The sequence below is a fragment of the Panicum virgatum genome, chromosome 7N (genome assembly GCF_016808335.1).
Source record: "Panicum virgatum strain AP13 chromosome 7N, P.virgatum_v5, whole genome shotgun sequence".
NCBI lineage: Eukaryota > Viridiplantae > Streptophyta > Magnoliopsida > Poales > Poaceae > Panicum > Panicum virgatum.
In genome coordinates, this window is record NC_053151.1 from 18841212 (window position 1) to 18913300 (window position 72089).

The following is a 72089-nucleotide window of genomic DNA, read 5'->3' on the forward strand; positions in this document are numbered from 1 at the left end:
TGTCACGAGGGGTAGTGAGGTTCCGCTGCTTCTTCAATTTAAGCAGGGTCTATGGCATTTGAATCTTCAATTCCTGCAGTTGTAGCCATGGGTTCCAAGTGGAGTTCTTTGCTGGGGAGTACTCGACCTCCTAATGAGAGTACTTGATTCATCCTTGTAGGTGCTAGAAGAGTGCTTGTGAGCAGCAAAAACACTTACTATCTTCGTGGCCGCCACCTTTGCTTCTCACATCGCAGCCATCCTGGTCTTCTTGCACCTGGTGGGCTGATGGTGGAAGCCGTATCAGAAGCTTTTCTGGTCTGTTGGAGTAATTCTCCGGGTGGAAATTTTAGTGGTTTCCCCTTGATGGCTTTTGGAGAGATGGCATTGTTTTTGTTGCAAAACATATTAGGGAGGAGCAGGTGCAAGAAGAGGATTTGCGATGTTCCTGATCATGCATCTCTTCTTGCCAACAAGCCTTTTCCTCCCTGAATGTATCTGGATTACTCCCCTTTGGGAGTAACAAACTTTGTACCTCTATATCATCCCTAGGGCTGGCTTCTTTGTAGTTGAGATCGAGTGGTTTCGAGTGGTCGAACCGTTCAGATCTGTGTATTTTCTTCTATTGGGATGTAGTCCTTGTAATCAGATTTTCCTTTTTCTCTATTTACTCTGATTTCTTTAGAGCGAATCCCTAGATTGTTGGGTGAAATAACTCTGAGAACTTGGTTCGTGACCTTTGAACTTCTTGTTATTTACCATACTGCCACTAGCTCTGCTTATTTAACTGTTTGAGTAGATCTAGGGTTAGCATGCTTCCTTCGCCTGCTCTCGCCTCCGAGTGCCGCGAGAAACTAGCCAACGCTAGCCCCCGAGCGCGAAGTGAGAGAGTGAATCCGCGTTCCCTGTTCTTTAGCGCCGAAGAAATCTGCTTCGAAGGGGAAGGTGGGCGACACTACCGGGGGCGAGGCGGAGGTCGAAGGGTGGAAATCGAGTAAGTGTACCGACTCCCATCTTCTGGATCTTGTGCAGAAACATCTTCTTCAACCTCGGAACATGATCCATTGGAGGCGTTCCGATGGGGTGTCTTTTCCCCATGAGGGAATAGACGAATCTGTTGTTTTCCTTCCTTATGTTCGTTGGGGCCTTGATTTTCCCATTTCTGATTTCTTCCGGGGCCTCCTTCATCATTGGGGGGGTTCAAGTGCATCACTTGACCCCTAATTCCATCCTTCACATCTCGATTTTTGTCCATCTTTGCGAAGCTTTCTTGGAGATTGAGCCCCACTTCGATTTGTTCCAATATTTCTTTCATCTAAAACCCCATCCCAATGATTCTAGGGTAGATGTAGTGGGGGGGAGCCGGGTTGCAGTTTCGCCAGGGGAAGAAAACCAAGTACATCCCCTACGAGTTGAGTGACAAGGTCATCGACTGCAAGGAGATGTGGTTCTATCTTAGGAATCTTTCCTCTTCCCTTCCTCTTCGTACTCCTGGTCCCCCTATGAAGAGACCGAGTTGGAATTCCAGGGGAGGAAGGGCAGACCAGGTTAACTTTCTCCTTGGGGACATTGAAGGGTTGAAGGCGGATCACCAGATTACTGGTGCTTCTGTGGTGGTGCACTAGATTATTCGTAGGGTTCAGCCTCTGCAGCGGCGGGTTCATCTTGCCTATCAGTATACGGGTGAGGAGGATCCTACTCGGTATGCTCGGGAGAAGATCTTAGAGGACGAGTTGGAGGGTCAGGTGGCCGCGCTCTTGAAGAACATAGAGTGGAGGCCTAGTCTTTCTGGGGCATTCAGAGCCGACAGACGTCCTCGGGAGGTACTGCTTCGAGTAGTAGACTATAGTTTGAGTCGAGTACTTTCTATCGAGTAGTCGAGTTGATTTGGTGTTTTTCGTGCAGATTAATCCCGAAAATTATCAGAGTAGGCCTCCACTGCCTGAAGATGTGCCTCCAGCGCATACTGACTCAAGTGTTAATCTGTGACTGCCTTTGATTTCCTCTTTTGCTTGATTGAGCTATTGAATTTTCGGCTGATGATGGTTGATTTTGGTGCACAGGCCTGTCGGCTAGTCGGACGGCATCGGATGTCTAGAACAGGGCGGCGGACGAGCCATCCATTGAGTGAGCGAGGACTCGAAAGCAAGGAGCCACCTCCGCTGGTAGCAGTGATCGGTGAGTACGAGTTGTCGCTTTTTTTGGAGTTTCAAGTTTGTTTTGTGAAAGTTTCTCTTCTTCCTAGGCCTCCTTCTCCTTCCAAGAGGCAGGCGGTGAGCTCCGTGGTGACCCCGGCTGCATCGACTCCTGCTGCACCAACTGAATCCGGCGTGAGTGGCTCTGCTAGGGGACAGAGTGCTTCAGGGCTGAGCAGAGTCCTAAAGTTTGTCAAGCTGAAGAAATTAGTCTTGAAACATTCTTCTCAGTAAGTGCAACTTTTGATCGGCAGCTTGTTTTTTGCTTTCTTTGTTTTTGTGTTGAAGTGTCAAGTACTTCCTTTTTTTTAAGCAACCCTGATGCTCTTGGGGTTGATGAGTCGGAGTTACCCTGACAAATTTTTTTTGAAAATATAATAGTCCTTACCACATTGAAATGGGCACCTACGTTCTCATCGATTTATTATGAGCAGGTGGCTTTGTTGCACCTGCCCAACCGACTAGCCTCCGATGAAACTGAGGAATTTTTGCCCAAACATGTTCCACATGTCTAGAAGGACCATATAGGAAAGATTCATTTGGCGCTCATCCCTGTAGGGCGATAGACAGGGCCTGAGAGCCCCGAATACCTTCCCCGTGTAGTTTAAAGGCTTTGGTTCCCTTAAAAGCATTGCCCAATTGCCTTCCAGCCCATCGAAAGATGAAGGTCGGGTGGATGATTTCGCTACTGGGATGGCAGAGAGTCCTACGGCCAAGGAGGCGGGTAAGAAGTTTATTGTTGCTGGCACTGGTGAGTGGCTTGGCTGGTTTTCTGTCATGCTTTTGCTGATGCTTTTGCACTTTTCAGAGAAGCAGGCTGAGGGCCAGCCGAAAAGTCCTGGGGATGCGGCCAATGTTGATCTGGTACCGCTAGAGACGCCGCAGTTGGAGGCAGAGAAGCCGGTCGGGGAGTCGACTGCCGTCGCCCAGGGGATTCTAGGCTGCCATTCAGCTCTTATTGTGAGTGACTTTTTGTACTTGAGTACTTTTCTTGAGTTGTCGAGTACTCTTTATTGACTGTGTTTTGTTGACAGAATTTGGCTAAGCAAGTCGCTGAGCAAGCCAAGTTCCTTTGGCAGACTGGAGAGGGTCTTCAGTTGACAGCTGACCAGGCGCAGCAGATTGAAAAGATGGCTACTCTTGAGAAATCTTCTCGGGAGCAGTTGGAAAAGGTTAGGCTTCTGGAGGCCCGTGTCGAAGCTTTGGAGCAGGACAATTCTGCTCTGAAAGATAAGGCCTCCAAACTGCAAGAGAAGGCCAAGGCTGCTGCCAAGGAGAAGAAAGGTATTCTTTTCCCTCTTTGATGCTTGTGTTTTCCGAATAGCTTCTCATATTTTCCTTGCTTTGACAGAGCTTAAGCACTTGTTGTTGCAAAGGGATGAACTGGTGACTGATCTTAAAAATATTATGTATCATCATGCAGATGCTGTGGAGAAGCTAACCAAGATCAAGACTGACTCTAACCAGCAAATGGTCAGGGATATGAAGCAGATCAAGGATTTGGCGGATGATCGTGATCAGAAGGCCCAGCAGCTAGCTGATCTTGAGGCGGCGGCTCAAGTAGTCATCGGGATGGTCGAGGAGGAGGAATCTGGTGAGAAGAGTCTGCTGGAGCGTCTTCGTGAAGCTCCCCAGCGGCTCAGTAGCTTCTTCTCTGACACCTCTAGGTATTACTTGGCTCATGCTTTAGGATTAGTTAAATCCTTTCTCCCTTATGCAAACTTGTCCCTTATTGGCGATGGGGTGGCCGTTGGATGTTCAGAGGAGAAATTCTCTGAGTATGTCACGGAGATGAAACCCATCGCTGATAAGGTTATCAGTGGCTTGGAGCCGGCGCCAGAAGCTTGACCAATTGTAGTAATATTCTTTTGGCTTTTGGGTGGGTGTGTGTCCAATGAAGTACTTTTGTCATTCTGATGTATAGTACTTTTCTTTTAGTTGACGGTCGATCGGCTAGTAGCCTTTTCATGAAACTTGTCGTTGGCTGTCTTGAGTTGTTTTTTTGAGTGTCGTAGCAGTCAGTTTGCTTGTCGTCTCGTGGACGAATAGTTCCTTCCTAGGAAATGGAGAAATTGTTCGAGTACCGTAGTAGTCGACTAGTCTCCGTCTTCGTGAATGATAATTCCTTTTTGGAAAAAAGAGATCTTGTCTCTTCATAGGTCGAGTACTGTAGTAGTCGATGAATTGTCATATCATGGATGAATAAGTACTCTTGGGAGATTGAAATCTTGAGTCAAGTGCCGTAGAGGTTGACGAATTGTCACCTCATGGATGAATTGCTTCTTCTTGGAGATAGGGGACTTGTCCCTCCAAAGGTTGAGTACCGAAGTAATCGATCAGTTGTCATCTCATGGACGAGAAAATCCTCTTGGGAGATAGGGAGCTTGTCCCTCCGAAGGCCGAGTACCATAGTAGTCGACGAGTTGTCACCTCATGGATGAATTGCTTCTTCTTGGAGATTGGGAAATTGTCCCTCCAAAGGTCGAGTACCGAAGTAGTCGATCAGTTGTCGTCTCATGGACAAGAAAATCCTATTGGGCGATAGGGAGCTTGTCCCTCCGAAGGCCGAGTACCGTAGTAGTCGACGAGTTGTCTTCTCATGGACGACAAAATCCTCTTGGGAGATAGGGAACTTGTCCCTCCGAAGGTCGAGTACCATAGTAGTCGACGGGTTGTCGTCTCATGGACGAGAAAATTCTCTTGGGAGATAGGGAACTTGTCCCTTAGGGCCGCAGAGCTCATGTCTCTTAGCCCCAGCCACTCAATTCGCAGTGCCTTTTACCTTGAGTGAACAAGGAAAGGTTGGTATTCGAAGTTACGGATGGAGTACCAACTCCTAAAGATGGTAGAGAACTTGTCTCTAGGGCCGCGAAGCTCGTGTCTCTTAGCCCCAGCTACTCGATTCGCCGTGCCTTTTACCTTGAGTGAACAAAGAAAGGTTGGTATTCGATGTAGCTGATTGGAATATCAACTCCTGAAAATGGTAGAGAACATGTCTCTAGGGCCACAGAGCTCATGCCTCTTAGCCCTAGCTACTCGATTCGCTGTTCCTTTTACTTTGAGTAAACAAAGAAAGGTTGTTATTCGAAGTAGCTGATGGAGTAACAACTCCTGAAGAAAGTAGAGAACTTGTCTCTAGGGTCTTTGTCGACGAAATTTTCTCCTTCATCAGATTCTGAAGCACTCGATTACTTCTTTATATCGGAATCTTTGTCGGGCAGACCCATCCTAGTCTTTATTGGGTGTAAGACCGGGGGTTAGACCAGCGGAGATTTGACTTTAGCGACTGTCTTCAGCCAACACGAGTAGCTTGGATATTTAGTCGGAACTCGGGCGAACCCATCCTAGCCTTCATTGGGTGTGAGGCCGGGGATAAGCCCTGAGGCGACTCGATAGAGTAGCTGTCGTACTCCCATCTTGGTTTTGTTGATAATTCGGGGGTGGAACCTCCCTTGGGCGGACCCATCCTAGCCTATATTAGGTAAAACACCGGGGTTTAGCCCAGAGGTGGTTGGACCCAACCGACTATTTTATGGGGAGTACTTTTTCCTTCGAGTAGTGTCAGAACCGGGGCCACGGGACAGCTCATAAGCATAGAATGATCGGGATAGAGGGATAGCACATGGACTACCCCTCCTTACCTTGTATCTACTCGTACAGTAGTAGAACTAGCTTGAGTACAAGGAAACTACCCGACCCACTCGGAGTAGAACTCTAAGCGTACTCGGCTAGAACTTTCCGTGTAACCCTATTCCCCCAAGATATATATGGGTGGACAGGGACCCCTCCAAAACATCGAACAACACCTAAGGGAATACAAACCACCACACAGGACGTAGGGTATTATGCTCCGGCGGCTTGAACCTGTCTAAATCCTTGTGTTCCTTGCACCATTGCGTTCTAATCTCGGCGAGTCCCTACTTACAACCACTCTCCTTGGGATACCCCTCAGAGAACCCGACGGTAAAACACCGATAGCTGGCGCCCACCGTGGGGATCATCGCCAAAGATCAACAGAAGAATTCGATGGCATCCTTCGACTTTAGCTTCCCGGCGATCGACGCCAGGACCACCTTCGTTTTCGGCTCGTGGGTCTGCATCGCCGACAGATCAGGAGGTTTCTCTAGCCACCTAATCAACCCCATGAGTGCGAAGACGCCCCGGCTAGAACAACTCGGCGAAATCACTTCCACCAAAATCCTTCTTCCTGGGATCGCAAAGGAAATCGAGAGTTTGTCCTTGTCGGACCCGACTCAAACTCATTTTCCTTTCGGACTGAGGAATTCAGCCATGTCGTACTCCGCACTCTTCCACCGAAGGGACCGGACTGGGACTCAGACTCCTCCCTGGTTCGATTCCTACCCGGACTCTGACGATGACTTCGACTTCGACTCGGATTCGCTCGGCTGCCGGAACCTGACCATCCTGACCACACCGCAAAGCCGAGTTGTCTACTGGAAGGATTCAGAACTTATTAGCGCGCCATACAGCTATGCTTCACCAACTAGCTACACCGCAACGTGGAAGCTTACGTCGATGACGTGGTCGTAAAAACAAAGGAATTCGATTCCTTTATTCCCGACCTAGAACAAACCTTCAACAGTTTGCGAAGCTTTAGGTGGAAATCAAACCCGACTAAGTGTGTTTTCGGTGTACCATCCGGAAAACTACTCGGCTTCATTGTCAGCCACAGAGGAATTGAAGCAAACCCAGAAAAGATTAACGCAATCATGAACATGGAAGCTCCGGCCTCTATCAAAGACGTTCAGAAGCTCACTGGATGCATGGCTGCCTTGAATAGATTTCTATCGAGACTCGGCGAAAGAGGACTACCTTTCTTCAAATTACTGAAGAAGCAAGACAAATTCAGATGGTCCCAAGAAGCAGCCGATGCACTCGAAGAACTGAAACAGCACCTCCCGTCACCTCATATCCTAACAGCTCCAATGCCAGGAGAGGAAATCCTCCTTTACATCTCAGCTACCACACACGTTGTCCGCACAGCAATTGTGGTAGAATGAAACGAGGAAGGCCACGCCTACGGCATCCAAAGACCGGTTTACTTCATCAGCGAAGTACTCTCTGAATCAAAGGTGCGATACTGCCAATTCAGAAGCTCCTCTACGCAATACTAATCACCTCAATGAAGCTGCGACATTACTTCGATAAGTACAAGATATCAGTCATCACGGACTTCCCACTGGGTGATATCTTACACAACCGAGACACAACTGGTCACATCTCAAAATGGGCAGTCGAACTAGGAGCACTCGAGCTAAAATTCACGCCAAGAATAGCGATCAAATCTCAAGCCCTAGTCGACTTCCTGGCTGAGTGGAGAGAAAATCAAGTACCTACTCCACCATCCATTTCAGATCACTGGACCATGTACTTCGACGGATCTCTAAAATTGGGTAGAGGAGGAGTGGGTATACTCTTCATCTCCCCAAAAGGTGAGCAACTCAAGTATGTTTTCCAAATTCTCTTCGAAGTATCCAACAACAAAGCAGAATATGAAGCCCTCCTACACGGCCTCCGACTGGCCATCTCACTCGGCATCAAGCGACTACTCGTCTACGGAGACTCCCTCCTTGTGGTCCAACAAGTAAACAAGGAGTGGGACATCAACAAAGAAACCATGGACACCTACGTTGCAGAGATCAGGGAATTTGAAAACAAGTTTTCAGGATTGGAGATCCACCACGTCGTCCGCGACAACAATGTGGCAGCAGATGTTCTTTAAAAACTCGGCTCCGACTGAGCAGAAGTCCCCCCAGGAATCTTCGTACACGAGCTTCATCACCCCTCAATCAATACTTTCACTCCAATGGAAATCGACTCAGTTCCTCAAGAAACCAGTCAAGAGGTGATCATGATTGAAGCTGACTGACGCATTACATTTATCGACTACATAAAGGACAAAGTACTCCCAACGGGAATCGCAGCAAGAATTACGTCCTTGTTGACAACAAACTCTACAAATGAGGCGCAGGATCCGGAATCCTCATGAAATGCGTAACAGCAGAAGAAGGAAAAGGAATCCTACAAGAAGCTCATGAAGGCACATGAGGAAACTGCGCAGCTTCACGCACGTTAGTCGGCAAAGTCTTCAGATCAGAATTCTACTAGCCCACAGCATTATCAGACGCAGAACTACTCGTCAAACGATGCTCAGGATGCCAGTACTTCGCCAAACAGAATCACTTGCCTGCCCACAACTTGATAACCATACCTCATCTTGGCCATTTGCTTGCTGGAGCCTTGACATGATAGGACCACTCCCAACAGCACCAGGAGGCTTTACACACGTACTAGTGGTAGTCCACAAGTTTACCAAATGGATTGAAGTCGAGCCAATCAAAAAGATCTCATCAAATCGTGCAGTCGAGTTCATCAGTGAAATACTCCACAGATTCGGTTTTCCCAACACGGTCATTACCGACCTTGGATCAAACTTCACTTCGCAAGAATTCTGGTATTATTGCGAGAACTACAGCATCGACATCAAATATGTATTAGTTGCGCATCCAAGAGCCAATGGCTAGGTGGAACGCATCAATGGACTGATAATTGATGGCCTAAAGAAAAGGAGGCAAATGGCTAGCAGAACTACCAATGGTAATCTGTACGCACCCAACCTAGCAAAGCCACTGGTCAAATACCTTTCTTCTTGGTATACGGCTCCGAAGCAATGCTGCCGGTAGACATAATGTGGAAGTCACCTCGTCTAGAGATGTATGACTCATCAAAAGCCGATGGAAGCCGCCAACTGGAACTGGACTCACTCGATGAGATGAGATGCAATGCATTGCTACGATCAACTCGGTATCTCCAAAACATGCGAAGATATCACGATCACAACATCCAAACAAGATCTTTCAACGTCGGAGACATGGTCCTCTGCAGAATTCAAGATGAAACAGGTCTGCACAAACTCAATTCAAGATGGGAAGGACCTTTCATCGTCACTAAATTCACAGGACTAGGATCCTATCGACTGATCTACGCGGACGGACTAGAAGTCCCCAACTCTTGGAACTTTGAGCATCTTCGGAAGTTCTATCCATAAGCTGTCAGAGACAACCTCCAGGATTTCAAATCTCAATAAAGAAACATGGTCCTTCAGGAGTTCAATTCAAATGACCAGAACAGCTTCAGGAGTCTTAACTCCATCGGCTACCTCGAATACCAACCTTTCTTTGTTTACTCAAAGTCAAAGCCACGGCGAATCGAGTAGTCGGGGCTAAGGGACATTGCGGCCCTAGAGACAAGTTCTCTTTCTTCTTCAAGAGTCGTAACTCCATCGGCTACCTCGAATACCAACCTTTCTTTGTTTACTCAAAGTCAAAGGCACGGCGAATCGAGTAGTCGGGGCTAAGGGACATGAGCCTTGCGGCCCTAGAGACATGTTCTCTACCTTCTTCAGGAGTCGTAACTCCATCGGCTACCTCGAATACCAATCTTTCTTTGTTTACTCAAAGTAAAGGCACGGCGAATCGAGTAGTTGGGGATAAGGGACATGAACCTTGCGGCCCTAGAGACAAGTTCTCTACCTTCTTTAGGAGTCGTAACTCCATCGGCTACCTCGAATACCAACCTTTCTTTGTTTACTCAAAGTCAAAGGCACGGCAAATCGAGTAATCAGGGCTAAGGGACATGAGCTTTGCAGCCCTAGAGACAAGTTCTCTACCTTCTTCAGGAGTCGTAACTCCATCGGCTACTTCGAATACCAACCTTTCTTTGCTTACTCAAAGTCAAAGGCACGGTGAATCAACTAGTCGGGGCGAAGGGGTATGAGCCCTCCGGCCCTAGAGACAAGTTCTCTACACCAGGAGTCATAACTCCACCGGCTAAGGGACATGTTCCCGATCCCACAAGAGGAAATTTTTCGTCCACAAGACGACAACTATCGACAGCAGACATTCGGAGGGACAAGCTCCAAAGAGGAAATACCCGTCCATGAGACGGCAATTCGTCGACCTCTACAGTACTCAAAACTGGAAGGGACAAGTTCCCTTATCTCCAAGAACAATTCGCCCATGAGACGACATCTCGTCGACTACTACGGTACTCGGCCTTTGGAGGGACAAGTTCCCCATCTACAAGATTTTCTCATCCATAAGAAGACAGTTCATTGAATACTACGGTACTCGACCTAAAAAGAGACAAGATCTCAAGAAGAGCTACTCATCCACAAGATGGAAGTTAAGGAAAAGACACGATCTTTACATCTACACAAGTTGATCACTCAAGAGGAGTTCTCACAAAAAGAACTCGACAACTCATCAGCAAAAAGTCATAATTACATGGCAAGGGAAAGATACAGTACATCCTACTATTCTATCAACTTTACAATTTGGTCAGCCACAGGCTTAGCCTCCTCTACATACTTGACGAATTGGTCATGGTCACACTTTGAACACATGCCATCGCCAAGAACATCTATCTTCGCCCGAGGCCAATATGATTTAACAAGCCCGAGAGCTTGTGCTATACAATTCCTAGAAGTTTCAGCCAAGTACTCGGCAAACTTCTGAGGGGGCCTCTGCAGTCGATCCGCCAAGCTGCCACCAGATTCTTCGGCCAACCCTACGGACTCGACCACAGTCTGAGCCGCCACTCTAAGTTCTTGCAACTCCTTCTGATGGTTATCAGCGCCGTCTGCGGACAAAATAGGAAGGACATAAACACCTGTGCAACCAAGAAGAAAATCTCAGAACAAAGATCAGGAAGTCACCTCGATTCTTTTGGATCACTTCCTTCAGCACCCTGACCCTTTGCTCGAGCGCGGCTTTGTCATTCCTCAAAGTAGCATTCTCCGCCTCTAGTAGAGCGATCTTCTGGCGATCCGCCTCAGTCGCCTTCAGCTTCTGAGACTTCAAATACGACCGATTGGCCATTTGCTGCAACAATACAATCAGTCTATAGAAAAATCCTACACAAGGAACAAAGTACTTGACAACAGTACTCACCACAGAAAACCTGGTGAACTCACGTACAACGGCTTGAAAATTCTTCATATTCCCAGCCATCAACTGCGGATCATCTTCAAAGCGAGGAGGGGACGCTGTAATTTCCTCCAGCAGGCTGTCACCCGACTCCTTCGCCTCCTCAACATCCGGCAAGTCACCTGTTGTCCTATCCGCGTGAAGCAGTCAAGCAACTGGAAGAACCTTCGAACCATCATAAGGAGGAATAATGGGCTCACCAACTGGAATCTCCTCCGAGGGACGTGATCCCATCCCACCAGCCCTCCTCGACGACTCCGCCATATCAGAAGGAGCGGCAGTAGAAGGAGCCCCTTCCTCAACCACTCGCCTCTGCTTAGGCGCAGGACCAGGGCTACAAACAAAAGCAAAGGCGTCAGACAGTCAGCTCAGAATAGAACAAAACCACTCGATGAGCTACCTGACAATGCTGCTAGCACTCATCTTCCGCACAGTTGTCCTCGGCTTTTTGGGACAACTAGTGCCAGCTTCAGCTTCAGGGCTCTCGCCCCGACCTAAGGACTTGACCGCCTTACCCTTCACATCCTCTGCAAGGGCAGCACCTCCGTTAGAACCTACATCCGATAAGTCGTCAAACTCAGCCGAATCCAGATGAGAATCCACAAGTGGTCGGTGAGCACTCGGGGTTTTATTGAAGCAGACGTGGCACTTATGGCAGCGGAGGATCACTTCAAAAAAACCAACAAGTCATCCTACAAAAAGACCCAGAATCAGCTACAGAAGCAGAAGGGAAATTCAGAAAAAGGACTCGATGATTCGAAAACTCACCGATTTAGGAGGATTCCTCACATGGAATAACTCCGGCAGAATAGGAACAGAGCCGACACCTTCGAACAGACTGCAAAGAAGCACCGTAGCCTCATGCAGTGGAGTTTTCTCCGACGAAAATCGAGAAGAGTCATACAGGCCAGTATACTCAAACCCCAAACTGCTGTGACATTGCAACGGCTGAACTTGCCTCTTGAGCTAGGACGCTACAACTGTCGCCCCAGTCACACCCTCCTTTCATCGCTCATCAACCCTCCGAAGAAGTTCGGTCACCTGTTCTTCATCATCAGCACGAGCATACCACTCGTTACACTTCTGCGGAGGACCAGGAGTCCTCTCCGAAAGACTAGGAGCATGATTATCGATATAGAGCCACTCGGCCTTCCAATCACCGATCTAGCGGCGCAGAGCATATGGGATATACCTCTTCGCCATACCAGGATGAAACTGGAGATCAGCACCTCCCACCCTAGCAATGTTCCTAAGATTGGGAAAAAGATTCAAGGAAAAGAGACTTTTGAAAAGATCAAAATGGGGATGAATCCCAAGGAAAGCCTCACACAGATGCACAAAAATAGCTATGTGCAGAATTGAATCTGGGGTCAAATGATGGAGCTGAATCCCCCAAAAGAAAAGAAGACCTCGCAAGAAATCACAAATGGGAATTGCAAGGCCACGCTCAACAAAAGTCTTGAAAAGAACAATTTCAGAAGTTTTTTCGAAAGGCCTTTCATGGCCTTCAGCCGGCTGCCACTGAATCAAGGTCCTAGAATGCAGAAGATGATGACTGACGAGAGAAGAAATCACAGACTTCGACAACTTACTCTTCTTCCACCCGTCAGCCATCATTACCTCCTTCTCGGACACATGGCGCTTGAATCTCTTTGGCGCCATTCGGAACGTCACGAGCCTCTTCTCCCACATACGCTCGGGGGCTGACGATCCAAAGGAAGTGAGAAGAATAAGATCAGAGGATCGTAAAAACCACCAGAGGCAAGAACAAGTGAAACACCCAGATCGGCCCAATGCAGTTAAATAATCAGGCCAATGGCATTTCTAAAAATAATAGGAAGACCAAAGGTCACAAAGTACTCCTCGGTTTGGGAACCTTAACCCTAAATTGAGGGATTTCAAGTCAAGGCTCGTGGGCTGCAAAAACATGCGTCCTAAATGACAAACTTTTTTCAAAAAAGACCCAGAAGACCAAGAAATGACCCTCAGCCTGATCCTTCGGTTCAACCTAAGGCTCGGGGGCTACTCCATATGGAGCGTGAGTACATCGCGCACCATATCAGAAGAAGAGATTCGGGACTAGAGCACCTCATAGCCTCATTTCAGCCGAAGAAGTACTCGGAAGACTATTTGACGCACTCGACGGGCTCCAGGCCTGGACGACGGGTCCCAGAAGCGCTCGAAAGCACTCGATGAACGTCTTCAGAAGTACTCGACGCCTGCAAGACTCGACTACGAAGAGCTCGGGGGCTTGTCAGACCCGGGGCCACGGGACTGCTCATAAGCATAGAATGATGCGGATAGAGGGATAGCACATGGACTACCCCTCCTTACCTTGTATCTACTCGTACAGCAGTAGAACTAGCTGGAGTACAAGAAAACTACCCGACCCACTCGGAGTAGAACTCTAAGCATACTCGGCTACAACTTTCCGTGTAACCCTATTCCCCCAAGATATATAAGGGCGGACAGGGACCCCTCCAAAACATCGAACAACACCTAAGGGAATACAAACCACAACACAGGACATAGGGTATTACGCTCCGGCTTCTTGAACCTGTCTAAATCCTTCTGTTCCTTGCACCATCGCGTTCTGGTCTCGGCGAGTCCTTACTTACAACCACTCTCCTCGGGATACCCCTCGGAGAACCCGATGGTAAAACACCGACAAGTAGTTCGGGGGTGGAACCTCCCTCGGGCAGACCCATCCTAGCCTTTATTGGGTGTAAAACCGGGGGTGAGCCCTGAGGTGGTTGGACCCATCCGGCTAGCTCTTTCTTCTTTGGTTGTCAAAAAAGATTTTGCTTGTGTTGATTCTTTTTGTCTTTGTCGGCAGAAGGTGGAGGTGCTCCGAGTGCTTTGCGAAGGATGATGCATTGAAAACTCGAGTGCTTTCCTTTGGGGTGCAGAAAACATCTTGAATGGAGCTTTTGATGAGTGGAATCAATTTTCGACTGCTTGTTTGGTTGAGGAGGAGGTACTGCTTTGTCGCTGCATTGCTTCCGCGAGTTGTACCCGTAGTTGTCGGGTAATTTGAAGTTGGATGTCGGGCTGTAAGCTTCGACTTCTTCACGATCTTCTCCTTTGTTGATGATGACTGTTCTTGCATTGCGACCAATGTTGATAACATTGTGTAAGCCGCTGTTGGAGTAGTCAAAGGAGTCGCCGAGCTTTTGGTGGTGTTCCGTCTTGAAGATTTTCTTCGGGTTATTGTCCAGGTGGACAGTGACCGTAATGCCTGGTGGTGACGGAGGGAGTTTGTAGCTGGCTGCTACTGTTTCGCTCGCCTCTGCTTGAGAAAGGAACTCACCGTAATCGAGGTCTTCTAGTGTCGTAGAATTGGTCTCTCGGTTTGTAGGATCCGAAAGGATAGCCATGAAAATTTCACGACCGTGCTCGGGAATTTTCGTCTTGTTGTCTTATTTGAGCGGAAGGCCTTGCTGGAACGGTAGTTCTTCGTCTTCTGAGAATTGTTTTCTCTCCTTCTGATTTGAGGACTGTAGTTCTCCTTTTATAGTGACAGTAAAAGTCGACTCCTTGTCGGATTCCGTCTTTTTATCCTAAGCGGGTTGTATCGCGAGTCGGTTTCTTTTAACGGCTTATCCGAATCCGGGTAGAATTCTTCGTCTGTCTTGATTCGGGGAGATGGTCTGATCGTGAGTCACGAATTAGTGACAGATATTCCTTTTTTATACATATGAATGACACGAATTAGTGACAGATATTCCTTTTTTATACATATGAATGACTGTCTATTGTAAAAACACAAAGTTTGCTACTCATGCACTTTAGATGTCCTCTGTAGATTTAGGTCTTGTTTGTTTCTTGGGGCTAAAGTTTAGCCCCTGTCACATCAAAAAGAATTCTGCTATTTAAGAGTATTAAATAAAATATATTTATAATTTTTTGATAGATGAGTGCTAATTCGTGAGACGAATCTAATGAGCCTAATTAATTATTGATTTACTACAGTGATGCTACAGTAACCATCCTCTAATTATGGATTAATATACCTCATTAGATTCGCCTCACAGTTTAGCCCCAGGGTTCTGCAATTATTTTTATAATTAAATTTTATTTAATACTTTAAAATAATAAGATTCTTTTTGATGTGACATGATCTAAAGTTTAGCCCCTGAACCAAACAACCTCTTAGCAAATTTCACAAAGACTTATCTTTGTACTTATCATTTTTTCCCTCATCTGGCTGTTGGATTTGAGAACCCTAGACACATCGGATCTGGTTAGTAGCATGCTATATTCTTTGCATGTGAGGGTGGTTTACTTTATATAATAATTTGTTTATGTGGCAATGACTGCTCTAGAAAAAATAAGATGCGCACCTTTTCTTTTCAACGCTTTTGCGTTTTGCTATGGCGAGTATTTTGTTTGGCCTTATTCCTATTTCTGATATTTGTTACATCTCATTGTTTTTCTAAATTTCGCAGCTGTTCATTATTCCTGAATAAGAACATACGGCATTTGGTCTCCATTATTAACATATTTCTTTATGCCCCCGCATAATTACTATGACGAATATCTTTAGTTCTTTTCTTTCCTCATTCCTATTACTGATATTTGTTAAATCACATTGTTGCGAAATTTATCATCTGTTTATTCTTCCTGAATAAGAACATACTGCACTTTTGACTCCATCATTAACATATTTCTTGACGCCCCTACATATGTACAAACTGTTTGTTTCAAGAGTATTTCCTAGGAGACCAAATACTACTTTTTTATAGATTATCTGGTTTGGGAACCATTGATGTCCTCACTTCCTTGCAGATTCTAATTCAATGCAGACCTACTACGCTTGGATTGGAACCAAATGTGTCTCAAGAATAGCAGTTTAGATGATATGATAGCCTGCGAAGATGAACCTTACCTTTGCTGTTAATCTTGCATGATGGTCGTCCTGTAATTAACGTGCTGTACTGCCTTTACCTTCTGCATTTCTTTTTGTACCGAATCCCTACCTATACTATGCCAACTGCGTAGTTTTAATGTTCCTGAAACCTTTCGCACCAGCTATTGCTTTTGTTTTGTTAAAGAATTCTTGTCAACAATCAATGCTACTACTGGACGCAGACAATAGACCTCCTCAGCACTCTACATATTTATTGCCAAAACGCTCCATTATCGAATCTAGGATGCAATATCTAATAACATAAATGAAACATCTGATCTACGAGCGCGCTATCGCGCGCGTCATTCACTAGTGGTAGTTTAAGAATAGTCCTAGATGGAAAGTTGAGAGTAAGATGAGCTAACTCAAATAACCAACTGTAGGAAGCATTGCAACCTTAGGTTAATCCTTTTATACAAAGCGAGGACAGAAACGTAAGCAAGGTGCAGTGTATATGTGGTCCACTCAGTGTGCAGAGTGGGCATGAGCTGTTTTTGTAGGTTGGGTCATTACAAGTAGTCTACCATGCAGCGGTTTACACTGAAGTTTACAACACACATGTGAAAAAACTCTTCTACGAAAATAACGGTACTTGCATTGTGAAAGAAGCAAGATTCATGAATGCTAGGTAAGAACACCCAGCTAGAGGGCAAGGATCAAATGATTGCCAACTACTTTATCCCCTAATCCAAACGGCCCCTTGAGAGTCATTATGCTCTTCATCCTTTATCATCTTGTCTCTAAATACATTGATTAGTTCCAATATGGGGTTCTTGGGGATCTGAGATACCTGGTCTCTGATGGCGGCTTCCGCAGCCTTTACATCCAAAGCTCTAGCGAACCGACAGCTGATGGTGGCACGGACTTGTACTAGGCAAGAGAGGTGTTGGATGCCAAAATCGAAATCACCATATCGATGCTTTGTTTCCCATGCTTCCATGCCAAGCCGAAGCATTCTGAGCTGTGGCATGGCTCCTGCTTTGAACTGCAGCCCCATCCCCCCATGCAGACACCAGAACCAGAACACCTTGAGGCACCTGAAGCCATCGATGTTAATGGTCCACCTTCCTCGGGTGCCTTCTTCTGAAATTAGGTCGAGGAAGACTAAGTTAGGCAATTTCTTCAGGGTATGGACACTTCCTCCAACGGCTTTAACTCTGATATTCAAATGCGTGAGGGCTATGATGTAGGCCATTTTCTGTGGAATTTCTGAGAGGCTGCCGTGAATTCTTAAATTAAACTTTTGGAGGTGGCACGGCCTTTGACAGGGCCAATAATCCAAAAGCAAGTCAAGTAAATGACGGGGATAACCATAAAGAAAAAGGTACTGCAGGCTTGATCTTCCCAACTCCTCCAGGAAATGCTTTAATCTCTTGCAATCAGTTTCAGTGGCACCGTACATGTGACCAAATGTTACCCCAAGCATCCTCAGCCGCCTCAACTTAGTAACAAGCCTTGCCGCATTGTCAGCACATGAACAATTATGATCGAAATAAACTGTTGACAGTTCCTCCAATTCTTGCATGTCCTCTATGCTTCTTTGTATTTTTAAACCACTGGCAAGAAGAGATACCAATTTTGTCTCTTCAAATGCTGGTAATTCTCTCACTCTGGTTCGTGTTAGATCTAAGGTAATCAAGTGCTTAAGTGCCATAATTTTTTCAGGCAGCCCTGGGACGCCAGTACCTCCAAGTCCTAAATATCTCAGCAGAGACAAACCTCCAATACATTCCAGTTGTTGATTATTCAAACCCTTCGTATTTTCAAGATCTAGTACCCGTACATGTTTGAAGGCTGAGAGATCAGGAATCCATTTAGCAAACCCAGAAAACTTGAATGACCAAACTTTACATGGGTCTATATTTCTTTTCCCTCGGTGAAAGTCCAGTCGTCGTTGCTGGAGGGTTTGTATATATATGGAATTATCATTACCTTCTTGGTTATTGTTACCATAATTGAGAGATAGTCGCCGAACAACATCATATTGCATACTTGATAGATCTGCAGTATCAGACTTCACAAAATTCTCTTCAATGGATAATGATGTAATGAAATTATGAATCAAACTTTGAACTTTACAACAGATTGGCACCTCATCATCTTCCTCATGGTAAACCGGTTCAATCAATTTCTTAGCAATAAGCTCTAGAAAGTAAGCCTCCCCTGTTTCCCACCAACTTTCCTCGCTTCTCCTGGGAAGAAATCCTTCAGCTACCCACCTCCTTATAAGGTCATCCTTCCCAATAACCTTGTTCTCAGGAAAAGCACTAAAATATAAAAGACAAGTCTTCATGTCTGAATAAAGATCTGAATAACTGATGTAAAATATTTTCCTCATCCATTCTTCATGGAAATGACCAGTCCCTGCTTGTTTCATCCATTCCTGAAACTTGATCCACTGTTCTGTTTCTGCAGGTTTCCTGGCTAATACACCAGCTATTACACTTATTGCCAATGGTATGCCACAACATTCTCTCACTATTTTCTCAGTGATCTCTTCCAGTGCAGTTGGGCGACGTTCTTTAGACCCAAATACTATACTCTGGAATAAGCTGAGCGAGTTCTGGAAAGAAAGAGGCTCCATGCGATAGATAAAACTGGAGGAATGTTTACCACATGATTTGGCTACATTGCTGCATCGGGTAGTAGTGATTATCCTACTTCCAAGATTATTCTCGGGCAAAACATGCTTCATATCCTGCCATATCTCAGTTGACCATGCACCATCGATCACGATGATATACCTAGAAAGTAAAATTGTCATGGTAAATTAGCAGTGGAATGAAGCAATGTATTAGATGATAAATTAGTCAAATAGTATCATATATATGTGGTACAACAAAAAGACTCCCTGACTAAAAGAGGGGACTTGTCTATTTCTTGAATTGCTTGCATATATAGTCATCTTAAAGTTCACAATCTTTTAGCACTATTAGAGAGACCATTATTCACATCGGCTCATTCGCGCCATAAATGGACCGCTTCAAATAAGTCATTCACACCGGCCCACTACAAGACCTGCTTCGAATATCTTATCATTCGTGCCAGTCCGAAATTGAGCCGTTCGAATAGTCATTCGCGCCGTTCGAAATTGAGCTGTCTCAAATAACTCATCATTCGTGTTAGCTCGAAATTGAGCCGCTTCAAATAGCTTATCATTTGCGCCAGCCCGAAATTCAGCCATTTCGAATAGGCCCCATGATTATTCGCGTCGGCTCATGTACAGACTCAGAAATTCAAAAATTCGTAAGTTTTACTCCGCTCATGAACTCAAATGGAGACAAACTTTATATGAAAATTGTACGTTTCGACGAGATCTAAAACCTTGTAGTTGAAACTTTTTCAATTTGTGATCGTTTAGATATCCAGAACTGTAAATTTTCCGCCCTCATTCCCGCTCTTATAATTTGAATTTCAGATTGTATTCTGAATTTGTATCTTTTGCATACGTTCTCAGATGGAAATAAAATTTATACCGAATTTGTATGTTTCGATGAGATCTACAACTTTGTAGTTGACATTTATTTAATTTGAAGTCATTTAGATGTCCAAAACTGTAATGTTAGCATTCCCGCCCTTTTCCGCTCTTGTAATTTGAATTTCAAGTTGTATTCTGAATTTCGTAACTTTTGCATACGGCCTCAAATGAAGAGAAGCTTTATACAAAATTTGTACATTTCGACGAGATCTACAACTTCGTAGTTGAAAGTTTTTTATTTGAAATTATTTAGATACCCAAATAATAGATCTAAGCTTTAGGCAACAAGGATCAAATAGAATATAACTCTCTCGTGCGTGCAGGAATGACGTCTAGGTGAGATGGTAAAAAAGAGTCGCACGAGGGAGGAGGTCGCGAGTTTGAAGGCTGGGTATGGCACGCGCGCGTATTTCACGTGAAAATATGCGTGACTTGCATAGATTGTCACGGATATGCAACTATGGATACAAGGCCCATAATATAGTGACAGTTTATTGATTTCGTCATGAACCGGCTCAAAACCTGTGATATTTTAGTAAATTCATCATGATTAAAAATTTCAAAATTGTCATAGTAGAAAAAGACAAATATATGATTTAAAACACGCACATATTTCACACGAAATACGCATGACTTGCGCCACATGAGGTGCAACCGTAGCTCGGGGTGGCCTCCAGGCCTATGAAAAAATACTTTCACCATTTTTATTTGTGAATTCCTATTTTACTATCCGTGCCGGTGCAAGATCCACCAGTTAGAATAACTTGTCAAATGTGCTGGTTAAATAACTGGAGCGAATAACCGCCTCATTCGCATCGGCTAAATGGAAGCGGTTATATAACGGGTGCAAATGAGGTTTTCGCGCCGGCACGGTTAAGGGTCTTTGCAGTATTGTAGTTTTTTAAAAAATAGTGACCTTTTAATTCTCAAATAGAAAATCATAATATATGAATCTACGTTGAAATCCAAATCTAATAGTACCGTTTCATATAAAGTGAAAATAACCACTTGTGATACAAGAAACAACGATTGTTTCTTTGCAGAGAGATACTCCCACTCGATTGGTTCAAAATTGATGCCACTTTAGAGTTGGGCACAAGAATAAGATGGTACTATTTAATCTTTCTAGAGTGTATAAATTGATGCATGTGTGAACTAAATTAGGTGATGTGCAAGCGAAATAACAAAATTGTTGAGGGTCCAAAAATAGCTAAAATTACCCTGATGTTGCAGAACTATTACAGAAATGGCCTTTGATCCTGCACATTAATCCCGGCCACCATTAGACCCGGGACCAATAAAAGCTTTAGTCCTGGATCCAACGGCTATGGAGCGACACAGAGTTTTAGTCCCGGTTGGAGTCATCAACCGGGACTAAAAGTCACCATTTACTCTCAGTTGGTAGCTCCAACTGGGACCAAACGTCCTGGACATTTAGTCCCAGGTGGTAACACCAACCGGGACTAAAAAATGACCCTTTAGTCCCGATTGGTGGCTCCAACCCGGATCAAGTGGGCCTTTAGTCCCGGTTGGTGACTCCAACAGGGACTAAAGGGTCCTTCACTGGTTAGTTTAAAAGGAAATCATCCCATTCAAAGCCACACGTGCTGTGTAGGTGGGTTAGTAAAGAAGCTACACGCGAAGGGAGACATCTTGAGTTTGATTCTTGGGTTGTGCAGAATATTTTTTTACCTTGCGCAGGGGCTTTAGTACCGGTTATTTGACTCGGGACTAAAGGGTCAGGACCTTTAGTCCCGGACTCCCGATCCCGGTTCAAAAAACGAGACCAAAGGGAGTTGGGAACTAGGATAAAAGCCCCATTCTCCACTAGTTGTATTGAAAAATAATAGAAGAGGCTAAATCGGTATCTGTTTGGAAGTAGAGTGAGTAACAAGTATAAATACCTCTTGTCCTGTAAATCTCTTTGAATCTCGTTGATGATATCCTCATTATTATGACAATCATATATTTCTGGATCCCATCGGAGTTGTGATAGTATGTTTTGGAGAAGCCTTGTGACACAGGTCTTCTTGGAGACAGGAATAAATACTCTACAGTCAAATTGCCATTTGATCTTATTATACACCTGGGTGGCAAGCGTGGTCTTACCTATTCCAGCAAGGCCAAATATGCATACAACTTGCAGTTGATCTTGCTTGACACCAATCAGCCACTTCACAAGTTGATCTTGTGGACCATCCATTCCTACAATGCCACTTTCCTCATCACGGACTGTGGACAACTGTGGCTCAGTAGTTACCATATAGCTCGGTCCAAAGGCGGCAACCATTTTTGTTTTATCCATGATGCTTCCTAGGTCTGCCTCCAGTTGTGTTCTTAGCTTTTGAATTTGGTTGATGAACTTTTGCAGCACAGCATTTTTCTGGGGGTACCCAATAACTCTCCTAATGGAGAAAGAAATGTCGTTTTCACTGACAAATTGGATCATAAGATCATCAACAAAATCCTCAAGTGCATATGTCATCTCCCTTATTTGCTTCATGTAGTTCTTCATTGGCATGTTCAGCTCAGTCACATTTGGCAATTGTTTAAGAAGACAATTGATGGCTTGAAGTCCATCTATTAGGATCAACTCCTGCTTACCGGTGCCCTTGTGTTTTGCATATGGCTCACTCATCAGAGTCGTGAGCTTCGTTAGAAGGGAATTCATTGCCCCGGTGGAAGCACTGACCATTGCATCCTCTAATATTGTTGCTGGCTTGGGCCCAACTTCCTTGTGGCCTGCAATGATTTTTTTATTGGCATAGTATTGAAGAATATCCTGCTGCTAAACCTATGTGTTAAATGTAAAACATAGAACAACTACAAGTGATGAACAAAACGTATAAAAGATTAAGCATAAGTCTTAAAAAATTGCTTAATCCAATCTAAGTCCCTTGCATTTGCCCCTCAATCTATGATAATATTTATTCAACATTTCCTACACACAGTAGGCAAATGAAAACTACTAACCTTACGATCACGATGTTGCGTCTGTTCGTCACGCGCATGTGTGGTGGTGGTTTTGGGGGGGGGGGGGGGGCAGTTGTTTGTGGTTATATAGGCCTCATGATAGCATGAGCCTAGAGGTAGCATTTTTAGTCATCATGTGTTATAATTAATATAGTAAATTCACATCTTCACAATATCACATGGATAGTCATTTTAAAAATTATTGGGCCTTTCATTGTTGAAGTGGTTAATCTCATATGTGCTCTTGATGTAGAAATTGAAAAATGGTAGGCACGTGAGCAAAATGAGCGACTTTGCTCATTAGTCTTAACAGCCAAGATAAGTCAGCTCGGTGGGACCAATGCCATTTGTTGCAATTGAAATCGTGGCTTGGTTCATGTAATTGTAGTTTTGCAAGGTAAGAGTGCAAAGTATTATTGTTTCAGCAAAATATTGCAAAAGTTGTAGTTTGGTTAAACAAAAGCGTAAAATATTGGTAGTTTTGTGAAATAGGACACAAAAATTGTAGTATTGATATTGTTTTCTCAGAAAGGTGGGTTTGTGAAATTTGGTCTATGTTATGTAACTGGTGCAATTTTTATAACAATTGTTGTAGCATAATGGTGATGGTGCCTTTCGGAGATGGAGCAGAGTAAGAGGTCCCTTCTTTCACCCACTTTTAGTGATTATTCTACCTCTCTCTCTCTAATATATTTTAGTTAGTCACGACCTGCGTGCTTCACTTTAACTCTTGACCTGAGTTATAAAGAAACTATCATGAATGACAGAAGTTTCTGGTGACTACCGGACAAATCGTGCGTCCCCTCAGCAGCATACGCCCCTAGGATTTGGCTTCTGCTGTTTGTTTTTGACAACATGGCGCTTCGCACACCGGCTAGAAGGAATACACACTCACTATGGGGCAGGCAGCGCCTATCTAGCTCACTTAATGAGATGAATTACCTGCATTTTTTGGAGCCGAGAACTCTTGTGCTGTAGGAACCCTGATCACAATTAACAACATTTTAGTCCATAAAAAATTCAAAAGCAAAGGAGCAAATGCGAAATGCGAAATTATATACGTTCGATATCAAAGGTAAAGATAAAGTAATTAAAAGACCAAAGACACTGGAGCTACTTAGGAAAAATGTAACAATACCCATGCATGTTTTCCGTTAAAAGGGAAGGCTTCACCTGCCATAGCTTCGTTTCTTTGTATTTTCTTCTAGATTCTTTTCGTCAAATTCGTATGGTGCTTTTGGCTCTTCCTTTACCATAAGATCATTTGTTTGTCCACTCTGCAGGTGTTCCTCATGTTGTGTCCCCATCTCCATGTCTTGCATTTGATCCCATATATGAACACATCAGATGGGACAAATAGTATTTCCAAACATATGATGGGCAAACGTTAATAGAAAAATAGGTACGTTTCTAATTAAAATTATGCAATGGATGGTGCATATCTTACTATTACTAATTGGACTTTTTTTAAGCCTTCACGGAAGTCACCTAGAATCCTAGGTGGACAGTATAAAAAAAGGAGAAAATTTCTAAAAGCCTCCACGTGAAGTCACATAGAATACTAGATGGAAACTCTAGAAAAAAAGTAAAAATTCTAGAAATTACACGCCTCTGCCATTAAAAACATAATCTAAAATAACCCCCTAAATCTATATCGAAACTACACACATATGCCACTATGAATCAATCTAAAGCAATCTCTAATCTTCACAGAAATTACTGGCATATGCAATTATTTAAAAACTACTACTAAAGGCTCTGAATAAATTGTGACCTTAGTTTGATTCGATAGATTTGTCTAACAACTTTAGCTGAATCTTCATCGTTGGATATGCCACCAGAAAATTCTTCGTGCGTGACTTACAGATTCAACCGGAATAAAAAATACAGGACCAATCCTTCCTCCTGTATCTCCTCGCGTATCTCTCTTATGCAGATGCGTGCAAACGTGCAGTATAGCCCTATACTACGCCAAAAATAAAGAAGCTTGCAGTGAAAAAGTGATCTCTACCCATCTCTGCGTGTGATCGATAGAACTAAGCATGGGCTTCCTAGGAGTATTTTATTTGATTTCCTTTTGTTACGTGGTTGTATCGTTTGGTGGACAGGTTCCGATCTGGATACTGGCTGGATCCCAAAGGAGACACCGTACATGGTCATCATCGACAACCTGATGCAGAGCTGGAACCTTAATTAGTGCATCATCATCAAGAACCATAGGTTGTCCACAACGACAGGCAAGCGACAAAGACATAAATGGCTCCATCCAGGTCAGAGTTCAATTTTGATGTGAAAGTTCTTTCTAGCACCAACTAATCTGTAGGTACGTGTATACATAAAGTGTCCAATTTGCCTACGACAAACAAGCCAAATTCGTCACTGACTATATTCCCCAGGTCTTGACATGATATACAAAGAGGTTAATATGACATGCGTTTTTATACATATGTAGGGAATACCACACACTACAAAACCAATGCAAATTAGCATTCTATACATTTTGAAGGTAAAATGATATTTTTTAAATAATAAACAGCCAAAGTGGATTAAATTTTTCAAAGAAATAATAGGAGGGCTCCTCAAAGTTATTTCTTTGAATTTGCATGAGCTTTAGAGACAACACCAACGGTAAGTTGTCTTGGTCCATGGTCACATGTAATCTTCTCTTTGCTAAATTATCCTTGGTTAGAATAACACACCATTGAGTTTTATTTTTTGATTGCAAAATATTAATGATGATGAAAAATCAGGGGGCATGATGCACATAGTTATCAATAAGTCATATACGGAAAAGTTCAAACCCTTCATTGAAGAAGGTAACATTTGTATATCATTGCAAATATTAGATTTACACTAGCAGCACAAAAATGTCGTCCAGTGAAAAATGACAAGATACCCATGTTCTTGCCACTACTACTTTAAAAAAGATCAAAGGTACAGAAAACATTCCAACGTATAGTTTAAAGTTATTCAACAAGAATAAATGTAAACAATTATGTATCTGGTAACATATCACCTCTCCATACTTAGTAATTTCAAACATAGTATGCACTCCAATCTTCAAATTGGATCATCACTACCAAATCATAACCAATCATAATATATAATGTAATTGTTAAATTATTTAGAGTCTATATGCTGCAAAAATTTGTGATCGTTCTTATGATGCCAAAAGTGTTAGGAAATTGGCATGTACAAGAAACAAGAAAAAAAATAGCAAATTTGATTGATTGACATTAAAAAAAACTTCTAATATTTTTGTCATCTATGAGTGCTAGCCCGTGTGGAAGCACGGGTTGATCGACTAGTGAATATAAATATTTTGAACTGCATTTTCGAACTAGTTGGCTAGAATATGAATTAAAAAGAAATTAGTTACCAGGATTTTGCATTCCCAAGGAGGATTCTGACGCCATCGAAGTCCTGGTGAAAAGTATTTAGCACTCCTCAAAAATTTAAGATCAAGTCAAGGTAATGTAATTATAAGATATTGGATGATATTGAAGGATTACCTGCTATCAGTTTGTATGCTTGAATCTTCCCTTGAGCCAATTTCCTGAATTTCATGTTCTTCATTGTAGTCTTCGTTCACAACCAGGTCATACTCTTTCGTACTATGGTAGTATTCCTCCTCAGGCTTTATTTCATTACCATCGCCTTGATTCAGGAGTTGATCAAGTGTGTCTGAGTTTTCAAAAGAGATTAAAAAGGAGAAAGGGTGAAAGGAAACGGAAGTAAAAATCAGAAAATAGGCAGTGTTACGAAATGCCTATTAAAAGGTATTACCTTGTTTCGTCCTATGTGAAGATGATTCTGAATGCTGCATGTCTGTAGAGCATTCTGATGTCATATCCATCCTAATGACAACCACCATTTGGCACTCGTTAAAATTAGTATTGTACTTGTACATGCAGAAACATGCAGAAGTCAAATTCAAGGTTGAAGGAGAAATGAAAGGGCAGGGAAGATGAAAAAGGGCAGTATGAGGTGGTGCCATATTTTTTTTCTGAATTTAGAACTAAGAATCTGTACCTGCTAAGAGTCTGTTTGTTTGGAACTTCGGTTGAACCCTTTTCTGTAGGATGGTGTTTTCTCCTTTGTGCCACCGAAGTTGTTTCTACGTCTCCATGAAAAATCGAATCCACCAGTTGTATATTGATGATAGGAGGGCTTGGATGCTCGGTAAAGGCAAGCTGCAACGAAGACTCTATAGCATTTCTGCTTGCCTCGTCATTACCAGCACATCCAATCTTTGCAGAGAACACTTCAAGGCTAGTCAAGTGTTTGAAGCCAGCATATAAGGGGCTGTATTGCTCCATCGTATCAGCATTAAAACCTAGCTTGAGCCTTCGGACAGTATTCATAGCTCCTTCTGTAAAGGCCACGCATAGTGAAGTACTGACCAACTTGAAATGCTTGAGAACTGAGAATCCCTCCTTGTTAAAGACGATCCTTTCTGCAGGATTTCCAGTTCGGACATATAGCGAGAGAGCAACCAGGACAGGGAGTTCCTTCATCACTCGACAGGTTTCTTAGCGGAATCTTTAGAATCTGGAGATTGCTCAGTTCTTGAATCCACCTTGGGAGGCTAGAAATTATGCAAATATGTGGCGATAGTTCAAGCATCTCAAGAAGGACGGGAGCAGGGGAAACACCACTTAAGCCATCACAGGAAATGCTCCTGCATGATGAAAAACCACCATCCAGAACTAATGATTTAAGTTTGCTGATTTTCCCTAGGACAGAGGCTAGACATTCCATGTTTCTCATCAGACGTTTTGATGGTGCTGGAGAACAAGTCAGATGAAGATCCTGCACATTGGTTAGCTTGCTGAGGTCCAGTACATTGTGTCTTGAGCTAGTGCTGAGGTTAAAATGACCTAGACTGCGAAGTGATGTCAAGAGGCCAATTCCACGGGGCAGTTCAGCTGCACTTGGAAGATGGAGGTGCAACAAGCACCGCAGACGGACAACATCTGACGGAACAGTAGCTACTATTGAACCTACTTCTAGTGCCATTAATTGTTGTAACCCCTGAATCTTCGCTGGAAGTTTGACAGCCATATTGCATTCAATCTTCAGATACCGTAGCTGAATTAATTTTCTAATTATAGCAAGATCTAAGTTTGCTTTGCGTTGATCACTCCAAATATAAAGGATCAGAACTCGAAGAAACCTAAACTCCTCAATGCAAGGTATACATTTGAAGAACCCAGAAAATAAAAGCGACCGGACTTGGGACATTCTGAAGCTTCCTTGTATCTGTGCACTTTTTGCCCCTCCTAACTTGATAGACAGCCGGCGAACCTTATCAGAAATTCCTGTATCTATGTCAAAATAATCTAAAGCAGTGATGAAATTCTCCTCCATGCATTCGTATGCAATAAGATCGAATACCATGTGATGAACTGTGCATGATAACACCTGACTGTTGTGGCTGGTATCAACAGGTTGGATCAATCCTCTGGCAACAAGCTCATCAAAATACTCCCCTGCAACTTGCTCATCGTCTTTACCTTCTACTGCACTAAGGAAGGATTCAGCTACCCATTGCCTCACCAAATCATCCTTCTGGATCACAAAGTCCTCTGGATACATATTAAGGTATATCAAGCACGTCTTCAGATGGCATGGAAGATTATGATATATAAGGTTTAGAACTTCTTTCATCCGTTCAGAAGGAACATTTGGCCTCAAAGCAGAGCGTAAACAATCTTCAGTGTATTTCTTTTGTTCCAATACAAGGTTTGGCCAGCTTGCTAACATGCTTGCTATATATATTATTGCTAACGGTAAACCTCCACTTTTTTGAATTGTTCCATGTGAAATTTCTTTGAAATCTTGATCAAGACAGTCATCCTCTGAGACACAAACTCTGCAAAAGAATAATTGTCGCGATTGATCATCATTGAGAGGCACCATCTTGAATATACCCTTAGAGTGATAACCAGAGCAAGCCAATGCAACATCCTCAACTTCTGTGGTTGTTATTATTCTACTGCAGCAACTGCCCTCTGGAAAAGCACGTCTGATGATATCCCATACTGATGTAGCCCATAAATCATCGACAACAATGAAATAACTGCAGGAAAAAATTGAACACAACGTAAATTCATCAAGATAAGAAAAGTAGCAGGAAAAAACCCCCAATGATACATGGATTATTATATTATACCACTAATTCCACAAATACATGACTTATTGAATAACATTAGTATGGCATGAATCCACCAGTCAGTAACTTAGCATATGCGGGTCAACAGTCCACACTGCCCATCCTATCAACTGCATCAACAAGCACCTGAACAATAAATAGCAGTGATCTTACACCACTAATATTGCCATATCACCTTTAGCCACCAAATAAAAAATAGATGCTTCATGCTGTCGTCACCTTTAGGCACTAATCATACTATTATTAATTGGATAATCCTTTTGAAGCCTCCAGGTTAATCCACACAAGCCACGCTAGGAAAGAAGATAATTCCTAAACATTCTCACAAAAATTAGAAACATCCAACTATCAATCTGGCATACCCTAATTATCTTAGCCATTGGATACATTAAGTTTTCTAAAAAATTACCCAAAATAGTCTAAAGTAATCCTCTAAATCAATATCTCAATTACCCACCTCTCTCTCTTATGGAAAATAAGCTAATGTGATCCCTTAATGTTTATCTAAATTGCCCAACTTTGTCATTATAAAAAACCTTAAATACCCATAAATTTAGTACAAAGTAAACACCTATATCTGAATTTAAATTATTCACATGTGTAATTAAAAAATTACAGTACACTAATGTTGACACCGATTTTTGTCATATGCTCGATTGGTTCTATGAGCAGAAATAGTTGAATGGCCGATGAAGGAGTTGATGCGACGTCATAGCCGATGGGGTGAGATTATGAACTGGCATGTGACATGTGGCGTCAGCAGGAAGTTTTTGTAGAGTCCAACTCGTGTTTGAGTTGTTTATCTTAGGAATTGTTATTTTCTTGTTAGTTAAGTTTAGTAACATCGTAATCGACAAGAAGTCTGTATTTCGGGCTATAATTATGTGCCCCAGTCATTGTAGAAGGGATCATCCCTCGATCAACACATCTACTTATCTGCCCTAGAGTAGGAGTAAAGTACAATTACTTTTCACGCATCTACTTTTCTGCCCTAGAGTAGGAGTAAAGTACTTATCAATGAGTTTTTCAAGTCAAGCAGGGCTGCATCGCTTCGATCTCTAGCTTACCTGTAAGTTCTGTGTATACCTGGTGTATCTAGATCTAAACTTCCGGGCACATCGCTGCCGTTTAATCTAGCTCTCCCTAAGAGTTATCCTATCTTCTAGATTCTAGGTTTTAGCACCTTGCTTCTATCTAGGTCTAGTTTATACACAATTCATCGAACGTATCTAGATCTGCTTAGGGTTGTCGCTTTAGGCTTCCTTGATATGTTTCTGTTTACGTTCACTAGTTATCGATAATCGCTACTTCTTGCAAGTTTATTTATATTCTTGTTAGCATTAGCTTTTATCACCAATTTATCCAGTCTGGTTACAGATCATTGTCGGCTTTTACCCGACGATAACATAGCCGATCTAGATTTGCATCTGAACTTTAAACCCCTCATTGCATTGGCTGACATATCTGATCGCACAAGGTGTCACACCCTGAAATTTTTGAATTTCAGGATGTGATTAAAAATAAAAATAAATCAATGTTTTTCTCTTAATTTTAAAATTTTCCCAACATTTCTTATCGTTACAGGGAATTTAGTATAAAGAAAATAATTGTTTGCCTTCTAAATTAAATGAGGTTGCTTGTTCGTTATGCATTCATTCTGAATTGCATTTGTTTAATTGATTGAGTTCAGTTGAATTTAAATTCTCCAAATTTAAATTCAAATGAATGTGTTTGAATCTGATTCAAAAATGGAAAACCAACTCTTTTCCCTCTCTCTCGTTTTCAGCCCGGCCCAATCCCTCTTCTCTTTTTCTTTTTCTTCCCTAAAGCCCAATCCGCGCCGGCCCATTTGTTTCCACAGCCCAGTCCGGCCCCCTCCCTCCTCTCCTTTCCTGTCTCACTGCCAGGTGGGGACCGCCCGTCGGGGTCGCCCCCGACCTCCCGACCGAGCCGGACTCGAGCTCGAGTCCGACCCGGCCGCGCGCGTCGCCGCTCCCGTCCGTGGCCCGCACGCCAAATCACCTCGTCGCCCCTATTTAAGCGACGCCACTCCCCCTGGAAACCCTATCGAACCGAAGCCGCCACCCTTGCCCTCGCAAAACCCTAGCCGCAGCCGCCGCCATTGTTGGGCTCGCTCGGAGCTCCGCGGAGCCGCCGCCTTGCTGCTCTTCTTCGCCGTTTGAACGCCGTTGTAGCTCCGCCGAGTGGTAAAGCACCTCCCTGTCCTGTTTTCTCCCTCTCCATCGCTCTGCTCTGCCTAGAACCGCTCGCCGTCGCCGTCGCTTCGCCATGCGCCGCCGCGAGTTCCACCCCGCCCGTTCTAGCCCGCGCCGCAGCCCAAATTGAGTTCGTCGTGGCGTACTCGTGCTTCCCGTCCTTGTCCCGAGCCAAATCGAGCCCGGGGTGTCTAGAACGCCTACGCCGGTGAGCCCCCGGCCAAGCGCCGCCGTCCGCCGGACCTCTGCGCCGCCGGTTGTCGCCCCTTTAGCCTCAGCCCTTGGATCTAGATCCAACGGTCTAGATCCGTTTCGACCCAAGTCAATCCCAACCTAACCAGTCAACAGTGGATCTTTTTCAAATAAGCCCCTCCATTTTATGGAAATCAACCCTCCGTCCAAGTTAGTTCAAAAGTATTTCTAAAATAGCCCTTTGTTTTATGTTTTAGACCCTGACCTTTTAGGAAATAGAACCCGCAGTCCTGCTTAGGTGTTTTTACGTGCTAGCCCTTGAAGTCTATGGTTAATTAGGTTTTAGCCCCTAGTTTCTTCAGATCTAGCCCCTGGAAGCTCTGTTTCTTCACAAATAAATCCTTAGACCTTGTTTTAGCCATATCTTTCACGTTTCAACTCCGTTTTCAGCGATTCTTGCGCTCACGTGATCCTTGTGACATGTGCAATAGCTTTGTAACCTTTTTATCATCTGTCTCTGTAAGCACACTTTGTTGTGTCTTACAAATCTTTTCTGTTAGTCCTTAACACTTTAGTTAATCGCGACTAGATCCCTGAAGCACCGTTTTGTCTATAGAATCACCGTTTTAGCTCCGTTTTCCGTGTTTCTTGTGCCTCCGTAACCATAGCAACGAGCCCTATCCCTTTTAGTGTGTTCTTTTAAAGCCTTTCTTTTGTTATGGTGTAATGTTCTTAGTTGTATCTTTTTGTTTGCTTTGTATGTTTGCTCGATGATCGCCTCGAGTAGAAGAATCATTGTTCGAAGTTTGAAGATCAAGATTTCCAAGTGAGCAAAAGCTGAAGAGCAGTAAGAGTAGCTTTTCATTATAGAAAGGCAAGTGACCCTAACCATCTTTCTATCTATGCTTTATTTACAAGTTGATATGATTTAATTGGAACATGGAGAACCACCCAAGAAAACCGTACAACCACAATACTATATGGCTCTGGTCTTGGCTAAGTAATTAGATGAACTATATGTTGTGTTGGGGTTGTTCCGCTTGGTGGTTATGAGTTTGTGTTGTGGAGCGGGTGAAGGAAGGTGCGTCTTCTGAGGGACCGCACGGCAGGGACCAACACATACATATAAGGATTCTTTGTAAAGGCCTCGTAGCGTCCCTATGCAATCACACCTCGAAAGTGTGGTATTGTGCCTGATCAGCACATATGCGTGGTTGGGTTCAAAGTTCTTCGGAACTTTTACGCGAATTGTGGTGAAAGTGTACAACCTCTGCAGAGTTAAAACTAATCAGTTAGCCATGCTCACGGTCAAGAGCGGCTTGGACCCTCACATGATTAATAAAGTTAAAGATGGATTTAAATCATTTTCTGGTTATTTCTTGTGGCCTTGCTGAGTACCAACCATAAGTGTACTCACCCTTGCTTATTGCTGCTCAGAAAGAGAAGGTGTATAAAGATTTTTGAAGATGTTGCTGAGTTCTAGGCGTACGCAACCCCCAGTCAATTGCCTGTGAAGTTGAAGCCATCGTTTCCAGGATAAGCTGTATAACTCTGATAGTTTTTTTTGTTTCTCTTTTTCGTGATACTGTTACTGATTATTCACTTATGATGTCCCTATATGTATGAAACTTGATCCTGATATACATATAGATATGCATTCGGTTTTGTCCTTAAAACCGGGTGTGACAGAAGTGGTATCAGAGCTGTATCGACTGTAGGACGTAAGCCTAGATAGCAATGGTCGCTTCCTAAGATCTATTTTGTCACAGAAGCCATTCATACTTTACCCTTGACCTCTTTGGTGAACATTCTCACTCCTTGACCATTTTCATTTCTAAATCAGCATTGATAACTCACCTTCCTCACCTGACTCTCTTTTCATTTGCTCGCCATTATTTTGCAAATGTTAGATCTTCAATCCTTGTCTATTTATTTTCCTGTATCAATTCTTGATTTTGATCATACCTCCATCTTGATGTATGATTTTCTAATTTCATCCAGCTCACCTATTTTTGATGTACTGGTGAAAGGGGCTCCTTGAAATTCTTTTTTTTAACTTACCTTTTTGGATCTATCTTTCCTTTACTTTATTCACAATGTGCTTAGTGCCTCTCCTTTCTTTCCAAATAAATACCGCTCTGGATTCATCCTTTAATTTCTGATTCCAAAGTACCTCTTCTGATTCAAAAATACTTAGATGAACCGTGCCTTGTATACTAATGCCTGTCCAAGTCATCTGAGATCCAAGTCATCTTAAGAATAGAGCTGTTAGTTCATCATAAGGAGTCGAGTTGAATTGGAAATAATACCACCTGCTCACCTTCCTACTCATGTGAGATGGAAAATTCAAAGCACTACCAAAGAATCAAGCTTGAGCCACATGGTGACACTATCACTACTACTGCAATCACGATGGTGAAGTCAACGCTGGACAAGTTGAAGGAGACACGTGTCATCCATGATGAAGCTGGAAGATATAATCAAGCTTAGGAGTACCCCTTCTAACTCTATTAACAACGTTTAGCATCGTTCTTTGACCGTGTTGACTGGTGGAATTCGGTGCTTGCATGATGATGCTTGTCTTTATGACCTTGTTTGATTTCGTTTCTTTGTAATGATTGTCGGTGTATTGTGGGTCTTCTACCTACAATAACATCGGTTAACTAGATGGGTTCTTATGTACCTCCCACCTCCTTGTTATCTTCTATCTTTCTACCTAATCATTTAAAGGATGTCAAGAAAGAAGTTCATGGCAACACTCGTCTACAATGATCAACAAATGAAAGAAACTGAAGACAAGAATGCTCTCTTTTCCTTTTTGTTACCCCCATGTCTTTCTCCCCTCTACCTTGATTTCTTTAAGTTGCGACCACCAAGAGTTGAAGAGGATATCATGGATTTTGCTTTGTTAATTCGATCTTTCTTTCTCTCTACTGACCTTATCCTTACCACGCAACTAGATGGTGAGTCCCAGCAGAAAGGAGAAAGAAGACCTCAACATCCCAGCATAAACTCAGGGAGTACAAGAAATGGTTCCAACCAGGGTCAATATCCAACAACATGTTACAGAGCAAGCCTCATTTCCTAGGAGCCACAACCCTGTTAGCAGTGATAATCAAGTCCCAACCGGTCTGCCACCATTTGATAAAGAGAAGCTGTTAGCTATGCAAGCTCGTGTCTTACAAGGAAGGTTGCAGTCTAAAACACCAACCTCAGGTGACATGGAGATGACCAAGGCAGAACTCCCCATCGGACCAGTGAAGAGGCAAGTAGCTGAAGCATGGAATAATGAAAAGCGTAAGAGAAACTATGAAGCACCAAAGCCACAGATAGAGGAACAACATGAGATTAGTAAGACTTCAGAAAAGTGCCAATGTTGTGAGGATTATGGCCGTCGATGTCTACAAGAAGATAGCTTAATGACAGCAGAAGCAAGAGAACGTTACTATTTAGATATCAATAAGAAGTTCCCTATGCAAGATCCAAATATAGAAGTAAATGCTCAAGCTGAAGATAGCAGTCAGAGTATAAACCTCGAGGATTGGACAATCACTTTCAAAGAGTTTCAGCCTAAAAGAAGCAAGCAGCCTAAGAAATAAATTAGTAAAACAAGCCAAGAGAAGATGGAGTTACCACAACCATTGTCAGATAACGGTACTCAACTTAGTTTCAATCAACCACAGCCTAAAGTTGTTCAATCTCCATGTGACCACTCTATCAAGAAGGATCCTGTTGTACAAGCTATTCCACCAAGAGTTGTGGAGGAGCAGAAAAATAGTCGGGATGGACGTATTAAAAGAGTAATGTGTTATAAATGTGGTGAAAAGGCCACTATGCCAACAGATGTCTCACAAAATGAGAAAGTCGAAATGGGTATGCTAAAAGAGTGTGTTTTGGATGTGGTAAAGAAGGGCATTATGCTGATAGCTGTCCATAAAAGCCTGCCTCAAGTTTGGAGAAGATGGACACCTTGTCTGTTGGTGTGAAAAAAATGATAATTAATGATAGAAGTACATGAAGACTTGAGAGGTGATACAAGACTCCAAGCCAGAAAGAAACAATCAAGCTCTATTCAAATCACTTTACCAAGGTACGAAGGATGTTCTTCGAAAGATGTGCCAACAAAGCTGTGGAAAGAATGGAAGTTAAAGGAGGAATTAGACTGAATACCTGTGAAGCGTTTTGTATGAGTTACCAGGAATTAAGAAGTATACGTTGTAAGAAGGAACGATATGAGAAGAAAGATAATATGTGTTGGATGCTACCAACCTAAACTTTGTCTCTTGCTAGCCTTGTGAATCTCGGGACGAGATTCCTTTTAAGGGGGGTAGTTCTGTCACACCCTGAAATTTTTAAATTTCAGGATGTGATTAAAAATAAAAATAAATCAATGTTTTTTCTCTTAATTTTAAAATTTTCCCAACATTTCTTATCGTTGCAGGGAATTTAGTATAAAGAAAATAATTGTTTGCCTTCTAAATTAAATGAGTTTGCTTGTTCGTTATGCATTCATGCTGAATTGCATTTGTTTAATTGATTGAGTTCAGTTGAATTTAAATTCTCCAAATTTAAATTCAAATGAATGTGTTTGAATCTGATTCAAAAATGGAAAACCAACTCTTTTCCCTCTCTCGTTTTCAGCCCGGCCCAATCCCTCTTCTCTTTTTCTTTTTCTTCCCTAAAGCCCAATCCGCGCCGGCCCATTTGTTTCCATAGCCCAGTCCGGCCCCCTCCCTCCTCTCCTTTCCTGTCTCACTGCCAGGTGGGGACCGCCCGTCGGGGTCGCCCCCGACCTCCCGACCGAGCCGGACTCGAGCTCGAGTCCGACCCGGCCACGCGCGTCGCCGCTCCCGTCCGTGGCCCGCACACCAAAGCACCTCGTCGCCCCTATTTAAGCGACGCCGCTCCCCCTGGAAACCCTATCGAACCGAAGCCGCCACCCTTGCCCTCGCAAAACCCTAGCCGCAGCCGCCGCCATTGTTGGGCTCGCTCGGAGCTCCGTGGAGCCGCCGCCCCGCTGCTCTTCTTCGCCGTTTGAATGCCGCTGTAGCTCCGCCGAGTGGTAAAGCACCTCCCTGTCCTGTTTTCTCCCTCTCCCTCGCTCTGCTCTGCCTGGAACCGCTCGCCGTCGCCGTCGCTTCGCCATGCGCCGCCGCGAGTTCCACCCCGCCCGTTCTAGCCCGCGCCGCAGCCCAAATTGAGTTCGCCGTGGCGTACTCGTGCTTCCCGTCCTTGTCCCGAGCCAAATCGAGCCCGGGGCGTCTAGAACGCCTACGCCGGTGAGCCCCCGGCCAAGCGCCGCCGTCCGCCGGACCTCTGCGCTGCCAGTTGTCGCCCCTTTAGCCCCAGCCCTTGGATCTAGATCCAACGGTCTAGATCCGTTTCGACCCAAGTCAATCCCAACCTTACCGGTCAACAGTGGATCTTTTTCAAATAAGCCCCTCCATTTTATGGAAATCAACCCTCCGTCCAAGTTAGTTCAAAAGTATTTCTAAAACAGCCCTTTGTTTTATGTTTTAGACCCTGACCTTTTAGGAAATAGAATCCGCAGTCCTGCTTAGGTGTTTTTACGTGCTAGCCCTTGAAGTCTATGGTTAATTAGGTTTTAGCCCCTAGTTTCTTCAGATCTAGCCCCTGGAAGCTCTGTTTCTTCACAAATAAATCCTTAGACCTTGTTTTAGCCATATCTTTCACGTTTCAACTCCGTTTTCAGCGATTCTTGCGCTCACGTGATCCTTGTGACATGTGCAATAGCTTTGTAACCTTTTTATCCTCTGTCTCTGTAAGCACACTTTGTTGTGTCTTACAAATCTTTTCTGTTAGTCCTTAACCCTCTAGTTAATCGCGACTAGATCCCTGAAGCATCATTTAGTCTATAGAATCGCCGTTTTAGCTCCGTTTTCCGTGTTTCTTGCGCCTCCGTAACCATAGCAACGAGCCCTATCCTTTAGTGTGTTCTTTTAAAGCCTTTCTTTTGTTATGGTGTAATTTTCTTAGTTGTATCTTTTTGTTTGCTTTGTATGTTTGCTCGATGATCGCCTCGAGTAGAAGAATCATTGTTCAAAGTTTGAAGATCAAGATTTCCAAGTGAGCAAAAGCTGAAGAGCAGTAAGAGTAGCTTTTCGTTGGAGAAAGGCAAGTCTTTCTATCTATGCTTTATTTACAAGATGATATGATTTAATTGGAACATGGAGAACCACCCAAGAAAACCGTACAACCACAATACTATATGGCTCTGGTCTTGGCTAAGTAATTAGATGAACTATATGTTGTGTTGGGGTTGTTCCGCTTGGTGGTTATGAGTTTGTGTTGTGGAGCGGGTGAAGGAAGGTGCGTCTTCTGAGGGACCGCACGGCAGGGACCAACACATACATATAGGGATTCTTTGTAAAGGCCTCGTAGCGTCCCTATGCAATCACACCTCGGAAGTGTGGTATTGTGCCTGATCAGCACATATGCGTGGTTGGGTTCAAAGTTCTTCGAAACTTTTACGCGAATTGTGGTGAAAGTGTACAACCTCTGCAAAGTTAAAACTAACCGGTTAGCCGTGCTCACGGTCAAGAGCGGCTTGGACCCTCACATGATTAATAAAGTTAAAGATGGATTTAAATCATTTTCTGGTTATTTCTTGTGGCCTTGCTGAGTACCAACCATAAGTGTACTCACCCTTGCTTATTGCTGCTCAGAAAGAGAAGGTGTATAAAGATTTTTGAAGATGTTGCTGAGTTCTAGGCGTACGCAACCCCCAGTCGATTGCCTGTGAAGTTGAAGCCATCGTTTTCAAGATAAGCTGTATAACTCTGATAGTTTTTTTTGTTTCTCTTTTTCGTGATACTGTTACTGATTATTCACTTATGATGTCCCTATATGTATGAAATTTGATCCTGGCATACATATAGATATGCATTCGGTTTTGTCCTTAAAACCGGGTGTGACACAAGGCTGATCGGGCTCATCAGCCGATCGATCAACGAATCTAACAAAATGTCTATGTCCAAATTTTACAAATATCAGGTAAATTGGAACAAAACAAAATGTAGCCGCTACAGCTCGCAGATAGGATGCCTACATACCTCCCCTCTTCTTTTTCTATGGCCACCACCGAAATTAACATATGTTCTTAAGCCACGTAAATTAAAACCTTTTATCCGCTTGTCCACCTATCCAACTACATTAGGGACAAGACAAATATATTCGTAACAAATATCTCAGTAAACATGTAACACCAAGTTTCCATGCTTACCAGAAATAATGAAGCATAGCATTTATTCTTGTGATAACATATTCAACATTGACAAACTAATACAGATTATCTTCCAATGGTAACTACTCACATGATTACTTGATTTACAATACTTTAGTAGACTTTTGAATGAACAGTTTTCAGGTCACGCAATTCTGCATGCGTGAGCTAATCCTTCCAAGGGACAGGAGAGAGATGTTTTTCCCATAGAGATAGCAAGTTTGTGTGCTTTTCTATTCTGTGGCAAAAAATGAGCACACAAAGAAAGGGGGTGATAACTTACAGATACAACATGCTTCTGCAGTCAGCACATGTTATTTCAAACAAAAACTTTTGGGTGGGATATTATAATAAATAATTTTAACGGCATGGTTAAGTGGGATATAATTGAATATCTGAGGGTAGGGCAGAATACATTTAAAGATTTTTTAGTAACCAATGAACTTGATTGATTGTGAATGTCAGCGTTAGTTATGAATTGACCAAGGGAAGAACCTCAGAACCCATACATAATAACACTGGGATTTCTCCCGTTCTAGCAAGCGCGGGATCAGAAGAACAAGGGAGGTGTTCCATATCCTACGTGCTCCAAGTTTATCCAGGTCGCGAAATTGAATATTCCACACGAGAGCAGCAGGCCCGAACAGCCATCCACTGGAAGCCCAGCAGGGCGGGGAGGGGCAGCGAAGGAGCGCTCCTCCTCCTGCAGCTGCAGGGGTTCAGTGCGCCGCAACAATTTGCTTTTGCTATCGGAGACGGACAGGGTGGAGCCTGGGGGGAAGAAGCAACAGACACGGAAGAAAGGAAAGAGCTTCGGCTAGCGCCAGGTCCGCCTATCTGCTGCCTCCTTATTAAAGCGCGCGAGTGGGCTGCCGGGCCCGCAGGACAGCGACCTGGGGCAGGGAAGGACTGTGGCAGGACAGCGACCTGGGGCGGGGAAGGACCGTGGGTACACGGCGGGTACGTTCGGAGGCGAAAAAATAAATTTTAGGCAGAAACGTCATCTAACATGTTGTTTTTACAGGTCTTTTCTTCCTCCCACCTCTCCGGAACCCGACATGTGGGTCCAGCGTGAAGGGTAAGACAGGTCCGATATGTGTGAGAAAAATTTTCAATTGCTTTCGATCTTTATAGTATAGATAGAATAGATACATACATAGGTCAAACTAATAGATGGACTAAACTTAAACATATATTGAGGTACGATTCAAAGTGGAAAAGTTTACGAACATGGGTACAACGTGTAAAATTATGAATATAGATAAACAAGTGTATACAGTAATTAATTACGAACTAAAATCTATCACAATCAGAATAAAAATAAGAGTAAGTGCGCATCAACATAACTAGTGTATTACGATCCTAATGAAATGAGAGAGGAAGTGCAAACAATCTTGATCATTGGTACGGGACCTAATTTGTGATATTAGTTTATACTCATGCATCTCAAAATTATTAGCCTACGCGGGAGCACGGTATTGGTAGACTAGTGTCTTTTAATGAAAGCTATAGCCTACATGGTAAGAACTAAGAACAATAAATACGTACGATTTGTCTTGTAGATGTTTCCTGATGCTGGCGGTGAGGTCCTGCAAATCACACATGCCACGCCGGGGCTGGGGTCCCTTAACCTGTGAGAGCAGGCTGGCGAGAAGCCTCCTGGTATCTGGATTTCTGGAAACACGCAGAAAAGCCCGGCAGTGGAACCCCAATCCAAATTTCTGATACAATGTTGTGGCAAGCGCTGTCTTCCCAGCACCTGCATGTCCAACGATGGGCACCGTCTTGAGCTGTTGCTCCGAGTTGAGTGCCAGCAAGCTGACGATCTCCTTCACGTGCTTACCAAGGCCTGCATATGGAGTGTGCAGCAGAGGGCCAAGGGGAACTGGTAGGCTTGCAATGGGTTTCACAGCAGCAGCAGATTGGAGCCTTTGGCTTCTGGCACTCTGCAAACGTGACCTCAGTTCTGTCATATCCTTTGCAATAAGGGGGCGCCGATGCTGATGCTTCACCTTCGTCCTCCGGATCCAAGGAATCTTGATGGACCGCCGCTGCCGCTTCATCTTCGCCTGGATCCAAGGAATCTTCAGGCGCCATCGCTGCTTCTTCATCCAAAAAATCTTGGGGACGCCGGCGCCGGAGTGCAGCTGCAGAACCGTGTCCAAGTAGTCCTCCGTGTCGTAGCAGATTTCACGCACCTCCTTCATCCAGCACTTGTCCGTGAAGGAAGTGTCCGCAGCAGATGAAAGGTCCATGGCGGAGGCGCGTATTGCTTCCAGATCCTCCACAAACCCTTGAAGCTCATCCTTGCTCAATTCCTGCGGCAGGCACTGGTCAGTGTACAACAACGACTGGAGCCACCTGATGAGAGGACCCATGGCGCCCAGCGAGCAACTGACGAGAACCTCCGTCGTCAACGACGCCGGCAGCTCCATCGTGTCTCTTTCCGGCCGCCTGCAGATGGACAAGAAGACCGGCCGCAACGAAGATCTTTTGTTAAGGACACGGAATGAAAACGGGAGCACCCATCACATGGATAAAGGAAAGTTGAGAATATACTGCGCAGAGGGATCTTAATCTTACCGCAGCAATCAGTTGGCAAGATGGAGTAGGTAGATATTATGGATGAGGGAGCGCCATTCTGGGACGTTTCGTATGACCTCAAGGTGTGGTTGCTTAGACAAGTGGGGTGTTTTGGGGTGGGAGACAACCACAACACGAAATTGCCCTTTCGTTTCCTCTAGGACGACTGTTCGTACTATCCCTAATTAAAGAGAGTATAATACTAGTAGCTCTCTAGTGGCCGATGGAGAGCTTAAGTAGACAAGGGCCATGCACCAACTAACCATTAAACTCACAAACATCTAAACAGTACAGGAGGATGTTGGGATTTTAGTGCTAATGTCTAAGTTATGCGCAAACGACTCCACCACCACCACCACCACTCTACCGATTACCATCCAAAGCATGTGGATGCACATCTTGGATGTGTGCACACATAAGTGCTGCAGAGACAAAAGATTATATCTATTATTAAAAAATGGATGCACAACGGTCAATTAGCAGGTCTCTATATCGTTGTATTATTTGAGTGTTACAGAACTAGAGGTCTGTCTTGCGTGTTGTCGTTTACACTTGCTATGCTCAATAACCTATTGAGAGGCAGTGGAGGCCTGCTCCTTAGTGTGATGAGTGATTGCCAACACGTGGAGTGGACTGACAATGGTGTAGTCGCGACTCTGTGGAGATTGCGCCGATTTCTTGGTCTGTGGTGTGCAGGTACACGGATGGCGTGGTGGCAGCGAGATGGTTTGGACAAGAGCGAGGCGCGTGCCGATGTACCATGCGGCGGCGTTGCGGTGGTGGGAGCTCGATGACCATGCGGAGGCGGGAGACCTTGCGGTGGCGTTGGAGGCCCAACCGGACAACCGTGCGGTGGAGAAGGGCGGCCCAGATGCTTGGGCCACTGCTGGGCCGCGTGGCGATCCACTCCTGGCGCCAAGGCGGGACGGCGTGGAGTTTGTTGGTACCTCGGGAAAAACCAACGGCGGGATGCGTCGACGTCGGCCAAGTCGAAGAGGTTTCGGCGGGAGGTCGGACACGTGGCGTCGTCGGGCTTGGCGGGTGTGCCCGGAAACATCGCGTGGGAAGGGTTCGCGGTTCCCTCCAAAACCGCAACCGAACTCGGTTTCGGCAGTTTTCCAAAAACTGCCCCCGGAAGATTCCAGAAGGACGCGTGGCGACATCAAGGGGATTGCGTCGAGATGAAGCAAGGTTCTCCGAGTCGTCGAGGCCGTCGGATGTCTTCAATGTATCTCTTCCGGTTTTGCCCCTAAGGGCCTTCTAGTTTAGTCTAGCACTTAGGGGTAGTTTAGTCTTTTAAAGGGAGACTTGGAGTGGAAGAAAGGATGGGAGAGATGGAGGGGGTGGTGGCTGCCTGGACACAAAAAGGGAGGCGCCTCTCCCTGGGCTGTGGTGGGCTGAGAAAAGAGAAGAACTTGTCCCTGGCGCCCTCTCCTTCCTTCTCCCTGTTCTTCTTCTCCCCTTCCATCTCTAGGATTCTAGCAATGGATTTTTGAAGAACTTGTAAGGAGATCTTGTGGGAAAGGAGGCCCATCCCTCCTTGTGCCCTCGGGGCTTTGAAATCAAGGTTCGTTTCATGTTCATCTGAGCTCTACATGCATGAATCATCCTAGTTCTTGATTTCCTTGTTCTGGTGTTTCTACTACTTGTTGCTGTGGTTCTTAAGGCTTTTCTTGGCGACTAGAATCATCCTAACCAAGTACTAGAATTCATCTAGATCGCAAGCCTTCAAGAACTCAGTTTTAGGAAAATTCTGAAAAACCCCGTTCTTGCCTCGTTTTTCGTCGATTCCTCACAATCCATGGAGTGGATCGTCGATTCCTTTGGTGGGTAGGTTCACAAGGTCTTTGTGAGCGTGCCTGCGAAATTTGGTTAGATTTCGACTTGATTTGGGCTTTCAAACGTCAAATCTCTCTCAGGTCGCGGGCTTGAAAAACTCTGCTCTGCTCGGGCAGATTTTTCCTTAACACCGGTTGAACCGATGCTAGCCTTCGTGTGCGTCGGATCAACCGGTGAGTGCTTTTGTCACGGGTTAGGGTTTTTGGGGTTTTGTGTGATTGCACCGGTGCTTTGATCTCCCCGACGTCGGTTTAACCGGCGTTACTAATTTGGTTTGCAGTTTTGGGCGTTTGACCGACGTATAGGGTTTTGCCTACGTCGGATCAACCGGCGTTCATTTACTTTGGTTTTGTTGTCTCTCTGGACAACTGCACCGACGCTCGAGGTTTTTGAGCATCGGTTTAACCGGTGTTCATTGCTTGGTTTGGTGCATTTTGTTGATCCTCTGGACAACTGCACCGACGTGAGTTTGCGATTTTGTCGGTTTAACCGACGTTCGATCACCGTTTTAACCGACGAGGTTCAAAACCCAGCGTCGGTTCAACCGGTGCTCACTGGTTGTTTGCTGCAGGTTCTGTATCACCGGTTTAACCGACGTCGTTCAAACGTGTGCGTCGGATCAACCGATGATATATACCTTGCTTGGTTCTTGCACTGCTTTCGTGCAATTGCTTCCGCACTTGATCGCTTTGGTTCCTATGCTTGTTTTGTGTTAGTGTAGCTTCCTTGTAGCTACTCTGCACATCGCCTAGAACTCTGGGGTTGGGGTGCACTCTTGAATTGTGAGCCGAAGTTTTTGATCGCGATAATTTTCGAAGGCTCCCATTCACCCCCCCCTCTGGTCGCATTTCTCGGTCCTACAATTGGTATCAGAGCCAGGACGGTTTCTCTATAGCCTTCTCCGGTTCGAAACCGTTGTGCGACCATGGGTTCACCGGGCAAACCCCCGATCTTCGATGGATCCGATTACGACTATTGGAAGGTGCGCATGCGTGCCTATCTTTTGAGTCTAGGTTCCGAGGTCTGGGAGATTTGCGTGGACCCTGATTATGTGAACCTTGCGGTCCGTACGACCGAGCTTCAGGTTAGGAGACATGAGGTCAATAGCAAGGCGTACAACGCTCTCATAGCCTGTCTCTCTCGTCCTGAGTTCGATCGTGTCAGCGACCTTCTCACAGCCCGGGAGATCTGGACACGGTTGGCCAATTTCCATGAAGGAACCAACCATGTCAAGTCGAGGCTGTATGAGACTCACCGGCGGGAGTACGAGAACTTTTCTCAGTTGCCAGGTGAGAGCATCGACACCATGTTCAGTCGTTTTCAGTCGATTGTGAACAAGGTGCGTGCGAACCAGCCACAGGGCACCCAGGCCTACTCCGATCATGAGAAGGCTATGAAGCTTCTCTATGCTCTTGATCGCAAGGTCTGGGAGGTGAAGGTCCAGACTATCATAGAGTCTGCTAGCTATGAGACCCTCACTGTGGATGAGCTGTTCAGTAAGCTCAAGGCTTCGGAGGTGGAGAAGCTCTCTCGAGCTAAGATGGAAGGCAATCATGCTGATGCCTCCGCCTCCAAGTCTATGGCCCTAGTAGGCACCTCTGGAGCTAACTCTGACCCTTCTCTTGGAGGTTTTTGCTTGTCTTCTCTTGTGTCTGTGACAGATGAGCAGCTGGAGGTGCTGGGAAACGAGGAGCTTGCATTGATCATCCACAAGTTCCAGCGTGCCTTCAACAACAGACAAGCACGAGCGAAGACCTGCTTCAACTGCGGCAAGACCGGCCACTTCGCCGCCGAGTGCCCCAAGAAGAAGAGTTCCAGGGATGATGACGGCCGCTCCAGGCATGAGGAGTACCGCGAGCACCACCACAAGCACAAGAGTGGGCACTCCCACAAGAAGAATGGCGGACGCTCCAAGCGGCACCACGAGCGGAAGAAGAAGAACGTCGGCAAGTACAAGGACAAGCAGGCGTTCGTCGCCCAAAGCGAGGATCACTCCTCCACCAGCCAGAGTTCGACGTCTTCGCCCTCATCCAGCTCCAGTGACTCCGACTCACACCACCGCGGCGAAAAGAAGCGGAGCTCCAAGAAGAAGGCCACAGAGGGCTTCACTGGCCTTTGCCTCCATGCTGGGAAGGCGGCCGGTCTCTGCACCATGGCCATCGACTCCGACGCCGACGGAACTCCTTCCACTACTGCAGAGCTTGCACCTCAGCTAGAGTCAAGCTCTGAGGTACGTCCTGAGCACCCCACTCCTGAGGAGTTGGAGGATCTTTACACTGCTTTAGATAATCAGGATTTGATCATTAAGGATGCTAAGAGGCAGTTTAGGGCGTTGAGACAGGAGCTGAAGGAAGCTAAGTTAGCTTTAGAGATTGCTCAGTCTTCCCCCGTAGTGGAGGATTGTGTTGAGGAGGATGAGTGCAGTCAGTGCATCGGTTTGATGTCTGACCTGTCCGAGCTCAGGAGCAAGTATGATGAGAACTTGCTCAAGCTCGAGGAGGGCAAGAAGGCCATGGATGAGCTCAAATCCTGGCCTACCCTCTTGGGTGCTTGCAAGGAGTGCCCAGCACTTAGAGAAGAGCTTAAGGAGAAGAATGTTGCTTTGAGGAAGTTGGAGAAATCCGCAGTTCCTAGCTCTTGCTCTGCTGATTGTACTGTGTGCCCAAGCCTGATCTCTGAGCTTGAGGAGGCACGGAAGGACAAGACCCGGATGGAGGAGGAGAACTCCCACCTTCGGGAGATTCTCAGTTGGGTGTCCGCCCGCGAGCCTCAGTTGGGCATGATGGTTCAGCAGTTTAAGCGTCCTGATGGTGTTGGGGTTGGTTTTGCTTTTACTCCTGCTGACTTTGTCCAACCCTATGGTAAGATTGGTGAGATACTTGAGCCAAGTGTGAATGTACTCTCTTCCACAGCTTCACCAGTTCCTAAGCCAGCACCAGTTAAGGACGGAATCCTCACTGAGCCACCTAAAGCTCCACCTAAAAATCCAGTGTGGGTTCCCAAGCCTAACCATCTCAAGAACCGACTGGATACACTCCCTCCTAGTGGTAAGCCAATTCCTAAGCCCAAGGTGAGGACTCAGCCCCCCAGAGTTCCTCAGAGAGCCCCAGCTTCTACATCACAGCCTACACACAAGAGAGAGCCTTACCTGTGTGAGTGGTGCGAAAGGGAGGGTCACTTGGCAGAATTTTGCTTCCGGAGGTTGAGGTTTGAGCGCAGGCAGTCTGAGAGGCGTGCTCCGGAAGTGTTCCACCAGGCTACAGGTGGACACACTCCAGCTCGACGTGGGCAGAGGCGGGATGCCAGGCCACGTCGTGTAGGTGGAGGAGGGGGAGGCGGTGGTGGTTACCGTGCTCCTGTTGGTGTTTTCGCCGGCCCTGTTCCACACCGTGCCTTCGGTGGTGGTCAGCGAGGCCGAAGCTTTGGTGGCGGAGGCGCACCACGTTTTCCTCAGCGTGGTGGTCGCCAGCCACAGTTTTCGTTTGAGGATACTTACCCTGCTTTCGAGCAGATGGCACGGCACTGGTTTGCTTCTTTCTGTGCTAACCCCAGTGTCGGGCCATTTGCCCGCTCTTTCTCTTCTTACTGAGCAGGACACTCGAGGGCTGGAGGACATATGGCTCATGGACTCCGGTTGTTCGCGCCACATGACCGGAAGTCACAGATGGTTCTCCAGCCTCACCCCGATGAAGGACAAAGAGTACATCACCTTCGGGGATAACAGCAGAGGAAAGGTACGTGGAGTTGGCGCTATTCGGATTTCAGATGACTTCACCTTGAGAGAAGTTGCTCTTGTTGATAAGCTGGGTTTTAATCTGCTCTCTGTCTCACAACTTCTTGATGATGGGTTTGAAGTGAGTTTTAAGAGAGGTTGCTCGCGTGTTCTTGATTCCAGAGGAGAGTTTGTGTGCGGCATTGTTCCTTTTGGCCGTGTGTTTCGCATTGACTTTTCTGGATCTTCTTCTAGCACCTCTCACTGTCTGGTGACTGGTCAGTCTTCTGAGCTCTGGAGGTGGCATAGGAGACTCGGTCACTTGAGCTTTAATCTACTAGTTAGGCTCAGCTCACTTGGTCTGATCCGAGGATTGCCCAAGCTGAAGATGGACAAGGACCTTGTGTGTCACCCGTGTCGTCACGGGAAGATGGTTTCCCTTCCGCACCCACCTGTAAATCAGGTGATGACATCGCACCCTGGCGAGCTTCTTCACATGGACACCGTTGGCCCTGCTCGCGTGCGCTCTGTCGGTGGGAAGTGGTACATTCTTGTGATCGTTGACGACTTCTCTCGGTACTCTTGGGTTTTCTTCTTGGAGACTAAGGATGAGACTTTTCAGCACTTTCGTGATCTTGCTTTGAGGTTACAGAATGAGCTTCCACATGCCATGAGGGCTATCCGCAGTGATAATGGAACTGAATTTAAGAACGCTCGTTTTGATGACTTCTGTCGTGACTTTGGTCTTGATCACCAATACTCCTCTCCTTATGTTCCTCCACAGAATGGCGTGGTTGAACGCAAAAACCGGACCTTAGTGGAAATGGCCAGGACGATGCTCGATGAGCATAGGACTCCTAGGCGTTTTTGGGCCGAAGCGATCAACACCGCATGCTATGTTGCCAACCGCATCTTCCTTCGCTCATTCTTGAAAAAGACTTCGTATGAGTTGCGGTTTGGTCGACAGCCCAGAGTGTCCCACCTGCGTGCTTTTGGTTGCAGATGCTTTGTTCTGAAGGAGGGAAATCTTGATAAGTTCGAGTCTAGGAGCTCTGATGGCATTCTTCTTGGCTATGCTCTTCAATCCAGAGGCTATCGTGTTCTTATTCTTGAGACTAACCGGATCGTCGAAACTTGTAATCTAACCTTCGACGAGTCCACTCCTTCTTTGTCTGCCTCTTTGGAGTGTGCAGGTGATGATGAGTTTGGCCAGGACATCTTTGAGGATGAGGATGAGCCTGAGGCGTTTGAGGATGATGGTGGTGTCCCTGCGCCGGCTGCAGGCCCACTTCCTGGAGATTCGAGTTCTGACGACGATGGCGGCCCGCTCCCCACAGCTTCGACTACGGCCGATCCACGTCCAGCTCAAGGTTCTTCCTCCGGGACCCATGTTGAGGGAGGTGGCGAGGCGACTTCGTCAAGAGAAGCACCACGACACATTCAGCGTCGTCATCCACCTCAACAAATGTTAGGTGACCTCAACGAACGAACCACGAGGTCCAAGGTAACAAGTATCGCTGGCTTTGCTCATTCAGCGTTTGTTGCCTCCTTTGAGCCCAAAGATATTGGACATGCTTTATCTGATTCTAACTGGGTCAATGCCATGCATGAGGAGCTAGAAAACTTTGAGCGAAACCAAGTCTGGGTCCTTATAGAGCCTCCACCAGATTGCCACCCTATAGGTACCAAATGGGTTTTCAAGAACAAACAGGGTGAGGATGGGATGGTTGTGAGAAACAAGGCTAGGTTAGTAGCTCAGGGTTACAGCCAGCAGGAGGGGATAGATTATGAGGAGACCTTCGCACCTGTAGCTCGTTTAGAGGCCATCAGGATCTTTTTAGCCTTTGCAGCTTCGAAGGGGTTCAAGCTGTATCAGATGGATGTTAAGAGTGCCTTTTTGAACGGGTTTTTAGAGGAGGAGGTCTATGTGAAGCAACCTCCTGGCTTTGAGAGTCCCAAGTTTCCAGACCGAGTCTTCAAGCTTCAGAAGGCTTTGTATGGTCTGAAGCAAGCCCCTAGAGCCTGGTATGCGAGATTGAGAGCCTTTTTGCTTAAACAGGGGTTTGTCATGGGATCGGTAGATAAGACCTTGTTTCTCCTCAGGCGTGGTGCTGATTTTCTGTTGGTTCAGATTTACGTGGATGACATTATCTTTGGTGGCTCCTCTCACTCTCTTGTTTCTAGTTTTTCTGATGACATGAGCAGGGAGTTTGAGATGTCTATGATGGGTGAGCTTCAGTTCTTCCTCGGGTTGCACATCAAGCAAACCCGGGATGGCACCTTCGTCCACCAGGCCAAGTACACCAAGGACATGCTCAAGAAGTTCGACTTCGGGGAACTCAGTCCCATGCCGACTCCCATGAGCACTTCTACGGCGCTGGATGAGGACACTGAAGGTGTTGCTGTGGACCAGAAGGAGTATAGGAGCATGATCGGCTCGCTCCTGTACTTGACGGCCACCAGACCCGACATCCAGTTCGCGGTCTGTCTCTGCGCGAGGTTCCAGGCTTCTCCGCGCACTTCTCACAGGAACGCTGTGAAGAGGATTTTCAGGTACCTTCGATATACTCCTGAGTTTGGCTTATGGTACTCTTCTTCCTCTTCTCTTGCGTTGGTTGGCTTCTCTGATGCTGATCATGGTGGGTGTCGGATTGATCGCAAGTCGACTTCAGGCACTTGCCAGTTTCTTGGAACTTCTCTTGTGTCTTGGTCTGCCCGCAAGCAAACTAGTGTAGCCCTTTCCACCACAGAAGCCGAATACATAGCTGCTGCTAGTTGTTGCTCCCAGATCCTTTGGATGAGACACACTCTCAGTGATTATGGCCTAACCTATGGCAGAGTTCCCATTTTCATTGACAGCACCTCAGCCATTAGCTTAGCCAAGAACCCTGTCCTACACTCTCGCTCCAAGCATATAGACGTGAGGTTCCACTTTCTGAGAGATCACTATGAGAAGGGTGATGTCGAGCTGACCCATGTGTCCACTGAAAATCAAGTAGCCGACATCTTGACCAAGCCCCTAGAACAAGCTACCTATGCTCGCTTGCGGGGAGAGCTTGGCGTGTGCTACCCATTTTGAGTTGGGTAGTTGTTTTTGTAGTTTAGGTTTTGTTTTTCCTTCTTTTTGCTTTTTCTTGCATTTTGTGTACATACCATCTTGCATTGCATTTGCTCATATGCATTACACTTGCACTAAGCTTCTCATGTATGATATCTGCATTTGCTTGTGCCTTGTGCTATGCTATGAGTTGTATATATGCTTTGACCATGAGTAGCTAGCTCCTTTGAATATGTTGTATATTGGCTCTGAGCTTAGCTATTTTATTCTTTGCAAATCATATAACTTGGTCACCTTCTGGATCTGCTACTAGCATGTGTAGGTTTGTATGCTTATGCTATCTTGATCATGCTTAGTGGCTAGGTCCCTTGCTCTCACATGCAACAAGATGCCCTCTTTTCTGTTGGAATAGTTTAATTGGTATCTAATTTCAAAAAGTCCAACAATTTGGTTTATCTTGGGTTGCTTTGAGTGAAAAGATCCAGGTGGGATTGCTTGCACCACTGTTCTTGTATCGAGACTGCTCCTCTGGAGAACTTGGACAAGGCTGTGGATGACTGAGAGTGGTGTCTTAAGCTTCTGATGGTCCTTGACCTAGGCTTGGCACATTCGCTAAGTTAAGCACTTGCAAGCTTTCAACCCCTGGCACCGAAATTTGAAAGTTTTCAATTGGTATCAAGGCTGCTTGAGTGGCAGTTGCTGTGATATGGTTTGGATAGCTCACCTGTATGTTCTTGCTAGCTCTAGCATGCTTGCTTGCCTTCTAGTATGCTAGGTCCTTTATGGTGATGCTTTTCGTTTACAAATGACAAATGCTTGCTCATGATCTGTATAGATATATTCTTATGAGCTTCTTCATGCATTGTCTTTGTATATGCACCCTCATATATTGTGCTGATTTGACCCTTGCAAATGCTCTTGTTCTGTACCTGGAAGCTTTTAGGCACGCATGCTTGCACTTCATGGCATATTTCCAGGGGGAGCATCTAGACAGGGGGAGTTTCCTTGTTGTGTGCTTTGTCAACAAGGGGGAGAAATTGGTGTCTCTTGTACCTTAAGGGGTTAGGGGAGAAATTCTTGTTCCTTGTCCTAAGGGGGAGAGATTCAGATTTAAGTGTGCACATATCTGGGAAGAGTTGCATAGTGAGGGGGAGCTGCATTTCAGGGGGAGTTTTGAGCATGAAAAGCTTTGTGATGCTTATTTTGCTGGTTGCGTTGAGCCTTACCTCTTTCTGGAGGGACCAGCTTTGCACATGCTTGGCTGTGTTGAGCCTTGCCTTTTTCTTGAGGGGTCAAGCATGTTTTGGAGTCAGTGCGTCGAGCCGTTGCCCTTGTCTTAGGGGCTGACTCTTTTGGCTTTGCTATCTTCAAGTGATCTTTTCTTGCTTTCATTGGCTTTTGGTCACTTGAGATAGTTCTCTCTTGTTTTCTATTTCTTTTTGGTTATCTTTGTTTTCACCAGTGCCCGGTTGGGGTGTGGTGTTGACAATGCACTCATCAAGGGGGAGATTGAGAGGCAGTGGAGGCCTGCTCCTTAGTGTGATGAGTGATTGCCAACACGTGGAGTGGACTGACAATGGTGTAGTCGCGACTCTGTGGAGATTGCGCCGATTTCTTGGTCTGTGGTGTGCAGGTACACGGATGGCGTGGTGGCAGCGAGATGGTTTGGACAAGAGCGAGGCGCGTGCCGATGTACCATGCGGCGGCGTTGCGGTGGTGGGAGCTCGACGACCATGCGGAGGCGGGAGACCTTGCGGTGGCGTTGGAGGCCCAACCGGACAACCGTGCGGTGGAGAAGGGCGGCCCAGATGCTTGGGCCACTGCTGGGCCGCGTGGCGATCCACTCCTGGCGCCAAGGCGGGACGGCGTGGAGTTTGTTGGTACCTCGGGAAAAACCAACGACGGGATGCGTCGACGTCGGCCAAGTCGAAGAGGTTTCGGCGGGAGGTCGGACACGTGGCGTCGTCGGGCTTGGCGGGTGTGCCCGGAAACATCGCGTGGGAAGGGTTCGCGGTTCCCTCCAAAACCGCAACCGAACTCGGTTTCGGCAGTTTTCCAAAAACTGCCCCCGGAAGATTCCAGAAGGACGCGTGGCGACATCAAGGGGATTGCGTCGAGATGAAGCAAGGTTCTCCGAGTCGTCGAGGCCGTCGGATGTCTTCAATGTATCTCTTCCGGTTTTGCCCCTAAGGGCCTTCTAGTTTAGTCTAGCACTTAGGGGTAGTTTAGTCTTTTAAAGGGAGACTTGGAGTGGAAGAAAGGATGGGAGAGATGGAGGGGGTGGTGGCTGCCTGGACACAAAAAGGGAGGCGCCTCTCCCTGGGCTGTGGTGGGCTGAGAAAAGAGAAGAACTTGTCCCTGGCGCCCTCTCCTTCCTTCTCCCTGTTCTTCTTCTCCCCTTCCATCTCTAGGATTCTAGCAATGGATTTTTGAAGAACTTGTAAGGAGATCTTGTGGGAAAGGAGGCCCATCCCTCCTTGTGCCCTCGGGGCTTTGAAATCAAGGTTCGTTTCATGTTCATCTGAGCTCTACATGCATGAATCATCCTAGTTCTTGATTTCCTTGTTCTGGTGTTTCTACTACTTGTTGCTGTGGTTCTTAAGGCTTTTCTTGGCGACTAGAATCATCCTAACCAAGTACTAGAATTCATCTAGATCGCAAGCCTTCAAGAACTCAGTTTTAGGAAAATTCTGAAAAACCCCGTTCTTGCCTCGTTTTTCGTCGATTCCTCACAATCCATGGAGTGGATCGTCGATTCCTTTGGTGGGTAGGTTCACAAGGTCTTTGTGAGCGTGCCTGCGAAATTTGGTTAGATTTCGACTTGATTTGGGCTTTCAAACGTCAAATCTCTCTCAGGTCGCGGGCTTGAAAAACTCTGCTCTGCTCGGGCAGATTTTTCCTTAACACCGGTTGAACCGATGCTAGCCTTCGTGTGCGTCGGATCAACCGGTGAGTGCTTTTGTCACGGGTTAGGGTTTTTGGGGTTTTGTGTGATTGCACCGGTGCTTTGATCTCCCCGACGTCGGTTTAACCGGCGTTACTAATTTGGTTTGCAGTTTTGGGCGTTTGACCGACGTATAGGGTTTTGCCTACGTCGGATCAACCGGCGTTCATTTACTTTGGTTTTGTTGTCTCTCTGGACAACTGCACCGACGCTCGAGGTTTTTGAGCATCGGTTTAACCGGTGTTCATTGCTTGGTTTGGTGCATTTTGTTGATCCTCTGGACAACTGCACCGACGTGAGTTTGCGATTTTGTCGGTTTAACCGACGTTCGATCACCGTTTTAACCGACGAGGTTCAAAACCCAGCGTCGGTTCAACCGGTGCTCACTGGTTGTTTGCTGCAGGCTCTGTATCACCGGTTTAACCGACGTCGTTCAAACGTGTGCGTCGGATCAACCGATGATATATACCTTGCTTGGTTCTTGCACTGCTTTCGTGCAATTGCTTCCGCACTTGATCGCTTTGGTTCCTATGCTTGTTTTGTGTTAGTGTAGCTTCCTTGTAGCTACTCTGCACATCGCCTAGAACTCTGGGGTTGGGGTGCACTCTTGAATTGTGAGCCGAAGTTTTTGATCGCGATAATTTTCGAAGGCTCCCATTCACCCCCCCTCTGGTCGCATTTCTCGGTCCTACACCTATTATGTTGTCGTTTACTCCTGCCCTGTAGCAGACAAGGAAAGCGCACATGGGGGGATCATGTGACCACTCTGAACATGCATGTTTTCCTGGTTTTGTATGTACTCTGATCTCGGCTGTTATCACATTTCCACCCCTGCAATTGCTCCGAACCCACCAATTGGTCTTGGTCTTGGACAAGAGGAATAGAGTGATTTGTAGACTCCTGCCAAGGAGGAAAAGGGAGATGGACGCTGCCATAGTCGGCCAGCTGCTGAGCCACACCCTGCCGGTGCTCTACAGGGGGATTCAAGATAGAAGCAAGAAGCTGAGTGACCTTGATGCTGATGTCAGGTTCATCAATGTGCAGCTTGACTTCATCAAGGCTGCCATCAGAGATGACCGCAAGCGTCGCAACGATATGAGCGATGTGCGCAAATCCTGGGTTGTGCAGCTCAGGCACTTAGCGTACCTCATAGAGGATTGCGTTGACCGCTTCTTGCCTCATGGCGGTGAGAAGATAAACCCTGGGGATCTGGCCAGTGAGATTCAGAAATGCAAGAAGTTAGCACAGGTCATACGAGATGGTTTAGAGTGCTACACCACCACCACCACTAGTGCCGAATCAGAGCAAAAGCCACAGCAAGTTGCTTCATTCCCCGGATCAGCAGCACCAAGGAGCTCCTACGCACAAGGGCAGCATGATCCCCAGGCTGAGCTCGTCGGCATGGATGAGCGCGTCCAAGATCTCCTGGCTCTGGTACGTGAATCTGAGAACCCGGTGGAGAAGAAGCTCAAGGTGATCTCCATCGTCGGCTTCGGTGGCATCGGCAAGACTCAGCTTGCGAATCAAGTGTACAGGCATTCAGATGTGCTCAATCAGTACCCTCTGCAAGCTTTTATTGGCGTGGCGGGCAAGAACACGGAGGAGATACTTCAAGAGGTACTCGAGGAATTACTCAAGAAAGACATCAAGGGGAAGACCAAGACCTCCATCCAGACTCCACAACATCATAATGGTGTCATCCATGCTGCAAGTACCTCCACTCAAAGCCAGTTACTCGTACAGAATGGTGTCGTCCATGCTTCAAGTGCAAGTACCTCCATCCAAGCCCCAAAACTGCAGAATGGCATTGTCCATTGCGCTAGTACCTCCAGTGTGGCCTCAATACACATGAATGATGTACGCACACGTCTCAGATCATACGTACAATCCAAGAGGTGACTACTTTTTCAGTGTAGACTGCTGATTAATTTTCTGCATGCATCAAAAGTGATTTGTTTTTTAGTTCTCAATGAACTTGAGAGAAGAGTCTAGTTTTGTTTTCCTTTTCTTTTAGGTGGCATAGGTACTGCAATGCCAACTTTCTCTCTATAGAAAACTGGTTGCCAACACAATAGACATACTCAGATACTTATCAAAAGAAACCTTGTTAAGCTAGTTGGCAAATACCGTTTCGACATCAATGCAATGATTTAGGGGGTGTTTGGATCCCTAGAGCTAAAGTTTAGCTCTATGTTTGGACTCCAATTAGTAAGACTAAATATGAGCTAATTGAAAAACTAATTGCATAAGTTAGGGCTATTTGATGCGTACAATCTATTGATCCTAATTAATCATTGCGTGAGATAATCATAAATTAATCAGGACCAATAGATTCTACCTATCAAATAGCCCTGACTTATGCAATTAATTTGTCAAATAGCTCATATTTAGTCCTACTAATTGGGGTCCAAACATAGAGCTAAATTAAAGTTTAGGTCCACAGATCCAAACACCCCCTTAAGAATTAGATTTGAATTCTTGGTTTTGAAATTAAACAAATTTATTTCAGTAAGGATTATTCTATCCTTACTATAGTTGTCTCTAATAATCAAATGCTATGATCTGAACCTATCAGAACAAGGACATGATAAATAGAGGGTCATATGCTGCCATTTTTTGTATGATTTAATTTAACTCTTTTGTTCCATCGTCATGAGAGAAGAGGTTCCATCATGTATTACGATAAGAATCGAAAATTTAATTAATTTTTGAGTATTTCTGTGGTGCATAAAGAGGGACCAACGATTATAACATGACACTTGTAATAATGGAGAGGTAGCATATCCTAGTACCTGAGATACCCATTTTCAGTACCAAGTACCAAAATACATGTAATACTTTTGATGATGCCTCTTGCTCTATTATTAACATGTATCGTCGTTGTAGGTACTTGGTCGTGATCGATGACGTGAGGACAGAACAGCTGGGAAGTGGCGTAGTATCAGCCTTCCCTGAGCAGGAGGGCGTGGATAGCAGAATTATCGTGACCACGAGCATACAGTCTGTAGCGAAAAGCTGCAGCTCTGGCGATGGCCACGTCTACATGATGAAGCCACTCAACGAAGAAGAGTCAGAAAACCTGTTCTTCAATGTGGCTCGCACGGGGCCACAGCCAACGGAAATCCCAAAGAAATGTGACGGTGTACCACTTGCTCTGGTCAGCATAGCCCGGTTCTGTAGAAAAGACCTGAGCAGATGTGAAGAAGCGTGGAGGAAACTGTGTAAGCCGGAAGAGGACTACAGGCTAGCAAGGATGCAGCGGGTCCTTGTGGACAACTACGAGAGCCTATGTAGTCTTGACCTACACGGGTGCTTGCTATATCTTGGCATGTTCCCGTATGGCCATCCTATCAGGAGGGGACACCTCATACGGCGATGGCTCGCTGAAGGGCCAGATGTTGGGTGCAGCACCAACCTGATGGCAGCCGAGAAGAATTTCGACGCCCTCATCGATAGGAATGTCGTCTGGCCCATCAATGAGAGCATCAAGATATGCCAGCCTCCTGGGATGATGCTGGAGTACATCACCGGCGAGTCCGAGTCGACGGATTTCATGGCGCTGTGCCGTGGTGACAATGAGACTAGGAGAACAGCCTCGTCAGTCGGCATCCGCCGACTCGCCCTCCATGGTACCGGTGCTCCCGATGATGGAAGGGTCTTGGTCGAGGAGGATGTTGAAAGTGATCGGGTGCTCTAGCCTAAGAGGGGGAGGGGGTGAATTAGGCACTAATAAAAACTTAGACCTAGTGCTCCAACTAGTTTGCACAAAGCTTAAACTAAAACAAGCTATCTAGATGTGCAACTAGGTTGTTCTAGTGTAAAACCCCTATCCCAAAAGAGTTTAGCAACCTATAGCCTTTCCTATCAAGAAACTATTCTATGAAAGTAAAGGCATACAAATTACTAGAATGAAATGCGGAAGCTTAAAGAGCGGGATAGGAGATAGCAAACTCTTGACGCGGGTGTTTATCCCGTGGTTCGGTTAGCCACAAAGGCACACCTACATCCACGTTGTTGTAGCACTCACTAAGAGTATTGCTACTCGGCCACCAAGTCTCTTCCGTGAACACAATCACGGTCACCTTGGCCCCGGGTTCCACTAAGGAGCTTCTCCACAAAGGATGGGGGTCTCCACGTCCCCCGCACAAAGGTGTCGTCGCCGCTCCACACCAAGTCGGAGGGTCGATGACGTTGCCGGCGAGCTCCACGCTCCAAGGTGCCGGCACACCAAGCTCTTGTTTTGGTTCACTAATGAACCACAGCACAAAGGCTCTAAGCCTTGCAAACTCACTCACTAAGAGCTAATCCTTTACACAACACTCTCAAAGTGTGCTAAGGGCTAAGGATATGATCTTGATGCTTTTGTATGGCTTGGAGATGTTCTTGGGTGTGTGTGGGATGTCCAGCAACTCCAGCAATCTTCAAATGGCCGGGGTGAGGCGTATATATAGGCCACCAAGTCTTGTAGCCGTTGCTCCAACGGTTAGCTGAAAATCTGCGTACCACCGGAAGAACCGATGCCTCTTGGCAGGGTAGCGTCGGTTCATCCGGTCACTCATAACACGAAGTAGCCGTTGGACTCCTGATGGCTGACGCAGAGACCACCGGTTGAACCGATGCTTTGCACCGATGCCTCACCGGTTCAACCGGTGCTGAAAGAATCTTCTCCTGGACGCTGACGTCATTACACCGGTGGTATGCACCGATGCCCCATCGGTTGAACCGGTGCTGAAGACACTTCTCCTGGGCACTTGACATCGTCTCTGGTACACAGGACGACCAATGCACCGACGGTATGCTCCGATGCACCGTCGGTTGAACCGGTGCTGAAGAAACTTCTCCTGGGCGCTTGACATCGTCTCTGGTACATAGGACGCCCAATGCACCGATGCCCTATTTTGGACCGTCGGTTCAACCGGTGCCTATAGGCTGACTTGGCTTCGATTCCCTTCTGCACCAAGGTATTATGGCGTCGGTTCTTCCGACTACCACCGGATGCTCCGATGCCCTGGCGTCGGTTCTTCCGGTGCTCCTGAATCGAAGAGCTTTCAGGGCGCTGCCCTGAGACCCGCGAGGGGCGGCTCCCCCTCGACCCCCGTCCGCTAACCGGGTAGCGGAACCCCCGTAGGGGCTGCCCTTCGGGTCTTGCTACGCCTATTTTCTCTTTCTCTTTGTCATCACTTGAACCTAAAAGCCTGAGAATGATCATCTTAACAATCATATTAGTCCAAGTGTTGTGTTGTCATTCGATCACCAAAATCACTCGAAATGGCATAAATGGTGCCATGTTCGTTACAGATGTGTCTCGTCTCCGGACTCTGGCTGTCTTCCGGAGCAACCAAGGCGAGGCTGAGGCTCCTCTCAGCTTCGCCAAGTGCGGGCTGCTGCGGGTGTTGGATCTGGAAGCATGCCATGGTCTGAACAAAAGCCACCTCGAAGAGATATGCGAACTGCTGAAGCTGCTTAGATATCTGAGCCTCAGGGCAAGCACTAGTATCACCAAGGTCCCAAGGAAGATAGCCAAGCTGCAACGCCTGGAGACACTAGACCTGGGGAAAGAGACAGTGGTCAAGGTGCCAGCAGAGGTACTGTTGCTTCCCCACCTGAAACACCTCCTTGGAAAGATAAAGCTCCGCAAATGTGACAGCGGGAAGAATAGGAACCTAGACAGGTTCCTGTCAAAGGAAAGTAAGCTGGAGATGTTATCAGGATTTGTCGCCGGCAAGGACGGCCGAGGTTTCCCACGGCTGATGTGCCATATGAGCCGGCTGAGGAAGGTCAAGGTATGGTGGGATCCCGATGCCGATTCCACAAGGCTGCAGGCGGATGGTCTTCAACAGTCCATCAATCGGTTCCTAGACAGAGCCTCGCGCATGCCCGCCGTCGAGCACTCCCTGTCCATGGAGTTCCAAGAGTGGTCACCAGCGTTCCTGGATTCGCTACGTGCCCCTGCTGTTTGCACTCTTTCGTCCATGAAGCTGCGCGGCCGCGGTGAGCTGAATCGCGTCCCAGCCTTTGTCACGAGCCTGACTGGTATTAGAGAGCTGTGTCTCTTGGCAACCACTCTGAGCTGGAATGCTATTCAAGATGGTGTGAGAAACTTGAATATATTGAACAACCTGGAGCTGGTTGCACAGAACATCGATGGCGCCGTTGTAATAGATTCTGGGAACCTTAATAGCCTCAAGCGGATGCGCCTTGAGGTCGAGCGAAGGCTGCTCCAGATAACAATCCAAGACGGAGCTCTGGAGAGTCTTGTCTCACTACATCTGATCTGTAAAGATCTCAATGGTCCTTCTGCCGACCAGGTCTGCCAACTCAGGAATCTCAAGGAAGTGGAACTGCATCCTGAAGTCGCTGATGGAACAAAGCTTAGTTGGAAAGATGCCGCAAGACACCATCCTAACAGACCCAACTGCTTGCTCATCACATACTCTCGCCTTATGGAACAAACCACGCAGCCAGCATCCCCCAACCAATCATCCAGGTCAGTCTTGTCTCTTGATCTCCTGGTTTTTTCTCCACTTGTGTGATACAGTTCTTTGTTGTTTTGCTTTGTATATGATAATACCCTGATACACTGACGGAAATGACGCTTTGATTATGCAGTGCAACTGCTACTGGAAAGCTATCAAATGTAGCTAGGAAGTCTAGACAAATAGCTGGTGCCATTTTGCACCTTGGTGCAAGGTCCCGTGGAAATTAATAATATGCTTCCGTTCAGGGTTACTGCTCCCGCTGAAGGATTGTTTTGTCTTGTTTCATGGAACCGGTTGTAGTTTCCACTTTGTTCTTTACCTTTCATAAAGTGACCTTCCTGTCTAATTAGCTTTTTAAAAACTACCCCGATTCAAACTATAGGTCATTTTATTATTTGTAAAATTATAGATTTAGCTATGTATTAGACATTGCATATATCTATGTGCATTGCAAATATTATGAACCTAAAAAAGCCAAAACTTTCGGCCCCCTCATCGGCCGGCTTAGGCGACTCAGGGGCACTCGAACCTCGGGCACCACAACCCTCCGCCAACGCCTCCCACTACTACACAAATCTTAACTAAGTGGGCAAAATGCATTAACTGAGGCGATTTTTGCAACCGCCTCGGAGTCATCATCACGGATAATGTGGCATTAACCGAGACAGTTTGCTGCCCGCCTCGGTTAATTGAATAAAAAAATTTAAAAAAAGAAAGACACGTGATGAGCCTGCTAAGCCCATCATAGGCCCGCCAAGCCCATCTGAACTAGGTAGCTCGCCGCCGCGCCGCTGGGGCCGCCGCTGCCGCTGCACCGCTTGGGGGCCCCGCCGCCACACTGCTTGGGGCCCTGCCGCCCGCCGCACAGGGCCCTACGGCCGTGCTGCCCGCCGACACCCGCTCGGGGCCCCCGCCGCCACGCCGCTTGTCGGGGCCTGGTCAGGGGGCCAGCCGCCGCGCCGTCCGCCGGCGCCCGCTCGGGGCCTCCGCCGCCTTGCCGCACGGGGCCCACGGCCGCGCCGTACGCCGGCGCCCGCTTGCGGACCCCGCCGCCACACCGCACGAGCCCCGCCGCCCGCCGCCGCCCGCTATGGAGAGGGAGAGGAAGAGGAAGAGGAGAGGGCACGGCGGCTGTGGAGAGGGAGAGGGCGCCGCCGCCACTTGGTGCACAAAGGAGTGGGGGTGTGGGGGAAAATGAGGATAGAGCTAAGATTTTGGGAAGGGAGTGTATATATATATATATATATATATATATATATATATATATATATATATATATATATATATATATATATGTTCGCAATTGGGCATTTCGGGCTTGCGGGCTAGCCTTGATTTACCGAGACGGTTGAGTTATAATGAACGTCTCGGTTAATATATTTACTGAGGTGGTTGCATTAGAATGACTGCCTCGGGTGGAGGAACTGGGCTCCAACAAGGAGATACGAACGCGGCATGCGGTCCGATGGCGGCATGGTGCCGCGGCTGGGGGCGGCTTGCATGGAGCCTCGCCGGCGGCAGCATGGTAGTGCGGCTGGCGGCGGCCTATGTGGAGAGTAGGCTGGCTGTGCCATGGTGGTGCGGCTAGCGGCTTCGAGCCACTGACTGCGGCGAGGGGTGTGCTCCGGTGATGGCGATGCGAGGCAACCTGTAGTCTGACAGCGAGTGGGCCGCGTGGTGGTAGCGGTGAGCAGGCCGTGGAGGTAGGGGTGTAAGTGGTACTGATATTTCCTGACCGACCGACCGACCGAGAGGGGTCCGATATTATTCTGGATATTTTTCGAATATCTGGATACAAATTCGGATATTGTATTTTGATATCGGATACGGATATAATATCGGTAATATCCGTCGGATATTGGATATTCGGTCTGATGATAATCCGAATAGATGATTCGGATATTAAATTCGAATAGTTTTATCATATATATATATATATATATTATTGAAAATCTAATTTAAACTCTAAAAATCATAACAAATTCTTTTGAAATCAGAAAACTACAAAATTAGTACCAAATTTTTTTTAAAAATATAATCTACCTACTTCCACTACTTTAGTTTTACAATACAAAATATATACATTAATAAAAATTGAATTTGTCTCAAAAAATTTAGAACTAATTCATTTCAAATCAGAAAATATAAAATTAGCACCAAAATTTTACTAAAAATACAATGTACCTATTGCCTCTCTATAGAAGTTTAATGTTATTTATTATTAGTGTAGTTTAAGAACTAAAGTCAAACTTTAGCAATAATTCAACATTCTATTTTGAAAAAACGTTGCCTTTACTCGGTATCCGAATAAATATCAGTGCCCGACATGATCCACATCCGGTTCACTCCATATTCAATACACATCTATTTGTATTCGTAACCGAAGCAATCCGAATCCGTATTTGTATCCGAGACCATCCGTGTTCGAATCCGAATCCGATAAAAAATATGAAAACAAATACAATATCGACAATATCCATTCGTATCCGATCCGTTTACATCCCTACGCGGAGGTGGTGGCTGTGAGTACAGTGGTGCCCTCACGTAAGACGAGGCTGTGACGGTAAGGAGACGCGCGTAAGGGGTGTTGCCGTGGTGGTTTGGCTGTGCGCAGAGGCCGCGTGCTGGGTTGTTTGTGGTGGTGGCCTTGGAGGACAATGAAGCTATGCGTCAAGGGGTGGAGACTTTGCTGGCGAGAGCTATGGCCGACTTCTAGCTAGGCTAACAGCGGCGACATTTTCAAACGCTGTGTTCCCTCTTGAGGGTGTTGTAAAAAAGTCTTCAAACCTTTGAAGAGTCTCCTCAGTGAAAATCTTATCTAGTATCTCTTGGGCGAGCGATGAATGTCGTTCCCTTCCTCAAGGCGGCGTCGCTTTGGGAGATATTGTTGTGGCCTATCCACTTTTCATGCAGCTCATCCATGAGGTGGCGACGTTCTCAGTTGTGTCGGCGGTGTTGAGTACGTGTAGGGACGAGCGGATCTCCCCCCCCCCCCCTCCCCTCTCTCCCTCTCCGCTTGCACTACTCCCCCACTTGCGTCTAGGAGTCAATGCTTTGGGAGTTATGGAGTGCTTATGGTTTTTTTGGTGACATTGCAGCGGACGGCCACACATATTTTTTCCTTATTTCCTTATTTAGTACATGTTTATAGACTCGACGGTCGATTGCGCTATAGAATAGAGATAAAAGCATTAACATAGGCTCCATTAATGGAAAATCATACAGACACAAAAAGAAAAAAGAATTTTGATCAAATCAATAGAAGGGAGGAAGGGTCTCTTAACTGATTTGAATTCCATCCTCCTTCAAATAGGATATGCTCTGCTTCGTCCTGCATTGAAAGCAGGGTCATTCGTTGAAGATAAGAGTATATCAAACCCATATGTCGTCTTACCATGAGCAAATTGTATCCATTGGGCAAATATAGGTTCGATCAAGATTTGCCTTTCTGGAGTACCAAAAGCAAGCATGACGTCATTATAAATATAAAGGCCTAAGCGGCCTCGGCCGTCGAAGATCAAAGTCACTTCTATGCCGAATTCTTCCCTAATTTCATCCCGGTTGAATTCGGTGTATGCGGGAAATCGTCGCCGATACTCTGTGGGGCTATCTGGTTTGCTCACTCCACCCTTTCACTTACTTCGAAGGGGATCGCAGACTACTTTCTTTGGGGCTATGCTAACCCATAGCAGCACGTATCACTAGAAACTCTTTCATTCCTCCCATACAATTACAACCCATCTTTGCTCAATGGATACAAAATATCCATGCTGGCACGCCTGGCGTAACAGCTCCTGGTGCAACAACAAGTACCAGCTTAACGTGGGGAGGCGGCGAGTTAGTAGCTGTAGGCGGCAAAGTCGCTTTATTACCTATTCCATTAGGAACCGCAGATTTTTTTTTAGTCCATCACATTCACGCATTTACCATCCATGTGACTATATTAATACTTTTGAAAGGTGTTTTATTTGCTCGCAATTCCCGTATGATACCTTATAAAGCAAATCTAGGTAAAGTATCGATAAGAATTTGAGTTCTTATTGTTCTTATGTTATGGTATGAATATACCATACCAATTCATTATGTATGGGTGATGGATGAGATTCCATAGATAGAGACCCAGTTCCAATAGACTTATGGAACATTCCCGTTTGCGTGCATCCAGCAGGAATTGAACCCACAAATTTACCAATTATGAGTTGGGCGCTTTCCTGCTATTGTAGAAAGAATGGGGAAGTCAATTTATATTCAACCATGGGAAAGTACATAGGTATAATGCATGGGCCCTTACGACATATATGAGCAGTTTTCGTCAAAAATACAGTACTACCTGTCTTGTCCATGGAACGATACGCAGGTGTTGATTCCTTTATTGTTCTCTATTAGCTAGCCATACACACTCCTTTCTCCTATTACTCGCTAAACACACTCCTTTCTTTCCTATGCAAGTATCATTCCAGATGCATGGATTAGCATACATATAATAAATCTCTTACTTAAATACTGAGATTGCCCTTCTTCGTATATCCCGAGGGTATTCGTGCGTGGATGGCAGCTCATGATCAGCCTCATGAAAATCTTATATTCCCTGAAGAGGTTCTACCATGTGGAAACGCTCTTTAATGGAACTTTCATTTTAGCTGGCCGTGATCAAGAAACCACTGACTTTGCTTGGTGGGCTGGGAATGCCAGATTTATCAATTTGTTTGGTAAACTACTTGGAGCTCATGTAGCCCACCTCGATCGAGATAGTGGACATAGGATGCCACTCTTTAAAATGAAAAAAAAAGAGTAATCAGTTGTGACACGAAAAAATGAATCCTTTTGTAGCTCGTCATTTATTGGCAAAAATCAAAAAGGTTAATATGAAGGAGGAGAAAAAAATAATAGTAACGTGGTCCCAGGCATCTAGCATTCTACCCGCAATGGTTGGCCATACAAGCGAGCGACCTTTGTTCGCTTCTTTTCCACCAAGCACAGAAGTTTAAGGAGAATTGTAGGTCGGTGGCTACCTAAGGAAACTCCGATTCGATCCGCTCCCCGGCTGGGAGGCATCTACCTCATCCCAATCACAAGGAGAGTTTCTCCATGATGGGGGTTAGGTACTTGAATTCGATTCGTTCCAGAATGCGGCAGTAGTTCTGGTGCTTGGTCTTCCTCTCTGGCCGGGTTGTGATTTGCTCTAGTGCGTGGCTTTTGGTAGTGGTTTGGGAGTTCCTTGCGGTTGGTTGATGTCCCAGTCTAATTGGTTGGGAGTTCTTGTTGAGTGGAGTAGCGCTGCCTTGTTGATACTCCAATCTAACCGGTTAGGACATGCTGTTGAGTGGAGAGGTGCGACCATGTTGATATCTCAATCCAACTGGTTGAGTTTTTTTAATTTTTTTTTTCATTTCCTGACTATGGCCTCTCAGGGTTGCAATCTTGTATTTTTCTGTTATATTAATAGAAATTCGTACTTTCTTGTGCGGTTCATTTGAAAAAAAAACCAAAATGACCTATTATTATGAACATTGTATCCTTTTTTTTTTATTTTCCATCAAAATGTTTGTATCCCTCGTTTCCCCCTTTCATCACACCTTTGTGAGTGTTTTCAGCATGTATTTTAGTTCAGCTCTGATTGGCTTTCAAATTCAAATTTTAAATGTAACAGTTTGTAAGAAAAACTTTTTTACCTGTCCACATGTTAACATGAAACCTTAAAGCTTGTTGTACGGTTGTACCACTTTTCCGTATCCTGTGTGCTTTGGCATTACAAGTAAAACTTAGACTAACTCCAACAATGTAGAGCAAAATGAGAAGGCATTTGGGAGTTTGCCTCATCTACAGTACTTGGATGGCGCGACGCAAAATATCCGGTCTCCAACAGACCCGACGTAAAATCCGGCGAGCACGCGGCGCGGCATCGAGTGGCGCGGCCGGGGCGAGCACGCGGCCACCTCCTCCTGGTGCACTTCGACAAGGGCTCGCCGGCGATGGTGAACGAGATCAAGGCGGAGCTCGAGTCCGGCGACAGCCCCGCCAAGGCCGACGCTATGCGTCGCGCCATCTCGCTCCTCCTCAACGGCATCACGCTGCGCTTGCTCTGCCGCCTCACCGAGCCCGAGCTGCTCGAGCCGCTCGTCCCCTCCATCCTCGCCAACCTCGACCACCGCCACCACTACGTGCGCCGCCACACGCTCTCCGCCGTCGCCGCCATCTACCGCCGCCAGCACGAGGACCAGCTCATCCCCGACGCGCCGGAGCTCATCGAGCGTGCCCTCGCCTCCGAGCAGGATGCAGCCGCGCGGGGGAACGCGTTCCTCATGCTCCTCGATCCGCGCCGGAGTTGAGGAGGGGCGCCACGCCGGCGGTGCGCACCCACTGCAGTGCCGCGCGCTCGAGCTCTGCTTCTCGCTGCCGGCAGCGGCCTCGGCGGCCGCCGCGGTGGCGCAGGGGGCGGGGCCTCCCTTCGTCCCCGCAGTCACCAAGGCCGCCGCGTAGAAGAACACGACCACGGGGAGTGGGCGGCGGCCCTCCTCCTGGGAGCCGGCGGTGGCGGCGGGGTGGAAGAGGCGCGCGCGAAGGGGCACGGCCGCGCGCGGAGGGAGCCGCGTAGGGAGGGCGCCGGCGATGGAGGGGGTGGAGGGCACGGAGGGAGGGCGCCGGATTTGGAGAGGCAGAGGAGGTCGGGGAGGGAGGAGAGGCAGCAGCTCCGCCCACCTCGCTTGGCCGCGCCCGGGATCCGCCGGAGTGGAGGGAGAGAAGGGGAAGGAGCTCCCGCTGCCGCCGGACCCGCCGCCTCGACCCGCCGGAGGTCGGGCTCGGATCTGCGCGCCGCCGGTCGAGCTCCGCGGCAGCCTCGAGCGCGTGTCTAGCAGCGGCGGACGGGGCAGCCATGGTGGCGGGGACGATGGACGGGGCGTCCGCCGCGGAGGTCCCCGAGCCGCGGACGGATGCGTTTGAGGAGAGAGGCGATGCAATTTTGCGTCGCCTCTCTCCTCGAAGGCAATCTCCCTCTCGCGTTTGCCGTCTCTGTTGGAGGAGTTTCATCACGTAAACAGTACTCCGTGGAGAGGCAAAAATGCTTTTGCACTCTCTATTGAAGTCAGTCTTAGAGGCAGGCCATCTGAAGTGGCCCGGGATTAAAGTATTATAATCAAGGCACTACACACTACTCGTAATGTGAAATAACGGCATGGCTATTACTCGAGAAAATTGCAAATAGATCAAAAACAATTATTTGGTCATTGAAAAGAACACTCATACAATTAGTCTTGTTGCAAATTAACCGATTCAGATCATGAAAAAGGTTCCGCTTGAAAACCCCTCTTCAAGAGAGGCATCAATTTGCAATTATTACAAGTTTGATGGTGAGACTGGTAGAGTGCATGGAAATGATAGTGGCAAGACCAATTGGTCAAAAGTACATCTTGTCCTGCTTCACGGGCTTGCAGCACACCTCATGGAACACGACGACCTCAGGGCCCGGCGGCGCGAGCTGCAGCTCGAGTGGGCAGCTCATGCTCAGCTTGCGCTTCTTGGCTATGGCGATCCGCTGGTGCGTGATCTCCCCTGACAGCCGCACCTCCACCTTGAACAAGCCAGTCGCATCCTGCTTCTTCAAGTCCTCGGCTGCCGCGTTGCCGAGGAGGAAACCCGGGACTTCCTCACCAGCGTGGAGGAGGTGTATCTCTGTCTTGCCCGGCCTGTGCTTGTGCCCTGCCTCCACGACGGTGAGGTTCTGCAGGCGCCGGTCATGGAAGACAAAGGTGGCAACGAAAGGCTTGGTATGCTCGATACCCATGGCTCGGTTGGGGTTGAGAATTGCGAGGGCGATGGAGATGTTGTAGCTGAATAAGGACGTCACCGCCGCAGGCCAGCCTCCCTCCGTGCGGGCGGCGAAGGAGAAGGTGTCGAGGCGGGCATCGGCAACGTTGGTCCTGACATGGGGGATGATGACGAAACTTATGATGACGACGGCGGCAACAGCTAGGACGAGGAGGAAGATGCCCAACGGGATGAGCCACCATTTGATTTTCTGTTGGGTCTCGTAGTAGCAGAGGCGATCGTAACATCTATCCATTTCTGTTGTTCTGAATAAAGGTAGTAGAGGGCCTGCTGTATCTAGACCTGGAGCCAAATCGAGTGATATTCACGGCTTTCTCGCCCCCATGGCGCTGGACGCTGGCGATCATGGTTGGTGAACCGTGGTCCCGTGGACGGTGATCTGCTCGTGGATGTTTGAGTCCACGGTCCATTTCGAGATCTAGGAGTACACGGACAAGCAACTGCTGCAACATCCAGTGCTCGGGTTTCATTACGCATTTGCTCTGCAGGACGGCAGGACCACCCGGTTCAGCATTGGAATTTGAAACACATAGGACCATGCCCATGTGGCTATGGGTCACTGCACTAGTACAAAATGGTGATATGGACAACTTATCTCGGATTTAATAATCTGACTCTCCTGGTTGCTTTCTCATGTTGTGGGAAAATTAATTTATTTGCATGATTAAATTATGCGAGCCTTATCTCTTTTTCTAAACACCTAAATTTTGGGTAAAAACTGTAGCGCTCTACAACGACGTATGTTCCATTGTGGTCTTTAGGGGCTCGAGGTTCTTGAGAAGAAAATTGGGGAACACCCGTGACACATCCTTATGCCGATGCGGGGCATCATACCTGCTGGGCGGCCTGTGCAACTGTAGCGCTCACCATGAGCTGGTACTCATTTCTCTAGGCGAGCCTTAGGTCCTATTTGGATCCCTTTAGTCTCATGACTAAAGTTTAGTCCATGACTAAAGTTAGTCCCTACCTTATTTGGATAGAGAGACTAAAGACCATTAAAGCAATTTAGCAAAGACCAAAATACCCCTAACTATTAATGAATATGCTGCTGCCGGGAAGGGGACCGACGGGGCAGGAGTGCCTTTTGGGGTCTTTAGTCCCATTTAACTCCTCCAAAGTGACTAAAGGACTGAACCATTTAGTTCCCCTTTTTAGTTAATCTGCTTAGAACTTTAGGGACTGAAAGGAACTAAAAGTTGGATACTAAAGTTTAGTCCACGTGGTCCACGAGATCCAAACAGGGCCTTACTATTGTTAGCATGCAAAAATCTCCACAAGGGTGTGGGTTAAATTTTATCTCACACAGTCAATTTCTTCACACATGGTTTCTGTTGACGCGAAAATCGATCGGTGAAGTTTCACAGCCGAACACACGATAGGCCCCGGGAGATTTGCTTCACTCCAGTGCCGAGCCTGTCCGATTTGGCAAGCCGATGTGCGCGCTATGTGTCAGTCAATTTGATCTGCAATTGATAAGGGAGGGAAACGTTTGATATGTTGACCGATCGGCCGATGGGTCCGGATCAGTCTTTGAGCGATCAGTCGGGTAGCCGATGCCGATAGGGATTAAATTCCAGCAATAGATCTAGATGGGCTGCAACACGCGGAGTGGTAGCCGATAGAGGTCCGTGACCAGACTGGATAAGTTGTGATAAAAGCTATAAATAATAAGATTAAATAAATAAACTTGCTAAATCTAGCCTATATCGATAGCTGGGTGATCTTGTCGATAACTTGTGGACGTGCAAAGAAACAGCGTAAAGAAGACTAAAACAACAACTTCAAACAGATCTAAACATGGCCGGTAACTGGTGAGAGTGATCTAACTCTCTGTAAATTGTGCATAAACTAGCAAATAGATAAAAGCGATGACACTTAGATCTATACACTAGCTGATCTGATAACTCCTAGGGAGAGCTAGATTCGTACAACAGCGATGCGCCTGGAAGTCGTAATCTAGATATACCAGGTAGACGCAGAACTTACAGGTAAGCCGGAGATCGGTGCCGATGCAGCCCTGCTTGACTTGAAAGAACTCGTTGAAAGCTACAGTACTCATCCACCTAGATAAAAAGTAAGAATAAGAACTCGCCGAAAAGTAGATGTGCTGAAAATTGTAAAGGGTTGTTTGATTGATGATTGGGTGTCCTTTACAAAGCTACGGGGCGTATATTTATAGCTCTACATTACGCAAACTCCTAATCGACCACGATTTGTCTTAACTTGAGCTAGAAGAAATAAACTAAGAACAACTCGAAAATGAGTCGGACTCGACACGATTCCATATTGTGCTGACTCCGCACGTTAGCCATCCATAATGTCTCTTGGCCGCAATGACTCTATGGGACAATCCCCGTTGAGCCGGCCTCTCCTCGTGGCGTTGTACCGACATCGGCTGGCTCCTCCTCATCTCTATCGGCCGATATGTCATCAGCCTTTCCCTTGCCAGAAACCGGTGTCAACAATTTCAAATGAGTAAAATGCATCAGGGTCCATAAACTTGTAGCGAGGTGTCACTTAGGCCCACAAACTTTGAAAGTTTATGTACCTACTAGAAATGCACCTTTAAAGTTCATGGAACTAAGTGACACCCCCTTGCAATTTAATGGACCTTTGGTGCATTTTAGTCATTTCAAATTAAGACCACGGTTGATAATTCTTTGTCATCCCCCCATACTAGTCCACATTTTGCCTCTCTAAAAATTGTGCTAGAATTCGTCTAGTCTAGTCAAAGTGTAGCAAACAATTTGATGAGTTAACATTAGTCAAATTTGGCACACAAAATTATTGGAAATATGCTGGCAACCATAAAGACAGATTTAAGTTACTTATCTCAAATGTAATAAGTACAGGTTAAAATCAATGTATCGTAGTCTGGTCTAAATTACACAAAACCCATGCTAAATGGGATACACTCACTCCATCAACGAATATAAGAAGACATTAACATACTCTACATTATGCTACTTTGACTAATAAAATCTATGACAATAAATTACTTCAAATAGAAAGAGTTACATTGCATGATAGTTGGTTTCATGTTGAATCTAGTTACATCATTTTTACAATGGTAATCTTTATAAAGCTTTTACCATTTAGTCAATCACTAAAATCACTCAATTACCAAAATCACAATGAATGACCTAATATAACCATATTTCTTCATTGATTATAGCCAATGTCATGCAAATCAGTGTAGTGTAGAAAATACTCTGTTACATATGGTTGGTGAACAAGCAATAAATACACATGCTCCATGAGGAGTTAAAGTGGTGATTTCTTATGGACAAGGCTAATGAACTACTTATGGAACAAAATCTTTATGGTGATAGACCCCCAAACGAACTTTTTTTTGAATGTTCATCGGGGGACCATAGATCCCCACCCAAATTTCATTCACCACAAATAACGGCGAGGCCAGTGATGGAGGGTGCTATGTGACCATACATGGTCGGGACACAACCCTGAGGTACAAAGTGGGGCGGAGAGAGAGAGAGAGAGAGAGAGAGAGAGAGAGAGAGAGAGAGAGAGAGAGAGAGAGAGAGAGGGTACAACCAAGACACAACAAAGAGGAGAAAGATACAACTCGCATGCATTTCACAGATAAGCCATAACATTGGCCAAAAGATGACCACCAATCGTCAATTCAAGCCACCACCGAACACCATACTTGCCGGCTAAGTTGTGTCCTTTACATTCCCACCACCCTTCATAGCTACGCTGCTCCCCATCTGAGGGATAGCGGAATGGGGACTAAAAGCCGTGGAGGGCGTGGAAATCAGAACTCATCGGATAGGATGATCTCCCGTGAAGCTGATGGTGACATTCGATAGAACATCCAGGATCCACGTATATCACTACTCAACATCCTCCAAGGGGAGGGAGCCTTAAAGGAGAATGGTGGAATTAGTGGAAAGACCACCCGGCATTTGATTTGATGGCACCAACAGTAAGGAGAGAGTCGAGAAATAGAGGCGCTAGAGATGGACACTCACTGAGCCACAATAATAGCACCCAGTAGCCAATGCCAACCTCATCCACAAAGAGCAAGGTAATGGCATCAATCATACATGCAAACATTCAGTAGGCAGTGAAGACAACCAAAGACGGCACCTAAAGGTAGGGTGTGGTATCAGAGATGTCGCTGCTACCCGTCCAATAGAACCTGAGCAAAGTTTTCACCTAGAGGTCCCCAAAGATTGTAGGGAAGGGCAGAGCATGAGTGCACAACAATGTCTTCAGGAAGGTTCTGAAAGGCATCCCCAGTGTGAACCTAGGGAATTGGGCATGGCTTTCACCAAGGCTGTCTTACCTTGCTGATGCAAGTGTTGACGTCATCGCGCCAACAAGTAAGCCATATCTATAGCTTGTGGTTGAGCGTGACCATCAGCAGCCTGTGGCCACGACGTACATTGGGCCTAGGCAGTTCCATGTCCACTTGAGCTCTTAGCGTCTCGCTTGAGCTGTGTGGAGTCCACACCGCGCCTAGGCCGCACTCACCACAACCAACTGGCAGACAACGATAGCCTACTGTTCAAGAGTTGGCGTAATTGCCCCCCCCCCCCCAGTCCATCCGTAGGGACCAGGTAGGAGCCGCATGCGCTGCACCTTCATCATGCCGCTGTAGCCATGCGGGCCACTCCGCGAATCTTACTACAACTCCACCCTAGCATATGCCGTCGTGGATCCACAAGAGAGCAAGCATATGCCGGGAAGCGTACCGTATTGGGCCATAACGATGTCAGATTTTGCAGCCAATAACCACTGGAGCCCGAATAGTAAGCTGCTAGATGTGTTGCTGAGCAAGGTGATGGAAGAAAGTTAAGGGAGGAAGGAGAAACTGCCCGCCACAGCCATCCTTGAGGCCCGTGGGCTTCTCAGGGTGGCAAGGCAGATGGGCATGGGAGGACAGATGGCAACGTGGGGTGTCAAGCACTGTTCGAAGTAACAAACTGGGAGGAGGCAGGAGGCTGAACTAACCAACCACTGATTTGCTGCACTTGGACCAATATATAATTGCTAGGTAGGTAGTATATCAATGATGGTTCACAACTGTCCAACGAAGCTGAACCCTGTTTTCAAGATTGTCTAAATAACAAATGCTGTTTGCGTAAGAGTAAAGTGCATTGTTGGTCGCTAAACTAATCGCGCGGTGTCATCTTGATCCCCAAACTCTCAAAACATCAATATGGGTCCCTAAACTGCGTAAAGGGGTCCATTGCAGGTCCCAAACGCGCCACGACAGCTCCCGATGCTGACGTGGCAGGCCTCCGTGGCAC

At 46.2% G+C, this 72089-nt stretch overlaps 2 protein-coding genes and 1 pseudogene across 2 annotated transcripts; 2 read left to right on the forward strand and 1 right to left on the reverse strand.

Annotated features, from left to right (window-relative positions):
• Window positions 1-16469: 16469 nt before the first annotated feature.
• Window positions 16470-41204, reverse strand: LOC120682438 (annotated as a pseudogene).
• Window positions 41205-53374: 12170 nt separating this feature from the next.
• LOC120680973 (disease resistance protein RGA4-like) lies at window positions 53375-56201 on the forward strand. The gene is made up of 2 exons (XM_039962535.1): window positions 53375-54399; window positions 55391-56201. The coding sequence occupies exons 1-2, from the start codon at window positions 53426-53428 to the stop codon at window positions 56199-56201; spliced, it is 1785 nt and encodes a 594-aa protein (XP_039818469.1). The 5' UTR covers window positions 53375-53425.
• A 1588-nt stretch (window positions 56202-57789) lies between these two features.
• Window positions 57790-59346, forward strand: LOC120680974 (disease resistance protein RGA4-like). Its single transcript, XM_039962536.1, has 2 exons — window positions 57790-58991; window positions 59114-59346. The coding sequence occupies exons 1-2, from the start codon at window positions 57790-57792 to the stop codon at window positions 59208-59210; spliced, it is 1299 nt and encodes a 432-aa protein (XP_039818470.1). The 3' UTR covers window positions 59211-59346.
• The last annotated feature ends 12743 nt before the right edge of the window (window positions 59347-72089 follow it).

Bases quoted from the DNA above. Each gene is read 5' to 3' on its own strand.
- LOC120680973 (XM_039962535.1), top strand. From the start codon at position 53,426: ATGGACGCTGCCATAGTCGGCCAGCTGCTGAGCCACACCCTGCCGGTG. The intron at 54,400-55,390 runs GTGACTACTTTT...TCGTCGTTGTAG, and splicing joins TCATACGTACAATCCAAGAG to GTACTTGGTCGTGATCGATG.
- LOC120680974 (XM_039962536.1), top strand. From the start codon at position 57,790: ATGTTCGTTACAGATGTGTCTCGTCTCCGGACTCTGGCTGTCTTCCGG. The intron at 58,992-59,113 runs GTCAGTCTTGTC...TTGATTATGCAG, and splicing joins TCCCCCAACCAATCATCCAG to TGCAACTGCTACTGGAAAGC.